Source organism: Vipera ursinii (genome assembly GCF_947247035.1).
Source record: "Vipera ursinii genome assembly, chromosome: 4".
Lineage (NCBI taxonomy): Eukaryota > Metazoa > Chordata > Lepidosauria > Squamata > Viperidae > Vipera > Vipera ursinii.
The window spans coordinates 12,579,775-12,651,863 of NC_139514.1; the positions used below are offsets into that span (position 1 = coordinate 12,579,775).

The 72,089-nt window shown below is 41.4% G+C and overlaps 1 protein-coding gene across 1 annotated transcript; it reads left to right on the top strand.

Annotated features, from left to right (window-relative positions):
• Positions 1–4,185: 4,185 nt before the first annotated feature.
• PIWIL4 (piwi like RNA-mediated gene silencing 4) lies at positions 4,186–58,709 on the top strand (the record flags this gene model as incomplete). The annotated part of the gene is made up of 19 exons (XM_083362596.1): positions 4,186–4,459; positions 23,051–23,176; positions 23,873–24,087; positions 28,730–28,851; positions 31,211–31,291; positions 33,053–33,250; positions 34,613–34,724; positions 35,759–35,882; positions 36,952–37,069; positions 42,544–42,655; positions 44,636–44,820; positions 47,169–47,241; positions 49,030–49,230; positions 50,327–50,430; positions 51,909–51,979; positions 53,810–53,963; positions 55,099–55,224; positions 56,600–56,747; positions 58,376–58,709. 19 exons carry the CDS (start codon positions 4,186–4,188, stop codon positions 58,490–58,492), a joined length of 2,661 nt encoding a protein of 886 aa, XP_083218722.1. The 3' UTR covers positions 58,493–58,709.
• Positions 58,710–72,089: the final 13,380 nt, after the last annotated feature.

The following is a 72,089-nucleotide window of genomic DNA, read 5'->3' on the forward strand; positions in this document are numbered from 1 at the left end:
CTCTGCCTCCCCGGCCACAGCAGGTAGTGCTGGGATCGATCTAATTACCCAGGAGGATAGTGATTTTAAGTTCCCACTGCAACTGAACCTTATTCCATCTCAGTATCATGCACCTTTGCCTGTTGATACTGTGGGCTTATTGTTGCCTCGTTCATCTGCGCACAAAAGGGGTTGCTTTGTGGTTCCAGGTGTCATAGATTCTGACTATACTGGAATTATTATGATGCAGGTTTGGGTCAACATGCCCCAGCTTCTCCCTAAAAATTCTTCAATTGCTCAGCTATTGCTTCTTCCTTATGTCGTTCCGAAGCCAGGGACGGGAGTTTGGAGAAATTCTGGTTTGGGCTCCACTTCCACATCGGTGGCACTGGTGAAACAAGTTACTTCTTCCCACCCCCTACTTACTTTATACTTAAATAAGCAACCATTTCAGGGTCTTTTAGATAGTGGAGCAGATGTTACTGTTATTTCTTCATTACAGTGGCCTGTTCAGTGGCCCAAGCAACCTCTTTCTTCTTTGTGGGGTGTTGGTGGTTCAACAGATGCATGGCAAAGCGTTCATGCTATTTCAGTTTCCACTGGTGCTGGTAAGACATTCTCTTTGCATCCGTATATTCTTGACATTCACACTAATATATGGGGTCGTGATATCCTTATCTTTTTAGATGCTCATTTAGTTTTGGATGATGGCTCTACCTCTTAAATGGACCTGTACTACACCTGTTTGGGTAGAGCAGTGGCCACTTTCTCAGGAAAAGCTATCTGCCCTTCACACTTTGGTGGAGGAGCAATATCGAGCTGGTCATATTAAATTTTCTACTAGCCCTTGGAACACTCCTGTTTTTGTAATAAAAAAGAAAAGTGGAAAATGGAGATTCCTGCACGATCTCAGAAAAATCAATTTGTGTATTCAACCTCTGGGTCCTTTGCAATGTGGATTACCTAATCCAAACTTAATTCCTACAAATTATAAAATTTTGGTGGTAGATTTAAAGGATTGTTTCTTTACTATCCCTTTGCAAGCTCAGGATAAAGAAAAATTTGCTTTTACAGTCCCTGTTTTGAATAACAGCATGCCTTACCTGGCGATATCAGTGGTGTGTATTGCCTCAGGGCATGCTGAATTCCCCTACTTTATGCCAGTATTTTGTGGATCAGGCTCTTCAGCCATTTCGGGATATGTATCCCACATATATTGTGTATCATTATATGGATGATATCGTGGTTGCTGGTGAATCTATAGATCTTTGCAAGACTGCAGCTGCATTGGAAGCTGTTGTTGCAAAAAGGGGGCTGTATATAGCAAAAGAAAAGATTCAACTTGTTGAACCTTATCTATACCTTGGACATTGTTTGTTACATGATTCTTCCATTCCTGTCTTGCCTGACCTGAAGGTTTTATCATCTTAGACATTGCTACAGTGGCAGAAATTGCTCGGTATTATAAATTGGGCTCGCCCTTTCTTTTCTATCACCACAGGGGAAATGCTTCCTCTTTTTCAATTACTAAAGGGTCCTAAGCAGCCAGGAGATCTGGTTCATCTCTCTGACAAACAGCGAGATTGTTTGGCTAAATTGTTTGCCAAGCTTAAAGGGAAGTTTGTTGATCGCCTGCCCTGTGCTACTTCTTGTCTTCAGCTGGCTCTTATTCCAACATCCCCCTTACCTACAGGATGTTTGTATACTCCTTCTGATAAAAGGATTAATATTCATGAGTGGGTGCATTTGTCTGCCACCCCTCCACGCAATATTTATCTGTATCAATCTGCTTTAGAAGATCTAATTATTAAGGGACGCTGGCGAGCTTTAGCATTAACAGGCAGTGATTTGGTTTCTATTTCTTTCAGAAGAACTAAATTAGAGCATGATCATTTACTCACTGTGTCTGATTCTTATCAGATAGCCCTTGCCAATTATGTGGGTAGTGTTGAATATTCTTTGCCCAAAGATCCCCGTATCACTATTACAGCAACGCTTAGCCCTCCGTTTGCTTCTATTTTTTCTCGGATGCCTGTGGCTAACGCGCTTACTGTCTTTACTGATGGCTCTCCAACTCGAGGAGTGGTTGCGTGGTTCTCCTTAAATCACTGGCATACTAAATTTACTTCTCACCAAGTATCTGCACAACATTCAGAACTTGCAGCAGTGATTCTTGCATTGCAACATTTTTCTTCTGTCGCTATTAACCTTGTGGTAGATACTCAGTATGTTTATCTTGTCATGCAAACTTTGCCCTATGCATATTGTGCTCGCAATTTGGACATTAATTTGTTATCTCTGTTTCTTACACTTAAACATCTCTTAGAACAGCGCTCTTGTCCTCTTTATGTTGAACACATTCGAAGCCATTCTCCTTTTGATAATGCTCTCACCCAAGGGAATGCCGTAGATGATAACGCATTACGGAATGTAGCTTCCCTTTTTTCCAATCCAATTGATAGTCATTCCTTCTTTCATCAGTCAGCAAAATCTCTTGTAAAGCAATTTCATATTCCTTTTTCGCATGCACAGGACATTGTTCGTGCTTGTCCTGCTTGTCAGCAGTCTGCTGTTCCTTTTCCTATGGGGGTTAATCCTCGTGGCACATCAGCCAATCAGCTCTGGCAAATGGATGTTACCCAGTTTCCTCCCTTTAAACCTTATATTTATTTACATGCTTCTATTGACACTTACTCTCGCTTTTTGTGAGTTACTGCTACACCTCACGAGCATTCAGTGGCTGTTATTTCTCATTGTTTGTCTGCCTTTTCTGTGATGGGTCATCCAGCTCAGTTGAAAACTGACAATGGGCCTGCATATGTCAGCAAGGATTTCTCACAGTTTTGCCTTCACTGGCATGTTTCTTTAACTCATGGTATACCATACAATTCACAGGGCCAGGCTATCATTGAGCGTGCACATCGTACCTTTAAGGGCTTACTTGAAAAACAAATAAAAGGGAAAAGTGGGCCTTACCATCTTCGAAGGATTAATGATTTCTTAGCAGTCATGCTATTTACTTGGAATTATCTAACTGTCTCAGATTCTTTTTCAGAGCCCACTGTTCATTATCATTTTCAAGTAGAAAAGTTATTGGAGAAACCTTTGGTGCACTATCGTCAAAGCCCTGATCCGCAGTGGAAAGGTCCTGCTCGACTGATTACCTGGGGACATGGCTGCGGTGCAGTAGAAGATCCTGACACTAAACGTGCTGTGTGGGTGCCTGCTTGCTGTATTTGTCCGTATTATGGCATGGCATCAGGGTCTGTCCAATCCAATTCCGAACTTCAGTCTTCAGCTGAAAACGGAGACTCGGCTTCCAAAAGCTAAAACTGAACAGGCTAGCACACTCACATGGGGCAGGTGAAGGCTACTACTTATCAAGCCCAACAGCAATTAGATAAGGCAGCCTTGCCTCAGACACCAGAGAATTTGGTAGCTGCTGTATTTGCCATCATAACGGCTAATTCTGTCACTATTTTATTGTTCCTTTGTTTGCTGTTTCCTTCTGCTATAGCTACCACTGACCTTGAGGATAGTAATACCACATATGTTGCCCCAAGTCCCAATTTATGGGTGCGTCACGCTCAATGCATGTTCACTGTACATGGACCAGGGGTTGTGCTATATTATGAGCTGCCTATGGCCCTTGGCCAAGTGGCATTTATACCGAATCTTATAGTGTCCACTGCATTTGTGGTCTCCCAACTACAGAATATTCAGAATTCTTGTATCTTTTCAAAACCTCCTACTCAGCTGAACAATGTTCAGTGGCGTTATTTTAAACTTACCCATTTCACAAAAGGGGTTTGTTTTTGTTGCCATGCTGGTCATACTTGGCTTAACAACTGGAAGGATATAAGTAAAGCTCGTAAAATTCTCAATAAACTTGGAAACTATACCTATTGTTCTGACTACTATTGGTTATGGGGAACCTTTAACACCTCTCTTTATGGCCATAATATTGCTCCTGAATCATATCGACAAAATTTTCCCTTGTTCAGTGCCACTGATAGCTCTAATCCAGGCTGCATTTGTGCTGGATGGCAGCTGAAGGATCCTAATGTGTAGTTCTTTTTTGATAAGTATGCCACAAATGTGCACCCTCAAAATTATCAGTGTGCTGCTATAGGTTATCCTTCTCTACCTGTTCAAGTTGCCCCTGCAGTTTCTTCCTCCCGGCTTCGTCGAGATCTCATGGGCCCCATGTGTGAGGATAATGTTAGCATTGACAAACAGCTTTCTGGAGGTTCCACTTTTGGCCGTGCTATTGCTGGTGCCATTACTGGCATTATCACCTTAGGTTCTTATCCTGGCATCATAGCACAAGAAAATCGCCATTTTATTCTAGGGCTCACTTGTCGCTTGGAGAAGACTATCAATGCCACTGCTGCCATTGTGCGTGATTTGCAGGCTGAAATTGAAGAACTCAACCAAGACATGATTCAACAGCGCTTTGCAATTGATTATTTGTTAGCACGTCAGGGGGGATTTTGTAAGCTTGTGGGTAATCATGCTTGTGCTGTCCATTACCATTCTTTGAATAAAACCATTGAGGATGAATTAGCTAAACTCCAAACATATATTTTGGATAATACTCATACTCCCTCCCCTTTTGAATGGTTGACTAATTGGCTTCCTGATTGGACTTGGCTCCGTCAACTGTTTTTTTATGGCCTCTTGGTCATTGGATTTTGTATTGCTTGTTGTTGTTTTGCTCAATGTATACCTTCTTTCATTGTCTTATTTCGCCCTGCTCCAGTTTCTCTCCATCCCATTCAGCTTCAAAATCTTCAAAAGGCTCTGTTTCCTCAATTTAAAATAAAAAGAGAGGACGTGTAGCATGTTTCCTGAGTCCATCTTGAAGTACATATTCTGCACGTTCGTGTTTTGGATGGCAAACCTCAGACAGGGACTGCAAAGGATGTGTACAGAGTGGGCTTGAGTTAACATGCAAGAAACAAATCTTAAATTAGAAAGATAAGCTTAGGGAATGCAGGAAACTGGATCATATATTAATCCTTGTGTTAATTGAAAGGGATAAGCAATAGATAAGGAAAAACAACCAATTTCGGGATGGCATGTAAACTGTTAATGCTTAACTGCTAAAGCTATTGTTTAAGACATACATATATGAGTGAATGTTAACCAATAAAGAACACAGCTGCTCAAGATTTGTGTGAGTCTCCTTTCATACTACACAAACTCTCCCCCAAATGCATAACTTCCAATACTTTATAAACAAACATGGCTAGTTGAGATTATCAAAAGCTTTTTCTGCATCTAAAAATACTAATGCAGCTTGCTTTTCGTTGTGTTGCTGTAGATCAGGGTGGGGAACTATGCCCCCTTTATGGCATGTGGACTTCAACTCCCAGAATTCCTGAGCCAGCATGGAATTCTGGGAATTGAAGTCCACAAGTCATAAAGGGCCATAGTTGCTCCTCCCTGCTGTAAATGCTCGAAGGCAGGGGGTGTCAAAATGCCGGCCCATGGGCTGGTTGCATCCTGCAGAGGCCACGCCCACCCCAGCTCTGGCAATGGGAAAAAATTGCAATATGTTGCAACACATCACGTGATTTGGCGCGTTTGACACCCATGTTCTAAGACATTCAAAACTATCCTCACACTGTTCTATAATTATTTTTTGGGTAAAAACCCACTTTGGTCTTGATGGATGAGTTCTTGAAGAATTGTCTTGAGTCTTTTAGCCAACATAGATGTAAATATTTTATAGTTACTGTTTAATAATGTTTTTAATTAAAAATAGTTTTTAATTAAGGTTGGGTCTTGCTTCTCTTTAGGTATTAGAGTGATATTGGCTTCTTTCCATGATTCTGGTATCCCATTACCTTGTAAAATAGAAGTCATTGTATTCTGGATGTGTTGTGACATTTATTTTTCAAAACATTTATAATAAATCTCCAGAAGACCATCTGGCACAGTTGCTTTCCCTAACTTGATTTTTTTTTATAACTTACGAGATTTTCATCAAGTAATTGGTCCATTCATAAATTCTTTCTGTGTATCTGTAAGATGTGGTAGGTTCTGCTTTTGGAGATAACCTTCTATTTTTTTTCCTAAGATGTCAGATCTTTTATACAGATCGGAAGATTAATGATGAAAGTTTCTTTATGTTGCAAAATTATCTGTTACAACTATATCACCTTTCTAGAGTTTCAAAATCACTTTAGTTCTTTCCTTATTTAACTTAGGACACGGTGGCTCAGTGGGTTAGGATGCTGAGCTTGTCGATCAGAAGGTCAGCAGTTTGGCGGGTCGAATCCCGAGTGCCACGTAACAGAGTAAGCACCTGTTACTTGTCCCAGCTTCTGCCAACCTAGCAGTTCGAAAGCATGTAAAAATGCAAGTAGAAAAATAGGGACCACTACGGTGGGAAGGTAACAGCGTTCCGTGCACCTTTGGCATCTAGTCATGCCAGCCACATGACCACGGAGATGTCCTCGGACAAACGCTGGCTCTTCGGCTTTGAAACAGAGATGAGCACCGGCCCCTAGAGTCGGAGACAACTAGCACACACGTGTGGGGGAACCTTTACCTTTACTTTTTATTTAACTTACAAGCCAACCACCTCCCTGGTATATTTGCCTACTCAAAGTTCATTTGCTTAAGGAAATTCAATTTATTCTCTAATTCTCAATGTCAACGCTGATTTTTAAAGAAAAATTGCAATATCTAGTTCAGTGGAAGGGTTATACATTATCAGAGGCCACATGGATAAAATCTAATGATGTGAAAGCTAGTAAGGTCATCCATAAAACTCAGCAGCCATCCGTAAATTCTATGACAAGCACCCCAACAAGCCAAGGGGCAACCGTTAACTTATACTTCTGTTTAAATTGCAGGATTACACCTTTCTGTTAAGGGGGCCCCAGATGTCAACACTGTGACAATGGATGTCGTTGCTCTGACAACTGAGAATCAGCAGCCATTTTTACTTTTGTTTCTAGTGTGCCTTTATTATTCTTTTAGAGTTCAGAGTTAGAAGGGGGATGGGGTAAATGCTTGAGGGTTTAGTTAGCCATAACAATGTAGAAGTGAGGGAACTCCAGGACATGTGTCAGAATCCATTTATACCATATTCATAAATGGAATGTTTCAAACATATCCCATGGATTCTGCCATCTCCCGAAGAGAAGAGGATAGATGTGTATTGAACCGGCAATAGGCATTTCAAAGGAAAGGAGAAGCCTTTTGAACTGGGGAAACAAAAGGGGGGGCTAGCATCTGGCTTTTGTCACGGTAGACAGCAATAAACAAAAGGGTCCTAACTTCCTTTTTCCCACGAGATGGATGATACGAGAGGAAGGATGGGGGGACTGACCAAATGGGGATTAAGGGGGGTTAAACCGGGAACTCTTTATAAGGGATTACATCGTGGAACCATTAAGCCCTGTCTCATTTCCTACAACCAAGCATGCCATAGTAAAGATTCCTTTTGGACTAAAACCTTGACTCCAAGAGTTTTTGACTTCCTAAGACGTGGATTGGGGTGGGTCCTGACAACATGGTCTGAGAAGGTTTTGGCAGGCTGAAGGGCCAGTGAGAAAAGCCCAAGTCTTGCGCTAATTGGGAAATGTGATTTATGACAGCGTTTGTGGGATGGAAATTGCAACTTCTTACTTTGTATCTGGGGGAGGGAATCTCAGTTTTGGGTTGGACTATGTAAGTGCCTACGTTGGACTACGTTTCATGCAAAAATGGGCATGATAAAGGACCAAAATGGCAGGGACCTAACAGAGGCAGAAGAGATTAAGAAGAGGTGGCAAAATTACACAGAAGAACTATACAAAAATGAGCTTAACATCCCTGATAATCACAATGAGGTGGTCACTGACCTCGAGCCAGACATCCTAGAATGTGAAGTGAAGTGGGCCTTAGAAAAGCTGAGCAACAACAAAGCTAGTGGAGGTGACAGTATCCCAGCTGAGCTATTCAAAATCTTAAAAGACGATGCAGTAAAAGTGCTACACTCAATTTGCCAGCAAATTTGGAAAACTCAACAGTGGCCACAGGATTGGAAAAGATCAGTTTACATTCCAATTCCAAAGAAAGGCAGTGCCAAAGAATGTTCAAACTATCGCACCATTGCACTCATTTCTCATACTAGTAAAGTTATGCTTAAAATCCTACAAGCTAGACTCCAGCAGTATGTGGATCGAGAACTACCAGAAGTACAGGCAGGATTTCGAAGAGGCAGAGGAACCAGAGATCAAATTGCCAACATACGCTGGATCATGGAGAAAGCTAGAGAGTTCCAGAAAAACATCTACTTCTGCTTCATTGACTATGCTAAAGCCTTTGATTGTGTGGATCATAACAATCTGTGGCAAGTCCTTAAAGAGATGGGCATACCAGACCATCTTATTTGTCTCTTGAGAAATCTATATGCGGGCCAAGAAGCAACAGTGAGAACTGGACACGGAACCACTGATTGGTTCAAAATTGGGAAAGGAGTCCGGCAAGGCTGTATACTGTCGCCTTGCCTATTTAACTTATATGCAGAGCACATCATGAGAAAGGCAGGGCTAGATGAATCAAAAGTTGGAATTAAGATTGCCGGAAGAAACATCAACAACCTAAGATATGCAGATGATACCACTCTAATGGCAGAAAGTGAAGAAGAACTAAAGAGCCTCTTGTTGAGGGTGAAGAAGGAGAGTGCAAAAGTTGGGTTGAAACTAAACATTAAGAAAACCAAGATCATGGCATCTGGCCCTCTCAATTCCTGGCAAATAGATGGGGAAGAAATGGAGGTAGTGACAGATTTTATTTTCCTGGGTTCCAAGATCACTGCAGATGGGGACTGTAGCCAAGAAATTAAAAGACGCTTGCTCCTTGGGAGGAAAGCCATGGCAAATCTAGACAGCACACTAAAAAGCAGAGACATTACCCTGTCAACAAAAGTGCGTATAGTCAAGGCTATGGACTTCCCAGTTGCAATGTATGGCAGTGAAAGCTGGACCATAAGAAAGGCTGAGTGCCAAAGAATCGAGGCCTTTGAACTCTGGTGCTGGAGAAGACTCCTGCGAGTTCCTTGGACTGCAAGGCGATCAAACTGGTCAGTCCTAGAGGAGATCAACCCTGACTGCTCTTTAGAAGGCCAGATCCTGAAGCTAAAACTCAAATACTTTGGCCACCTAATGAGAAGGAAGGACTCACTGGAGAAGAGTTTAACGCTGGGAAAGGTTGAGGGCAAGAGAAGAAGGGGATGACAGAGAATGAGGTGGCTGGATGGAGTCACTGAAGCAGTAGGTGTGAGATTAAATGGACTCCAGAAGATGGTAGAGGACAGGAAGGCCTCGAGGAACATTGTCCATAGGGTCGCGATGGGTCGGACACGACTTCGCAACTAAGAACAACATGTAAGTGCCGATACTTTTGTTTCCTAATAAAATGTTCTTTAAGAAAGAATTCTTGCCTTGAAGTTCTTTTACTGGTTTCATCTATCGGAACCATGACACTCTACCATACACACATATACAATTGCTGTTCTAGAAGTTGAATTTGGTTTAGAATGTTTATTTTTGTATGTGATTTCCTTAATTCTTCTTTACTTTCAATTTCCTATAAGATCTTATAGATTGTTTCCTGGGATTTGTATATATTGTCACCATCACGGAAACATGGTGGGATGAAACCCACAAATGGAACACACAGCTAGAGGGATTTAAATTATTCAAAAGAAACAGACCAAATAAAAGAGGAGATGGAGTTGCTCTCTATATAAGAAATAACTACATCTATACAGAAATAGAGCACAACAATGATGAAAACTGTAAACTTGAATGCATTTGGGTCAATATAAAAGGGAGAAAAAATGACATTGCCATAGTTGTATACTATAGGGCACCCAACCAAACAGAGGAAATAGATGAACATTTTGCTAGTCAGCTAACTAAGGTATGTAGGAACCACATCACAATAGTAATGGGGGACTTTAACTACCCTGACATCAACTGGGAGATAAACTCTGCACCAAGTGGAAGATCAAGCAGATTCCTGACAAACCTAGCAGACAACTTTGTCACCCAAAAAGTAGAGAAGGGAACTAGGGGATTAGCCATTTTGGATCTCACTAACAAAGATGAAATGATAGAAGGTGTTGAAGCCACAGGAACCTTGGGAGGAAGTGATCATGCAGTACTGGAATTTAACATTATGGAAGCACAAGCAATAGAATACAGTCAAACTAGAGTCTTGGACTTTAAGAGAGCTAATTTCAATAAACTTAGAGAGAGCTTGGGAAGGATTCCATGGATGAGAATCCTCAAGGGGGAAACAACTCAAGAAGCTTGGGAAATTTTGAAAAGTGAGATAATAAAAGCCCAGTCTAGCACAATACCAACAAAGAGGAAAAATAATAGCTCTCAAAAAACCCTAGCATGGCTGCATAAAGAACTCTCTGATAAATTGAAAGATAAAAAGGACAAGTATAGAAAATGGAAAGAGGGGCACGTAACTAAGTCAGAATATCAGCAAATAGCCTGAGCCTGCAAAAATGAAGTGAGGAAAGCTAAGGCTGAAAATGAACTAAGGCTTGCGACCAAGGTCAAAAATAACAAAAAAAGCTTCTTTCAACATGTAAAAAACAAAAAAAGTAAAGGAAATGATTGCTCCATTAGTGGGTAAAAGTGGCAAGAAGGTGACAAGCAACAGGGAGAAAGCAGAACTATTTAACTCATTTTTTGCATCTGTCTTTACACACAGGGAAAAAACAGACCAACCTATCAAAAATAGTGCCATAAAAAACAGAATAGAAACACAAGTTAAGATAGGCAAGAAAATGGTAAGTGAGCACCTGTCCAGCCTAGATGAGTTCAAATCACCAGGACCAGATGGATTACACCTCAAGGTTCTCAAGGAACTGGCAGATGTGGTCTCAGAACCACTGAACTATATCTTTCAAAGATCCTGGAGCAATGGGAAAACCAGAGGACTGGAAAAGAGCTGATGTAGTTCCCATCTTCAAAAAAGGGAAAAAAATGGATCCAGGAAATTACAGACTTATCAGCCTGACCTCAATACCTGGGAAGATTCTGGAAAAGATAATCAAACAATGAACCAGCGAGCACCTAGAGGCAAACGAAGTCATTACTAAAAGCCAACATAAGTTTGTCAAAAACATATCATGCCAGACAAATCTTATTGCATTCTTTGACCAAGTGACAAGGGACAAAATTAGTGGACCAGAGGAATGCTGTGGATATAATTTACTTGGACTTCAGTAAGGCATTTGATAAAGTAGACCACAACCTACTACTTGATAAGATAGAAAAATGTGGGTGAGACAGCATCACCACCAGATGGATTCGTAGCTGGCTGATCGGCCGTACTCAGTGTGGTCCTCAGTGGAACCGCATCTACATGGAGGGAAGTATGTAGTGGGGTGCCCCAGGGCTCTGTTCTGGGCCCAGTGCTCTTCAACATCTTCATCAACAATTTGGACGAGGGGATAGATGGGGAACTCATCAAATTTGCAGAAGACACCAAGCTGGCAGGAATAGCCAACACTCCAGAAGATAGGCTTAAGATACAGGAGGATCTGGACAGACTTGAACACTGTGTGCTATCTAACAAAATGAAATTCAATGGTGAAAAAATTAAGGTTCTACATTTAGGCAAGAAAAACCAAATGTACAGAGATAGTAGGGGGTACCTTGCTCAATAGTAGTAACTGTGAGAGGGATCTCGGAGTCCTAGTGGACAATCACTTAAATATGAGCCAGCAGTGTGCTGCAGCTGCCAAAAAAGCCAACACAGTGCTAGGCTGCATTAACAGAGAGATAGAATCAAGATCACGTAAAGTATTAATACCACTTTACAATGCCTTGGTAAGGCCACACTTGGAATACTGCATCCAGTTTTGGTCACAACAATGTAAAAAAGATGTTGAGACTCTGGAAAGAGAAGAGCAACGAAGGTATAAGGAACGGCTGCTGGAATTGGATATGTCTAGTTTAATGAAGAGAAGGGTGAGGGGTGACATGATAGCAGTGTTCGGACTGCCACAAAGAAGAGGGAGTCAAGCTATTCTCCAAAGCACCTGAAAGCAGGACAAGAAGCAACGGATGGAAACTAGTCAAGGAGAGAAGCAACCCAGAACTAAGGAGAAATTTCCTGACAGTTAGAACAACTAACCAGTGGAACAACCTGCCTCCAGAAGCGGTGAATGCTCCAACACTGGAAGTTTTTAAGAAGAGACTGGCCAGCCATTTGTCTGAAATGGTATAGGGTTTCCTGCCTGAGCAGGGGGTTGGACTAGATGACCTCCAAGGTCCCTTCCAACTTTTATTATTATTATTATTATTATTATTATTATTATTATTATTGTTGTTGTTGTTGTTGTTGTTGTTGTTGTTGTTATTATTATTATTATTATTATTGGAATTGGATATGTCTAGTTTAATGAAGAGAAGGGTGAGGGGTGACATGATAGCAGTGTTCCAATATCTCAGGGGCTGCCACAAAGAAGAGGGAGTCTAGCTATTCTCCAAAGCTCCCGAAAGCAGGACAAGAAGCAAGGGATGGAAACTAATCAAGGAGAGAAACAACCTGCCTCCAGAAGCGGTGAATGCTCCAACACTGGAAGTTTTTAAGAAGAGACTGGACAGCCATTTGTCTGAAATGCTATAGGGTTTCCTGCCTGAGCAGGGGGTTGGACTCGATGACCTCCAAGGTCCCTTCCAACTTTACTATTATGACTATTTAAAACACTCCTGCTATACTGTAACCCAGAAACTGCTTGATAGTCCTTCCACATTATCAGCATACAGATAGTCCTTGACGTACAACCACAATGGAGCCCAAAATTTCTGTTGATATACAAGACAGTTGTTAAGTGAGTTTCCCTCCATTTTACAACCTATCTTGCCACAGTTGTTAAGTGAATCACTGCAGTTGTTAAATTAGGAACATGGTGGTTAAGTGAATCTGGCTTTTCCATTGACTTTGCTTGTCGGAAGTCACAAAAGGTGATCACAGGACCCTGGGACATTGCAACCATCATACATACATGCCAGTTGCCAAGCATCTGAATTTGGATCACGGGACTATGGGGATGCTGCAATGGTCTTAAGCGTGAAAAACAGCCATAAGTCACTTTTTTCAGTGTCATTGTAACTTTGAATGATCATTAAATGAATCGTTGTAAGTTGAGGACTACCTGTATTTGAAGCAGGTTTGTTCTGTTGATATCATGAGCTTTTGGAATTATTGCCTGAATTATATTAATTATTGTACAAGAAGCAATGCATGGAAACTAATCCAGGAGAGAAGTAACCTAGAACTAAGGAGCAATTTCCTGACAGTTAGAACAATTAATCAGTGGAATGACTTGCCTCCAGAAGTTGTGGGTGCTCCAACACTGGAAGTTTTTAAGAGATTGGAAAATTATTTGTCTGGAATGATACATGGTCTCCTGCTTGAGCAGGGGGTTGGACTAGAAGACCTCCAAGGTCCCTTCCAACTCTGCTATTCTGTTATTCAAGAAAATTTCAGAGCTGTATGATAGACTGCAAGATAGAACAAAAATATCCCACAGAAAGCCAATAGCAAACCTTTTCTCTAAAGAAAATGACATGGATTCATCCATGTGATTATCAAGACTGGGTTTAAGCTATCCCATTTGACTGCAAAACTCTATAGACTATTAAAAGCATCTAAATATTAAGACTTTTCTGCATTTTTTTCTGCATTGGTGGACCAGATATGAGGGCAGATCTGGTATTCTCAAAGATTTTTAAAGCAGAATAACAGAGTTGGAAGGGACCTTGGAGGTTTTCTAGTCTAACCCTGTTCAAGGAAGAAACTATACCATTTCAGACAAATGGTTGTCCAGTCTCTGCTTAAAAACCTCCAGTGTTGGAGCATTCAACACTATTAAATAACCTTCTACTGAATAATGTCTGTTACTCAGGCTAATGAACCAGGGTTTAAGGTTTAGAACGTTGTGCACACTCTTATCAGATGTGTTTCTTTTTGCCAACAGGCCATAAATATGTAAATCATGTAGTGACTATTTGTATTAATATCCCTAACCCACCCTAGTATCCTTCATCCTAGGTAGCCATTCTCCTATTCAGGCTCTTAAGGAAAAGTGAATTACCACAGGAGAGAATTAGATTTCTCGCACATGCGCCTTTCAGGCGAAAAGGAAAAAAACACGTTCCTCGGACCGAACGCCCGGGGGCTGATGCCATGGAAAGAGAACGCGCAGGAGGAAGGCGTGGCCTCCGTAGTGGGCGTGGTTATATTTCGAGGCAGGTTGCCTTGCGGCACGTGTCTGTACGAGGCCAAAACCAGAGGGGGCCTGACGCGTGTCGCCGCGGGGTGGTGGTAGCTGGAAGTCTTTGTCCCGTTTGATCCCGGTCTTCCCTTGGCTTCCCTTAGGGCGAGTCCTATCAGGCGTTGCTGGTGAGGTTAACGGTAAGGGGTGTGTGGCGTCTCTGAGCCTCAAACACAGAAAGGACCCCTGTTTCAGACATTGGTTCTGCCTCCTGCCTTCCAAAACCTGCTGTTTTCAGGTGTGTGTGTGTGTATGTATCTGTGTGTGTGTGTGTGTGTATGTGTAATACATATATATATATATATATATATGTATATGTATATGTATATGTATATATATATATATATATATATATATATATATATATATATGTTAAATGCTTGTTAACTATATATATATATATATGCGTGTGTGTGTAATATATATAATATTTATATATATGTGTGTGTGTAAATTTTTTTTGGCTCGCTATATATATATATATATATATATATATATATATATATATATATATATATATATATATATATGACAGGAAGGAAGGCCTGGAGGAACGTTGTCCATAGGAGATATATATATATATATATATATATATATATATATATATATAGAGAGAGAGAGAGAGAGAGAGAGAGAGAGAATATTATTGAGGGGAAGAATTAAGGGGCTACACAGGTAGTCCTCAACTTAGAACAGTCCATTTAATGACCAAAGTTACAACAGCACTGAAAAAAATGATCATATTTAATGCAATGGCCCTGTGATCAAAATTCAGACACTTGCCATTTGACTTATTTATGATGGTTGGACTGTCCCTAGGTCACGTGATCACCTTTTACAATATAATAGTAGTAGTAGTAGTTGGAAGGGACCTTGGAGATCATCTAGTCTAAGCCCCTGCTCAGGCAGGAAACCCTATACCATTTCGGAGAAATGGCTGTCCAGTCTCTTCCTAAAAACTTCCAGTGTTGGAGCATTCACCGCTTCTGGAGGCAGGTTGTTCCACTGGTTAATTGTTCTAACTGTCAGGAAGTTTCTCCTTAGTTCTAGGTTGCTTCTCTCCTTGGATTAGTTACCATCCATTGCTTCTTGTCCTAGCTTGACTCCCTCTTCTTTGTGGCAGCCCCTGAGATATTGGAACACTGCTATCATGTCACCCCTCGCCCTTCTCTTCATTAAACCAGACATACCCAATTCCAGCAACTGTTCCTTCTGACAAGCAAAGTCAATGGCCAAGCAGATTCACTTCAGTGTGGCAAGAAAGATCATGAAATGTGACTAAATTTGAATGAATTTGTTGGGGCTCAATCGTGGTTGTAAATTGAGGACTACCTGTATTCATGCAACAATAACATACTATATGGTAGTCAGCCAATAATTGTACAGAAGTTTTGCAGCAATTCAGGCTGTACTATTTTGTATTAGCAATAAAGCAAACAAAACCATTTCTTAATTTGGCGGATGAAATCAAGAAGAGAATCCTGTTCCTTCAGGAACTAGTAGTGTGATGTAGCAATTAAAACAGTGTTTCTCCACCTTGGCAACTTTTAAACTAGATGAACAACAACTGCTAGAATTCCCCAGCTGGCATCTTAAAAGTTGCCAAGGTGGAGAAACGTGGACTAACTTCAATTCTCAGCCTGAAAGCTCTAGGTAACCTATGGGCAGCCATTTTTTCTCCATCCAGATTAACTCACAGAGGTTTTATTGTGGGAATAAAGTAAAGGAAGATCCCTGTGTACATGACTTCAGCTGCCCAAAAACACACAGAGCACAATAGCAATAATAATAATTCGGTACATGCTACATGGCCATATGTGAGGAGCAATAGACGAGCAGTTTCTTTCCTCTATGCTCTTTTCATCTTGGCCAATTGTCACTTTACAATTTTGACCCAAGAATGTATTTATTAGATTTGTATTCCACCTTTGTACAAGTGCTCAAGGTGCTATACACAGTGCTTCTTTCTCCTATTTTTCTTCACCACCACCACAACTTCTATGAGGTGGGTTGGGCTAACTGGCCCAAAGTTGCAAATAGGTGGACTCTGCTTTTGGTCCTCAGCGCCAAGTTTCAAGAAAGAATGTTGAGAAACAGCACAGGTGAAATATCATTTTTTACGAGGTTCCTACTCATGGCTGAAAAGCAAGACATAAAGGCAATAAATTAAGAACTATCGCTTTATAACAGACATGTCAAACACAAGGCCCGGGGGCCGGATCCGGCCCGCGAAGTGGTTTCATGCGGCCCATGAAGCCATCCTGGAAACAGTGAGGGAACGGCCCCCACTGCCTTGGCCCTGGCCCAGAGACTCTCCTTCTACCAGAGACCCTCAGATCTGTCCCACTCCTGCCTAGACAGCCTTGATGTGAACAATGTAGAGCTGGCCATGCCCACCCAGTAGGCCTTACGCACTCTAGCCACGCCTACCCAGTAGGCCACGCCCACCTTGGCCATACCCATCCGGCCCCCTGAGAGCAACTGCAATGCTGATGCGGCCCTCAATGAAATTGAGTTTGACACCCTTGCTTTATAACATAGGTCAGACATGTCAAACACAAGGCCCGGGGGCCAGATCCGGCCCGTGAAGTGGTTTCATGCGGCCCCAGAAGCCATCCTGGAAACAGTGGGGGAACGGCCCCCACTGCCTTGGCCCTGGCCCAGAGACCCTCCTCCTGCCAGAGACCCTCAGATCTGTCCCACTCCTGCCCAGGCCCCCATAGGCACCCTTGATGCGAACAGTGTAGAGCTGGCCATGCCCACCCAGTAGGCCATACGCACTCTAGCCACGCCCACCCAGTAGGCCACGCCCACCCTGGCCACACCCACCCAGCCCCCTGAGGGCAACCGCAATGCTGACGCGGCCCTCAATGAAATTGAGTTTGACACCCTTGCTTTATAACATAGGCCAGACATGTCAAACACAAGGCCCGGGGGCCAGATCCGGCCCGTGAAGTGGTTTCATGCGGCCCGCGAAGCCATCCTGGAAACAGTGGGGGAACGGCCCCCACTGCCTTGGCCCTGGCCCAGAGACCCTCCTCCTGCCAGAGACCCTCAGATCTGTCCCACTCCTGCCCAGGCCCCCATAGGCACCCTTGATGCGAACAGTGTAGAGCTGGCCATGCCCACCCAGTAGGCCATACGCACTCTAGCCACGCCCACCCAGTAGGCCACGCCCACCCTGGCCAGACCCACCCGGCCCCCTGAGAGCAACCGCAATGCTGACGCGGCCCTCAATGAAATTGAGTTTGACACCCTTGACATAGGTGAACACCCATAGCCAGCTTTTTACTACGTTGTGGCTGCTGTCTTTTTTTTTTTAAAAAAAAGCTGCTTTCTATAAAGTCCAGTATAATAAGGCCCCCTTGATGTAGAAGGTAGAATGTGAAAACTACAACTCAAATTAACCCTGTATTCTTTTCAAATCATCTCAATTAGGAATGGAGAGTTTCATATGGGAAAGTCAAGTCTCGAAGTTTTGGCCACCCCTGATCTTTTGTGTTGCTTTTCCATCCACCAGATCTATCCTTCTGGAATTAGAGTTAACCCGAGAACAGAGTCGGAAGGGACCTTGGAGGTTAGTCTTGTAGTCCAACCCCCTGCTCAAGCAGGAGACCCTATACCAGTGATGGCGACCCTTTTAGAGACCGAGCGCCCAAACTGCAACCCAAAAACCCCTTATGTATCGTCGGGTGCCGGGTGGGTGTGGCCCACTGGGTGGGCGTGGCTGCGGTGGTAACGGCAGGCTGAGTGGGACTAAAAAGTTCAATCAATCAGTTCAAACTTTGCGAGATCTTTTTTTTCCCCGCGAGAAGTTGAAACTGACTGATTGATTGAACCTTTTTTTTTTTTTGCACACGGCGGCGGAGGCCTAAAGCGAAAAGGTTTTATAAAACCCAGCTGAAGGCCTAGGACTGGGGCGACGGCTCGTGTGCCCACAGAGAGGGCTCTGCTTGCCACCTGTGGCACACGTGCCATAGGTTTACCACCACGGCCCTATACTATTTCAGACAAATAATTAGCCAATCTCTTCTTAAAAACTTCCAGTGATGGATCAACCACAACTTCTGAAGGCAAGCTGTTTCACTGATTAATTGTTTTAACTGTCAGGAAATTTCTCTTTATTTCTAGGTTGGGTCTCTTCTTGATTAGTTCGCATTCATTGCTTCTTGTTCTGCCTTTGGGTGCTCGTTCTTTTTATTTCCGTGAGTCAGAACTGGAATAATGAGTGGACGAGCTCGTGTCAAAGCCAGAGGACAACGCTTTCCTGGAAGAGAAACATTTGGGCAAAGCGATTTCTCAAAACCAGTATGTTTTTATGTCTGTGCTTGTTTGCAAAACATGTATCTTCTCTTGTGGGCCAACTGTACCATTAAACCAGTGGTTCTTAATCTTTTCTATGCCTGACATCCCTTATTTAGATCTACATTTAATGATTTATAATAATGATTGCTAGTTTGTTTAAGACATATTTGTGTTCTACATAAATGGCTGTATTTTTAATTTGGTGCTTTCACTGGATATATTTTGTCCTAGGAAAACAATATACTAAAAAGCACCATATTTGAACAGATGCTCATGAATCAAATTTATACAATCTCCAAAGAAATGTATTCCTGTAGGCAGAATTCAATTCAGAAAGATGTCTTATAAAAGAGTATTAGTAACTGATGTTGTAATGTTAGTGAGCCCAGAAAGACAATTAAAATGAAGAGTGTCAAGTCACTGTGATTTTCTTCAATAACAAGTGATAGAAAGTTATATAAAAAAAGCTATTGAAAACAATAAATAGAGAACTCAGGCTCAGGGAATTTTACTTTTTACTTTTTACTTTTAATTTTTCTGAAGACCCATTTATTTGAACAAGCTGGCCTGGCCTGATGGGGGAAGTTAGGGTTTTTAATTGGGTTTTTTATATTGTTACTGTTTTATCTGGGCGATTATTTAATTCTTTTTTTAATTTTTGTATCTTCTATTTATATGTGCCCTGTTCACCGCCCTGAGTCCCTCGGGAGAAGGGCGGTATACAAATTTAATAAATACTAAATACTAAATACTACTTAATCTAATTTATTTGGAATGTTTTATACATTGATAAAATGTTCGTCCTGGGAATATAGTTTATATTTGGGATATCTGAAAGGGATGGTTCTAGTTGTGCGGTTAGACCCTGTGATGCTGATCTGTTTCTTAATCTTTCCATAATGGTTTATCTTGTCTGATTTTATGGTAGTAAAAAAGGGAGAGGTTTGATAGCAAACAAAACAGGAAGTAGAGTCAGACTGATGGTGTTTTGTAGTTTTCCATTCTCAGAATCTTAGAACAGTGGAGTGTTACTTAATAGCAATTTTTTTAAAAAAAAATCAAATCAAGTCAGTGGAGAAAAGCATAATCTGTTCATAGTTTTTAATTTGTCAGCGTTTATCATTTCTACCTTAAAGGGTTGTTCGGGAGACACTGCTTCTTACAGTGTGCCAGAGGCCAGTAGCAGCCATGTAAGAACTGGAGAAGAGCCGTTGAAATGTAAGCAAGTTAATTGTGCAATAGCTATTCTTAAAACAGCCTGATCAACAGAGTATATGGAAATATTTAAAGTACAGGTAGTCCTTGACTTACAACTGGTACCCAGTTTCCACTGCCAGTATATGGAAATATTTAAAGTGCGGGTAGTCCTTGACTTACAACTGGTACTCAGTTTCCACTGCCAATATATGGAAATATTTAAAGTGCGGTTAGTCCTTGACTTACAACTGGTACTCAGTTTCCACTGCCAATATATGGAAATACAGGGAGTGCAGAATTATTAGGCAAGTTGTATTTTTGAGGATTAATTTTATTATTGAACAACAACCATGTTCTCAATGAACCCAAAAAACTCATTAATATCAAAGCTGAATATTTTTGGAAGTAGTTTTTAGTTTGTTTTTAGTTATAGCTATTTTAGGGGGATATCTGTGTGTGCAGGTGACTATTACTGTGCATAATTATTAGGCAACTTAACAAAAAACAAATATATACCCATTTCAATTATTTATTTTTACCAGTGAAACCAATATAACATCTCAACATTCACAAATATACATTTCTGACATTCAAAAACATAACAAAAACAAATCAGTGACCAATATAGCCACCTTTCTTTGCAAGGACACTCAAAAGCCTGCCATCCATGGATTCTGTCAGTGTTTTGATCTGTTCACCATCAACATTGCGTGCGGCAGCAACCACAGCCTCCCAGACACTGTTCAGAGAGGTGTACTGTTTTCCCTCCTTGTAAATCTCACATTTGATGATGGACCACAGGTTCTCAATGGGGTTCAGATCAGGTGAACAAGGAGGCCATGTCATTAGATTTCCTTCTTTTATACCCTTTCTTGCCAGCCACGCTGTGGAGTACTTGGACGCGTGTGATGGAGCATTGTCCTGCATGAAAATCATGTTTTTCTTGAAGGATGCAGACTTCTTCCTGTACCACTGCTTGAAGAAGGTGTCTTCCAGAAACTGGCAGTAGGACTGGGAGTTGAGCTTGACTCCATCCTCAACCCGAAAAGGCCCCACAAGCTCATCTTTGATGATACCAGCCCAAACCAGTACTCCACCTCCACCTTGCTGGCGTCTGAGTCGGACTGGAGCTCTCTGCCCTTTACCAATCCAGCCACGGGCCCATCCATCTGGCCCATCAAGACTCACTCTCATTTCATCAGTCCATAAAACCTTAGAAAAATCAGTCTTGAGATATTTCTTGGCCCAGTCTTGACGTTTCAGCTTGTGTGTCTTGTTCAGTGGTGGTCGTCTTTCAGCCTTTCTTACCTTGGCCATGTCTCTGAGTATTGCACACCTTGTGCTTTTGGGCACTCCAGTGATGTTGCAGCTCTGAAATATGGCCAAACTGGTGGCAAGTGGCATCTTGGCAGCTGCACGCTTGACTTTTCTCAGTTCATGGGCAGTTATTTTGCGCCTTGGTTTCTCCACACGCTTCTTGCGACCCTGTTGACTATTTTGAATGAAACGCTTGATTGTTCGATGATCACGCTTCAGAAGCTTTGCAATTTTAAGAGTGCTGCATCCCTCTGCAAGATATCTCACTATTTTTGACTTTTCTGAGCCTGTCAAGTCCTTCTTTTGACCCATTTTGCCAAAGGAAAGGAAGTTGCCTAATAATTATGCACACCTGATACAGGGTGTTGATGTCATTAGACCACACCCCTTCTCATTACAGAGATGCACATCACCTAATATGCTTAATTGGTAGTAGGCTTTCGAGCCTATACAGCTTGGAGTAAGACAACATGCATAAAGAGGATGATGTGGTCAAAATACTCATTTGCCTAATAATTCTGCACTCCCTGTATTTAAAGTGCGGGTAGTCCTTGACTTACAACTGGTACTCAGTTTCCACTGCCAATATATGGAAATATTTAAAGTGCGGGTAGTCCTTGACTTACAACTGGTACTCAGTTTCCACTGCCAATATATGGAAATATTTAAAGTGCGGGTAGTCCTTGACTTACAACTGGTACTCAGTTTCCACTGCCAGTATATGGAAATATTTAAAGTGCGGGTAGTCCTTGACTTACAACTGGTACTCAGTTTCCACTGCCAGTATATGGAAATATTTAAAGTGCGGGTAGTCCTTGACTTACAACTGGTACTCAGTTTCCACTGCCAATATATGGAAATATTTAAAGTGCGGGTAGTCCTTGACTTACAACTGGTACTCAGTTTCCACTGCCAGTGTATGGAAATATTTAAAGTGCGGGTAGTCCTTGACTTACAACTGGTACTCAGTTTCCACTGCCAATATATGGAAATATTTAAAGTGCGGGTAGTCCTTGACTTACAACTGGTACTCAGTTTCCACTGCCAATATATGGAAATATTTAAAGTGCGGGTAGTCCTTGACTTACAACTGGTACTCAGTTTCCACTGCCAGTATATGGAAATATTTAAAGTGCGGGTGGTCCTTGACTTACAACTGGTACTCAGTTTCCACTGCCAATATTTGGAAATATTTAAAGTGCGGGTAGTCCTTGACTTACAACTGGTACTCAGTTTCCACTGCCAATATATGGAAATATTTAAAGTGCGGGTAGTCCTTGACTTACAACTGGTACTCAGTTTCCACTGCCAATATATGGAAATATTTAAAGTGCGGGTAGTCCTCGACTTACAACTGGTACTCAGTTTCCACTGCCAATATATGGAAATATTTAAAGTGCAGGTGGTCCTTGACTTACAAGTGGTATTCAGTTTCCACTGCCAAGTAAGGCATTTGTTTAGTGCGTTACGCCCAAATTGAAAACCTTTCCTGCAGCGGTTACTAAACAAATCTTTGTAGTTCTTAAGTGAACCACAAGGTTGTGAGGTGGGTCCAGCTTCCCATATTGACTTTGCTTGTTGGAAGCCACCTGGGAAGGTTGCGGATGGTGATCCCATAATCCCTGGACACTGCAACTGTCATAAATACATGCCAGTTATCGAGCATCCAAATTTTGATCACGAGATCATGGGGATACTGCAATGATCATAAGTGTGAAAAATGGTCATAAGTCACTTTTTTCAGTGCCCTTGTAACTTCGAATGATCACTATAAATCAAAGACTACCTGTGTATAGTTTAGGATCCAAATGAAATGAACTATAATAGACTTTCATTATTCATTAATCAGTACACCAATATGATTACAGTACATAACTTTAGCTTTATAATTTCTTTTCATTTTCTCTGAGACTGCCAACACTTTATTTTTGTTTCCTTGTCAAGATGGCTTTTCTGTTGGACCTTCTGGCTATACGGTGATGGAGAGAGGAGGGAGGATCCAGTGTAGATTTCGGGACTTGGAAGTGAATACCAGAGAAGCAATGTTACATGTCAAAGATTCTAAAACAGGTATAATTTATTTAGGGAACAGTTTTTCCCCCCCTGCATCTTTGAGTTGTGCTGTGCTAGGGTTCTTTGGGTAGCTACAATAATATTTCCCATTGACACTACTTTACAGTTGCAGTGATATTTCCCTTATTTCCACCATTTTGGAAAAAATTGGGTCTTAATTTCACTGTTGAGTGATAGGCTGCAAAATTCAATTTACTGTACATCACAAGTTTCAGGCAATCTCGGAAGTTCTCAACAAATACAATGGGTTTTTACACGTGACATAATTGTTAACTGATAAAGTACTGGTAATCTGTCTAGTATGTAATCTGCATTGGCATAACCATCTGAGCCTTGGTGGAGCAGTGGGCTAATGCCTCTTTAAGTAACACCAGCTGCCTGCAATTAGTGCAGGTTCGCATCCCACCAGGCTCAAGGTTGACTCAGCCTTCCATCCTTCCGAGGTAGGTAAAATGAGGACCCAGATTGTTGGGGGCAATAAGCTGACTTTGTAATAATGCCGCTTGGGGTGTGTGTGAAAGCCCAAATAAGCAGGCATATACATAGAATGAAGGCTATTGCTAAGCTTGTAAGCCGCCCTGAGTCTTCGGAGAAGGGCGGGATATAAATGGAATAAAAAAAAAAAATCTTGGGTCTCCCACCCTCCTACTTTTTTTTTATTTGCTATCCAGCTAATAATCTTATTCATTTCAGGATCCAGTGGTATTCCTGTGAAAGTAGTTACCAACCTGTTTAGTTTAGGCTTGCCCAGGGAATGGCAGCTATACCAGTACCATGTAACATTTAGCCCAGAGCTGGAATCGAGGCGTTTACGGGTTGCCCTTTTGTACAACCATGTTGAATTTCTTGGAAAAGCCAAAGTATTTGATGGAGCAACCCTGTTTCTTGCACACAAGCTTGAGAACCAGGTAAGACTCTTATGTTTGTGTTTGTGGGTGTGGGTGTGTGTCCATGCATCTATGTATAAGAGGAGGAGGATGATACATTTTAAAGAACTTTTGTAACTACCACAGTAAGAGAATATTTGTAGAACAAGGAACAACCAGTAATATGCAGGTAGTCCTCAATCTATGACTGGTCTCTTAGCAATCATTTAAAGTTATGATTAACACTTCCCCCCCCCCCAAAAAAAAGAAGAGATATTCATAATCTGGTTCTAATTTAATTTAATTTAATTTAATTTAATTATGGGACTTATATGCCGCCCTATCTCCCGAAGGAGTCAGGGCGGCTAACAACAATAAAAACAACAATAAAAACAATAAATACAAATATTAAAAGAAATTAAATTTTACAAAGCCCCACTAAAACCAGTAAAAATTAAAAACAATTAAAACCCCCAACGTCAGTCAGTCCAGGTCAGCCAGTTGGAAAAGGTATGTCTTTAGGTCGTGACGAAAGGACCGGAGATCTGGGGCCATCCGAAGTTCTCGGGGGAGCTGATTCCAGAGGGATGGCGCCCCGACAGAGAAGGCCCTCCCCCTGGGGGTCGCCAGTCGACATTGTATGGCCGACGGCACCCTGAGGAGACCCTCTGTGTGAGCGCACAGGGCGATGGGAAGTCGTTCCTGGCAGCAGACAGTCCTGCATATATCCCGGACCTAAGCCATGTAGGGCTTTATAAGTAAGAACCAGCAACTTGAACCTCACCCAGAGGACAACCGGCAACCAATGCAGCTCATGCAGGAGGGGTGTAATATGGGAGTATCGGGATGCTCCCATCACAACCCGCGCGGCTACGTTCTGCACCAGCTGAAGCCTCCAGGTGGCCTTCAAGGGCAGCCCCATGTAGAGAGCGTTGCAGTGATTACACGGGAAGTAACGAGTGCATGAGTGACCGTACGTAAGGCATCATGGTCCAGATAGGGGCGCAACTGGTGCACCAGGCAAACCTGGACAAATGCCCCCCTGGCCACGACCCCTATATGGTCTTCTAAATTGAGTCGTGCATCCAGGAGGATGCCCCAAGTTGCGCGCCCTATCAACGGGAGGCAACACCTCTCCCCCCATAACCAAAGATGGTGAATCTTGGACAACACGAGATGCCGATACGTAGAGCCACTCGGTCTTGGTCGGGTTGAGTTGGAGCCTGTTCTTCCCCATCCAGATCCGTACCGCTTCCAGGCAACGGGACATCACGTCGAGGGCATCACTGGGTTGGTTCGGAGTGGAGATGAAAAGCTGGGTATCATCAGCATATTGATGATACCTCACTCCGAAACCACATATGATCTCACCCAGTGGCTTCATGTAGATGTTGAACAGGAGGGGAGAGAGGACTGACCCCTGAGGCACCCCACAATCAAGGGGCCTCGGGGTTGACCTCTGTCTTCCTGCCAACACCGTCTGCGAACGGCCCAAGAGGGAGGAGAACCACCGTAAGACGGTGTCTCCCACTCCTGACCCCTGGAGGTGTCGCAGCAAGATACCATGGTCGATGGTATCAAAAGCCGCTGAGAGATCTAATAGGACCAGGATAGAGGAATAACCCCTATCCCGAGCCCGCCAGAGATCATCCAATGGCCACTCTTTTCCCCGCTCCATGGTCACGCAACTGTATTTGGGGTACTCTGCCTTCATTTTAAGTCATTTGTAGCATTGCACCATTACGTGATTGCGATCTACAATATTTTTGCTGAAAATCAGTGTTTTGGCGAACCCCCCCCCCACCCCCGCAGTGAACAAAAGGTTGCTTAATGACTGCACTGTTTGTTTAATGACTGTTGTAAAAAAAGCTGTAAAATCGAATCAGTCACGAGTGAACTGCTTTACGACCATCACAAGTTAGGACCATAATAGCAGGCTCCCTTACAATCATAAGTCGAGGGCTACTTTGTACTTTCATTCCCATTGGCTCTGGTAGGGACTTAGGTAAATACATGAATAATGAGATTATAGTGGTATATTCTGTCTCCAGGATGACAAATCTTCTGCTTCTTAATACAATTTAATGACCAATACAAGCAGGGGCTGATACTGCCCTCAAGTTCTGCTTGAGAGCATCAGGTTGGCAATTCTTGAAAGATGAACACCCACTAGGCAGGCCTTTACTGTCGTCCTGTGCTCAATCAGTAACCTTGTGGCTCTGTGGGAAACTATCCATGTAGTTAATCTGTCTTGCCATTCAATAAAATATTTTTTTATTGTATTTATCTTTCTAAACTTTATCCAATGCTGCAAGATCCAATAAACGTGTAAAAAAAGTATATGATTACAACACAAATAACAGCTGTGCTCCATAAAAAAGAGCCTTGAATTTATATGTGTTGGTGGCAGTAAGACTATTGTAGGCACAAAAATGGAAGGGTATTTCAGAAATGAGATTGACTATATGCTCTGCAGCCAAAGATGGAGAAGCTCTATACAGTCAGTAAAAACAAGACCAGGAGCTGACTGTGGCTCAGACCATGAGCTTCTTGTTGCAAAGTTTAGGCTTAAATTAAAAAAAGTAGGGAAAAGCGTTAGGCCAGTCAGGTATGAATTAAATCATATCCCTGTTGAATATACAGTAGAGGTGACAAATAGATTTAAGGAATTACCGTAGATCTGATAGAGTGCCTGAAGAACTATGGACAGAGGTTCGCAACATTGTACAACAGGTAGCAACCAAAACCATCCCAAAGAAAAAGAAATGCAAGAAAGCAAAATGGCTGTCTGAGGAAGCTTTGCAAATAGCTGAGGAAAGGAGGGAAGCGAAAGGCAAGGGAGAAAAAGAAAGATATGCCCAATTAAATGCAGAATTCCAAAGAATAGCTAGAAGAGATAAGAATGCCTTCTTAAATGAACAATGCAAAGAAATAGAAGAAAACAATAGAATAGGGAGGACCAGAGATCTTTTCAAGAAAATTGGAGAGATGAAAGGAACGTTTCATGCAAAAATGGGCATGATAAAGGACCAAAATGGCAGGGACCTAACAGGCAGAAGAGATTAAGAAGAGGTGGCAAAATTACACAGAAGAACTATACAAGAATGAGCTTAACGTCCCTGATAATCACAATGAGGTGGTCACTGACCTCGAGCCAGACACTTTCCTTTTCTTTCCCATCCGTGCTTGTAACTGCAAGTAAGGAGAGAGGAAAGGAGAAGTAAGTAATAATCCCTGAACATTTCTTTATGAAGGGAACATGCTGCACCTACTTTGGTCATAAAGGTCAGGGTTGCCAAACTTAACTGTAACCTAACTAAACAGAAAGAAATTAATCCTGTCCTGCCAGAGAAGCACATACTCTAGGACAGGGCTTTTCAACCTTTTCACCCATTATGCCACTTTTATGATATGGCAACATCCGAGTACCACCAGTCACCTAGCAAGGTGTCAAAAACTTGATGACCAAAAGGGAAAAAAAGGAAAAAAAGTGATGAAGTACAGGTAGCCCTCGATTTACAAAAGTTCGCTTAGTGACTGTTTGAAGTTACAATGGCACTGAAAAAAGTGCCCCCCCAAGCCACAGCCGAGCAGAACACCTGCCTGCCCGCCCGGCGGTGCTCTTCCTCCTGTCCGAGGTTTTCATTGTTGTGAGCATTTCTGTTAAGGATTGGCAGCAGAGGTGGGGTGGGGGGTGTTTGGTTTTTATCCCCCCCCCCCTCTGCTGGATGGTTGCAGCAGGTTTTGGTCACTTCACGTGACCCTGGGACAGTTGCCAAGCATCTGAATGTAAATCACAAGACCCTGGAGATGCTGCAACATTCCAGCTGATCGGCACTTCTTCCGGGCTCAGCAGAAGTGCTGGGATCAGCGCCGAGCTCCAGCAGGATCCTGGCGCTGATCCTGGCGCTTCCGCTGAGCCCTGACAGCCCTGGAGCTCCAGCAGTCTCTCGCTCAGGCTTGTGCAGTGCTACCACCGGTTCAGCTCATTCCCCTCCCCCGCTACCACTTCTCTAGAATGGTCGCGTACCACCTGCTAGGTGCCAATGTACCACAGGTGGTACCCGTACCACTGGTTGAAAAGCCCTGCTCTAGGGACAGAAGAAATGTAATTCAGGACACTTCATCTTTTGCCCTCTCCATTTCCCTTCCCTTCATACTCTGCTGTGTATCATCCTACACCTTGTTTTTCGGCTCCAGTGCTGACACTCACAGCATTAAACAAGTTCAGTCCGTTGGTCAGTTTGCTTCATGTTTTTACTCGACCCTAACAAATACATAAGGTAAAGCCAACATTGTTTTATAATTGTAGTTAATTATAAAACAGCAGAAGAATTCTTTGAAGTACTCATCGTACACTCTGAAGGGAAGAGAAGCATGAAAAGATGAGATTGTTCTGCTTTTGTCCCATAATCCATGATATATTTTGGCTCTTGAATCAGCTCAATTTCAAACCCTCACCTTTATCTTTCATTACTCATTGTTGGCACAGAGTGATGTTGGCACACATACCTTTGCTTTATTTAACGGCAAGATAAAATTCTCCTCTTCATAAAAGGGTGTTTTTTTTAAAGCCCTACAAGCTTTTATTGGAAAGCAACTACCTGGAATGAATTGTACTATAATACGGTTTGTGTAAGATCTTTTGCAATTGAATTTGAATTACATATTCTCTTCCTCTTAGGTCACAGAACTATCTTGTGAAACTCGAAGAGGCGATAGTGTAAAGATAACAATCCAATTAACTCACCAGCTATTTTCAAGCAATCCTATATGCATACAGTTCTTAAACCTCCTCTTTAAAAAGTGAGTTTTTATTTTTTGGGGGGGTTGGGGTATAGAGAGAAGGAAGTCCCAGTTTTAGACTAAATTCTTATTCAAGTCCCTCATATTGGCCTTTCTTCAAATTTTGCAAGGCAGAAATAGAAGTTAAAGCACTTCTCCTATATTGCTTCCAACCCCTAAATATCTATAGATTAAGGAGTCCCTGCGGATTTTACTCCACTAGTTGTTGCTGACTGTAGTGGGAGGTGCTCATGTTTGTGTCAAAGCCATTGAGCCAGCACTGTCCAAAGACATTTCCACAGTCATGTGGCCAGCATGCCATCATGGAGCACCGTTACCTTCCCACCAAAGTGGTAACTATTTATCTATGCGCATTTACATGCTTTTGAACTGCTATGTTGGCAGGAGCTGGGGCAAGGAACGGGAGCTCATCCTGTCACGTGGCGCTCAGGTCTTGAACCTGGGCTGCTGGCTTTCCAGCTGACAAGCCTAGTGTCTTAACCACTGAGCCACCACATCACCCTATATATCTATGGAGATTCTCAAGTCATTCAGGACATGGTTGTCCCAAAAGTGCTTTTCCAAAAGGCAATTGGATTTTTTGGGTTTTCTTTTTTTCCTTGAAAACATTTCACTTCTCACCCAAGAAGCTTCTTCAGAACTAAATCGGGGGGAGCTCACAAACTCTTTGAGTAATTGGTTCTATTATTGGGTTGCTCTTATGGTTAGAAAGTTATTCTCAACACCGAAGGGAAGCCTACCTTCTCAACTTTGTCCATCATTTTTGTATCTTGCACTATCCAATCTCTTGGTTTTTCTTGTGGGCTACAATTTGCCAATACCTTTAAACTATGTTGAGAGAACGTATGATAAGTTCTAATCCAGGATTCATCTCTGTTAGCTTTTTTTTTCAACCTGTTCAATTTCTCGGAATCCTTCATATGAGAGACTTGAGTATGGGGTTCTGTGCAACGAGATGCCATTCTAGGGTGCTAAAAGTAAGACCTTGCACTCAGGCAGGAACAATCAAACGCATAGGTACAGAATAGGAGGTACCTGGCTCAACAGTAGTAACTGTGAGAGGAATTTAGGTGTCCTTGTGCATCACCGCTTAAATACGAATCAGTAGTATGCTGCAGCTGCCAGAAAAGCCAATTGAGTTCTAGGCTGCCTCAACAGTAAGGCAGCATCAAGATGCTGGGAAGTGAAAGCACTGCTTTATACTGTACAGGTGAGACCACACTTGGAATGCTGTGTCCAGTTCTGGTTACCATGATTCAAAAAAAGATGCTGAGGCCCTAGAAAGGGTGTAGAGAACAGCAACAAATATCCTAAGGTGTCTGGAGGCTAAATCACACGATGCACGTTTAAGGCAACTAGGCATGTTTAGTCTAACAAAAAGAAGACTCAGGGAGACGTGATAGCAGCTTTCCAATAGTTGAAGGACTGTCCAGAGAAGAGGGCATCTCTTTATTCTCCATAGCACCTGAAGCAGGACAAGAAGCAATGAGTAGAAGCTCATCAGAGGGAGATTCAACCTGGAAATGAGGAGGAATTTCCTGACAGTAAGATTGGTTAGCCAGTGGAACAGCTTGCTTCCTGAAGCTGTGGATGCCTCTTCACTAGAGGTTTTCAAGAAAAGATTGGACAACCATTTGTCCTGGATGGTATAAGGACTCCTGTTCTGGGCAGGTGTTGGACTAGACTAGAAGAATCATGATTCAATACCTAGAACTAGACACACTAAAGTAGAAATTGGAATGATTTCTCCTTGTGATCAGGAGATTATTTTTCACCTGAAGCAGTCTGCAGCAGAGCCTATATAGGATGCAGATTGGAATCATAAATCCCCTTTTTGAGAGGTCTCTGGTATTGAAAGCCTGCCCCACCCTCTCTTGGATAGATAGTAAGGAAGATGACCTTGACAGAAATGTACAAGTTCCATTTTGCAAGTGTCCGAGATAAAACTAGACAGAAAAGAGTCACACAGGTACCTCCCTAATTCAGTATAAGAAGTGGGAGGAGGTACTGCACAATCAGACTTGCAGGATTTAAGTCAGCCTTACCCAGATAGACCTAGACCAGGAAATCAACTCCACAAGAAGACTAAAACAGTTTTTATTAAGAGTGGCTAGCAAAACAGAAACTTGCTTGCGTTTTCTCTATCATTTCATCCAAGTCATTGGTAAAAAAATATTGAAAAGTAACGGGCCAAACCTTCTAGCAGTCGAGTTTGATGAGGGATCGTTGATTAACGTTTTATTTTAAATACCTGATTAGATTGCAAAATGTGCATGTTTCAATTTATCAGTGCTGCAATGATAACAATGTTTGCTCCCGTACACTAATACAATATATATATATTTATATTTAATACCAGGGTTTTACAAAAGCTGTCAATGTATCAGATTGGACGAAACTTCTACAGTCCTTCTGATCCAGTGGAAATCCCTCAACACAAGTGAGTCGGCTAGCTCATCTTGAAATGTTTGCCGCCTAAATATTTCTGTGGCAAATTTAAGTTATTTTATCTATGAAGAGCTCATTGTTGAGAATTTTTTCCCCAAAGTTATCCATTAATCTGATTGATGCCGTTTTATCCATAAATTATTCATAGCCTAACGTTGTGAGGTAAGCTGTGCTGATGGATGAGAAGTAATTCAAAATGAACCAGAAGCTATATAGGTAGTCCTCAACGTATGATCACAATTGAGTCCAAAATTTATGTTGCTAAGTGAGAAATTTGTTAAGTGAGTTTTGCCCCATTTTACGACTTTTCCCGCCACATTTGTGGTTCTTAAATTAGTAACACAGTTGTTAAGTTAATCTGGTTTCCCCATTGGCTTCGCTTCTCAGAAGGTCACAAAAGGGGATCCCATGACCCCAGGACACTGTAACTGTCATAAAGGTGATCAGTTGTCAAGCATCCAAATGTAAATCACATGACCATGGGGATGCCGCAATGGTCATAAGTGTGAAAAATGGCCATACGTCACTTTTTTTCAGTGCCGTTGTAACTTTGAACAACCACTAAATGAACTGTTGTAAGTTGAGGACTACCTGTACATGCATAACATTAGCTAAAGTGACTTGATCCATTGTTTAACTAATGAATATAGTTTTCTCAGTCCATAAACCACACTGAGTTGATCCACATGATATGCTTAACTGCTTAGGGCATGAGTTTCCAATTTTTTTGGCTTGCCTGGGTAGCAATAAGTAGACAAAAATGCCATATCCAGTCCAAACATCTGGCTGACTGTGAGCAACTGGAATAATAATAATAATAATAATAATAATAATAATAATAATAATAATAATAATAATGTCTACAAATACTTCTCTCTCCCCTTATTAATTGATTTATTTACTCTATCCCTGGACCACTGTGTCTAATGGAGTCATAAAAAGGTAAAGGTAAAGGTTCCCCCGCACATGCGTGCTAGTTGTTTCCGACTCTAGGGGCCGGTGCTCATCTCCGTTTCAAAGCCGAAGAGCCAGCCCTTGTCCGAGGACGTCTCCGTGGTCATGTGGCCGGCATGACTAGACACCATAGGCGCACGGAACGCTGTTACCTTCCCACCGTAGTGGTCCCTATTTTTCTACTTGCATTTTTACGTGCTTTCGAACTGCTAGGTTGGCAAAAGCTGGGACGAGTAACAGGCGCTCACTCTGCTACGCGGCACTCGGGATTAGACCCACCAAACTGCTGACCTTCTGATCGACAAGCTCAGCATCCTAACCCACTGAGCCACCGCGTCCCCATATAAACCTATACTCGTAGTAAAACTCTTCGTATAAAACAGAACAGGCAATCCTCATAAACTCCAAACAATCAAATGAGAGCAACTGCCAACATGCCATCTGACTCGCCTGTCAAACCCCCTGCAAAAGAGGGCCCTGGCCTTCCCCCCCCCCAACCTTGCAGTTACATTAAGGCTCCACTACATTAAGGAAGTTACGGCTCCTTTGGCCATCTGTGTTTGATTCTCATGTGCTCAAAGAAGAGAGTGACGTTGGTGTTAGATTTCGTGACATTCTTCTTAATGCAAATGTAGTTTCAGTGTGTTTCTAGATGCCTGTTTTCTAGTTCAGAATGTTTCATCCTTCACTTTTTTTTTTTTTACTTTGCATGTCTATGAATGTTTTCTTCTGTTCTCTCCCTGCCGCTCAGAGTCTGTGTAAATAGACTAACTCGGAATTTTTCCCCCTCCCTTTTTAGGCTGACACTGTGGCCAGGATTTGCCTTGTCCGTTGGGCACTTTGAGAACAAAGTCATGCTCTGTGCAGATGTGAGCCACAAAGTCCTTTGCAGTGAAAATGTTTTGGAGTTCATGACTAATCTGTATAATAATTCAGACAGGGCACGTTTTGCAGAAAACTGTGAGAAGGAATTGGTGGGGCTTATTGTTCTTACAAGGTACAGTTTACCCCTTTGGAAACCGTGGCATCTTTTTAAACAGTAGTAACTTCATGTTCACTTCAGTTGCTAACTTCATCCATTTAAGAGAATTTTGACTGCTAAGCTTGTAAGCCGCCCTGAGTCTTCGGAGAAGGGCGGGATATAAATGGAATTAAAATAAAAAAAATAAAAATAAAAAATTTAGTAGTTTTGTATTGCAGCTTTTAGAATTTACCTACATAGGAATCTGGGGACATACTAAGATGGCTTCTGGGTAATTAATACCTCTTCTTCACCTAATTTCTTTTTTCCCCCTGTGTTTTGTACTATTTATAATTTTAAAGTTTTTTTATATTAATAATATTAATTTCTTTGTTTTGTTGTATGCTGCCCAAAGTCACTTGATTGGCTGGCCAGACTGATTGATTGATTCTTCCTTAGGTTTATGTGTTGCTTCAGTCATAAAATTATCTCTTAAGCAGCATTCGTTCCAATTCAATAACAATATAAAAGTAATACTGTCTGCCAAATAAACAATATAATATGCAACAAATACATCAACTTTTCCTCAACCTGGTCAAATCACATCAATTTTATTATTTTACTAGCATTTTAAATTCTTTCAACTAACCAAGGTACTACAATTCACATTCTAAGAACAGAAATTAAGTTTTTCTCATTGTCTTTCTTGGATAAGCCCACTTATTATTACTATATCTCATGCTTACAACAATGCTAATTTGGGTTTGAAAAGTATTTCACCCTCTTTGCAAATGATCCAGAAATTTTACTGACCACTCTAAGCTAAGAAGTAATGTTGGGAAGAGGCAAATCTATTTTTATAACCATTTTATTTGCAGACATTATTATTTTTTTCTTCTTGCTGTTTTTAGAACTGTTTTTCTCCTGCAGTGGGAAAAAAATAAATCTTGGCTGGTTTTATTTTGTTTTAGTGATGCTGTTTTATCCCTTGTAATGTAAATAATACTTTTATAATGTTATTTTGATATCTACAAGGATAATTTTTTAATTACTTCATAGTAGGAAATTATATACATTTTATTTACCAAATTTATTCATAAGTATATGAGAAGGCTAATAAATAAAAATCTGTTTTTTAAAAAAATCTGGACCATCAAATTAACAAAACATAAATCAAAGTAGTTATAATGCCTAATTATGCTTTGTCTCTCCTGAAAAGTGGCAGCATGTTTTTTTTCACAAAAGAACGGGAATTTTCTCTACACTCCTATATGTTATCATACTTAATGACCTACCATTCATTTGATTTTTGTGGGTGTGTAGAAGAAAGAATTATGTCAGGGCACATTAGAGAATACATAGAATATTTAGATTTATTTTTTTTCCTTGGCATTTCAGGTACAACAACAAAACATATCGTATTGGTGATATTGAGTGGTCTATAAAACCAACAGATACATTCCAGAAACGTGATGGCACTCAAATCTCTTATGAGGATTACTACAAACAGGTAATTGTGAATCTGGATATTGCATGAAGACTATGCTCCAATGTTTGTACATAGAGTATTGACTTATAATTTCTAGCATTCCCAAACTGGTCACACATTAGCCCAGAGTTATAATTCAACAGATCTGAAGGATAGCAGATAGGTGGATAAAAATGCCAGATCTAGAAAATATTGGGTTATGCATTGCTTTGTATTAAGTGGAAACAAGTAGTCCTCAACTTACGACCACAATTGCACCCAAAATTTCTATTGCTAAATGATACATGTGTTAAGTAAGTTTTGCCCCATTTTGCCACCTTTCTTGCCACAGTTGTTAAGTTAATAACAGAGCTATTAAGTGAATCTGGCTTCCCCACTGACTTTGATTGACAGGTCACACAAGATGATCACATGACCTCAGGACACTGCATCCGTCATAAATATGAACCAGTTGGCAAGCATTTGAATTTTGATCACATGATCATGGGGATGCTCCTGAGATCATAACTGAAAAATGGTCATAAGTCACATTTTTCAGGGCCGTTGTAACTTTTGAGCAGTCACTAAACAAACTGTTGTAAATCAAGGACTAGCTATATTCAGAATTCCTAACATCTTTTTTCAAATCTTTAATCATTCATTGTTTTCTTAGAATTATTGAATTGCTAAGAGCCAATCAGATTATCATAGGAAAAGACAGTTTCTTTAAAGATAGACAGGTAATTCAGGAGCTCTCTTACACACTTTAAAGCAACCTTATGTGTTCAGATCTTGAGTACTGCACAAACCTAGAAATCCTAGGAAAATAGCTATAAAAATATAAGAGAAATCAAGTTAAGGCAATATATTAAGTACTTAGGAAACATATTAAGTATTTAGGAAAACAACATGTTCTGTTAACAGTGAAAAATGCCTGGACTTCAATTCCCAGAATTTTGGGAATTGAAATCCAGACATCTTAAAAGTTGCTAAGGTTGATGCACACTGAACTATAGCATCAGGGATTTGGAATGGAGCTGACTAGTTTTCTTCTGACCTTATATTTCTATCAACAGCAATACGATATAATCTTGACTGATCTGAATCAACCAGTGCTTGTTAGCCAACTGAAGAGTAAAGGCAGCCATTCTGCTGAGCCCCGTGTGGTGCATCTAATCCCAGAACTTTGCTACATGACAGGTAAACCAATGTAATTTGGCTCATTCAAACAGCCTTTAGCATTCTGAGCTTGTCTTTAGTCAATTCTGCGGTATTCAAAAATTAGAGATGACGTTTCTGGTCAAATCAAAGTTTGAAAAGTATCTAGATATGATCCAGTCTGGGTCAGTCACCTCTGGTCCCGGTGACTGACCCAGATTGGATTTTGCAACATTATCCTGAGACACATATATGAGAATATAGACAGACTATAAAGAAAGCACAGGATCACAATTCGGGTTGCTTGGCAACCGGTTCACCTTTATGGCTGATTGCAGTGTCCCACAGTCATCTGATCATGATTTTTTTATATTTTTTTGCCAATTTCAGGCATTTAAATCCTGGTTTCTGGCAAAAAGCGCCCATTGAGTAAGCTTGTTTTTTTTTTCTTGCAGATGTTTTATTACCCAGAGTAGGTAACATTAGCAGCTTCAGCCCCGAACTACAAATATTCTCCTGATCCCCAAGCAGGATCAGCACCTTGGAGAGTTCCCTGCAGGTGATTTACTAGACCTCTAATCAAGAGATCTCTTGTTCCAGCATCTATCTATGACCATGTGAGACCTCAAATGATCTATGAAGAGTAAGGGATTTGCTAGGTGGACAAGTGCTTGCTGTGACATTAGAATTAAGAGCCTTACTCATGTGTGACTGGGAAGATACTATGGAGGAGTCATCTGGGTCTGAGCTCTCAGATGAAGGGAGAAGATCTCAGCTACGTTACAGCATGCACCTGATTTTAAAAATCAGGTCTGGTTAACACTTGTATAGGAGACCCCTAAAATTCCAGGCCAGACTGGAGGTAGGCTTTAGCAAAGCGTTTTTGGATCAGCATCAGGAGTAGGGCTTCGCCTTTTATCTCTAATATCCTCTGGCTGGGGAGTTATAAAATACTGAAAGCTAAGCTTGAAGTGGGAAGACCTCTGGTTGATCAGTTTGGACTGTAATGACACAATATCTCTGCTTCTTGGTTTTCACCATTCTTTTGATCCTGTGTGCTGCATACTGATTTAGTGCTTAGTAAAAGTATTCCCCATTTTTTTTATGTTAGGGCTTAGCAGACATGCAACTTCAGACTTTCGCTTGATGAGAGATCTCGCCCAACACACTCACTTGCCCCCACAACAGAGACATCAACAGCTGTCAAGACTTGCTGACGATATTCAGAGGTAATGTTCTATCAAGATTGGTTGCTGTCAAACATCTGACTGTGATGAGCAGGCTCCATAAATTCCACAAGCACGAAGCCGAAGACACCAGCCTGAAGATGACGAGTGGGACCTCGTCGAAATGTCGCCAAGACACCCTCAATCCTACATGGGAAAAGACCCGAATACGTCAAGACATATATCTATCTATCTATCTGTCTGTCTGTCTGTCTGTCTGTCTATCTATCTATCTATCTATCATATATATATATATATATATATATATATATACACACACACACACACACACACACATATGGAACGGTGGCTCAGTGGGTTAGGACGCTGAGCTTGTCGATCAGAAGGTCGGCAGTTTGGTGGGTCGAATCCCGAGTGCCGCGTAACAGAGTGAGCGCCTGTTACTCGTCCCAGCTTCTGCCCACCTAGCAGTTCGAAAGCACGTAAAAATGCAAGTAGAAAAATAGGGACCACTACGGTGGGAAGGTAACAGTGTTCCGTGCGCCTTTGGCATCTACTCATGCTGGCCATATGACCACGGAGACGTCCTTGGACAAGCGCTGGCTCTTGGACTAGCACGCATGTGCGGGGGAACCTTTAGCTTTATATATATATATATATATATATATACACACACAGAGACCATTTTTTTTGCTCATTAGGGTAATTGGATATTTAAGAGGGCATCAAGATATAAAACAAGGCGTTTCCATTCTATCGCAATTTGCGTATCTATCTGATCCCTGGCAATGATAAATTTGACCATTACTGATTTGTACAACAGCATGACTTGCTTTCCAAGGCCTACTGCAGCCTCTCCTTGTTTGTGGTCCTGGAAGGGATCCAGATGGGGAAATGATTTACAAGTATGTTAATAAGTATAAGAACAGCTAACACATCTTGTTTTGGGAAAGAGTCATGATTATATCCTGCTTGAACTGACATAACATGACAAATGACTAGATGTTTAAAAAAAATCAGCACGCAACCTCAACAATGAGGTTTTTATGATGGAGCAAAATCACCCGTGTCTCCTGCCAAGCTAAGTCTCACCGAATTCAAGATTCAGTTTTTACAGATTTGCTTCTTTATTTTTAACCACCAGATGGAGTTAAAGTATCGTCAGTTTTCAGACACAAGGGCTACTCTGAAACACAAATGACTAGTTTCACACCAATTCCTTCAGAATTGAAAAATACTCTCCGGAAATGTCTTATTATTTGTTTGTTCATTTATTTAACTGATTGAATTAATGTTATTGATTAGGTATATGCTCACTTTTAATTTAGAAGTGAAAATGGCATACTTTATGTAGGGAGTCCTTCCTATTTTTTACGTAAACAGCTACCCTGCTTGGCTGGTTGGACTGAAACAGAGACTACCCCCAAAGTCACTCTGAGATCTTGTATGGTTGACAATGAAGCCAGATCTGTGCCAGGCATTTTGATGAACAAGTTTCTAAATTTCTGGCAATACTGGTATTTCTTCCAGCTGCCATTTTCTTCAAGATAAACTAGGACTGGCCATAGTTACTTATAAAGAACCCTACCCCAATTTAGATGTCCTCTGAGGTTATGGAGGGTGGCTCAGCAGTTAAGATACTTGGCTTGTAGTCTGGAAAGCTGGTAGCCCAGGTTTGAGACCAAGCTCCATGCGACGGGATGAGGTCCCATCCCTGTCCTAAAGGTAAAGGTTCCCCCGCACATGCATGCTAGTCGTTTCCAACTCTAGGGGCCGGTGCTCATCTCTGTTTCAAAGCCGAAGAGCCAGCGCTTGTCCGAGGACGTCTCCGTGGTCATGTGGCCGGCATGACTAGACGCCAAAGGTGCACGGAACGCTGTTACCTTCCCACCGTAGTGGTCCCTATTTTTCTACTTGCATTTTTACATGCTTTAGAACTGCTAGATTGGCAGAAGCTGGGATGAGTAACAAGCGTTCACTCTGTTACGCGGCAGTCGGGATTCGACCCGCCAAACTGCCGACCTTCTGATTGACAAGCTCAGCGTCCTAACCCACTGAGCCACCGTGTCCCTGTCCTAGCTCCTGCCAAACTAGCAGTTTGAAAGCATGCAAATGCAAGTAGATAAATAGGTCCCACTTTTTTATATATATACAAGTTTTATTGATTTTTAATATTTACATATACATGTATTTGTGAAACAGTGTGGTTGGGTAATTAAAATAAGAAATAACCTTTTGTAAATAGTTCAGGTTACATCAACAGAGATACCCCCTCTAATTCCCTTAGTTATTACATAGTCAAAATAAGCAAGTTAGTATATTTCTAGTTATAACCTAGTCAATCAACAAAATTCAAAATATATTTTCACTAATACATATCAATATCCTGTTTTTAAATTTTATCTAATTGCAATAGGATATTCTAGAATAGCCTATAGTATATTAAAAAAGCTTAATTTTGGGTAACCCACAATTCCCTATTTCAATAAAAATTCTTTTGTCTACAAAACTTATATTGTTCATTACAAAACATTCTTATGTTTTACCGTTAAAGTCTAATTTTCATCTTAGCAAATCACCAGTTATTAGAAATATATTTTTTGCCTTAACCGTTCAACAATTATTAAAATGGTATCTTTCATATATAAAATTCTAGATTCTATACTAGAGTTCAAAAATAGCCACTGAATATTCTATAAGGCATCTTAACCGTACATCAATTATTAAAATACTATCTTTTGATATGCCATTCCAAATTCTATAATATAGTTCGGAGTTATATTTCCTTTACAAATCTAAAAGCTAAATGTAAAATCAGTGATATTTTTTTAGAGATTCCCTTTAATCCATAGAAAGATATTTTTATAGTCTATCTTTAGGAATCCCAAAAGAGAAACAAGTTCAGTCTTTTAAATCTAACTCTTGCCTTCCTTTTGTGCCAATCATGCTTCGCTCTTGGTATCTTTAAATTCTTAAATGTATCTTCCTTTCTTCTTATACCCCTTATTTGAATCCAGGGAGGGTATCCAAATGTCAGCTTTGCAAGGAAAATGTCCCCTTTGTAACCATTGTATTTTTGCTTTGGTAGTTCGGTTTTTGGTGGGTGATATAATTGTCATTAAATCAGTCAAATCTTTTTGTTCTTCCAATTCTATCTGGGTTAGGTAGAAGGTAGTAGCTGGTATTATGGTTGTAATTTGATTAACTGAATTCTCAATATAGTGTATTTGAAGGCCTTTAGTGTCTTCACCCTTGGTGTTACTTTCTTCCGGTGCTGTTCTTTTTTGGCTTGTAGGTTTTGTAGTTGCTATTGAAGTTTGGACTTTCTGTAGGTTGCTTTTGTTGTTCTTTGAAATCTCCTATTTTAGTATTAGTTTCCACTTCTTCTATTTGGTTTTGGGTTATCTTTTCCTCATTTAAAGTCAGAGTTTGATTTGGTGGCTTTAAATTGTCAGATTTTTCTTGCAGCTTGGCTTTAATTTGCTCTGTCATTGCCAAGATCGTGTCCAGTATCAGTTTATAATCAAGTGGCGGGATGTATTCATCCATTTCGTTGCTGTTTGCAGTTAAATCTTCCATGGAGGCTATTTTAATAATAGTCAAAGGTTTTCCACCTCCTGAAGAGTTGTATTCAGTGCCAGGTGTTCCTACACTTATCTTCAAGGACAGCTCTGTTATTCAGTCAGCTCTCACAACAGAAAAAGGAAATTTACTTGCTGTACCAGATTTCGCCACAAGATGTCATCAATAACATATAACATACAATGTAAGAGGTTTGGTTTTTTTCCCTTTTTCTTTTTCTTTTTCCAAATTAATATAGGTCCCACTTTGATGGGAACATCAGCTCTCTGTGAAGTCATGCTGGCTACATGACTGTGTAAATGTCTTTAGACAGCACTGGCCCAGTGGCCTTGTAATGGGGATGAACACCGTCTCCTCTAGTTGGCAATGACTAGTGGAGTAAAATCCACAGGGACTCCTTTACCCTTTAACTAGGCTTATGGATTTCAACCTCAAGAATTGCAAAACAAAAACATGTGTTTGAAGAAAATGGTAAAAAAATGCCGTGTCTGAACATTGAAAAAAATGCTAAAGCACTACACACCAAATGTAGTAGAATCGCAAAAATGAAGCTTTGACTGAACTATGATAATTTGCAAAACTGGCAAACTGAGAAGAATGAAATGGATAGAGTTGCTCATCCCTAGCCAGAAATGATAATTAACATACTCATTGTTAATTGTTAAATTCATTGTCTAGAAAGAGTACAGAGAAGAGCAACAAAAATGATTAGAGGACTGGAGGCTAAAACATATAAGGAACAGTTGGTAGAATTGGGTATCTCTAGTTTAATTAAGAGAAGGGGTGACATGATAGCAGTGTTCCAGTATCTCTCAGGGGCTTCCACAAAGAAGAGGGAGTCAAGCTATTCTCCAAAGCACCTGAAGGCAGGACAAGAAACAACAGATGGAAACTAACCAAAGAGAGAAGCAACCTAGAACTAAGGAGAAACTTCCTGACAGAACAATTAACTAGTGGAACAACTTACCTCCAGAAGTGGTGAATGCTCCAACACTGGAAGTTTTTAAGAAGAGACTGGACATTCATTTGTCTGAAATGGTATAGGGTTTCCTGCCTGAGCAGGAGGTTGCACTTGAAGACCTCCAAGGTCCTTTCCATCATCATCATCATTCATCGCACAGTCAGCCAGATGATCAGACTGGATTTGACATTTTTGTCTACCTATCAAGTCCTTACCAAGGATCTGGGATAGGCAGATGTGGATGTTTGAATTGATGGTATTACAGATATCGTTGCACGATGGAAGCAGTTCCTAGTAAGGCTGCCTTTTGCAATTGACTGATGGCGAATTTGTCAATGCCAATGGTGTTCAAGTGGTGTTCCAGTTGTTTTGGGATTGCACCCAAGGTGCCTACTACTATTGGTACTACCCTTCCTTGCCTTTGCCACAGTCTTTCTATTTCTATTTGTAGGTCTTTGTATTTTGTTGTTGTTCTTGTTGTTGTTGTTGTTGTCGTCATCATCATCATTTGATGTCATGGTTCCCACCAAACCCGTAGTGCATTAAAATGGGGAATCTGAGAAGGCTTGTGTGTAGGAACATGGCATAATGCAGGGTTGGGCAACAATGGCAATTCTACAACCTGTGAACTTCAACCCCCAGAATTCCTAACCCAGCATAGTTGCCCACCCCGGTATAATGTAATGTCTGTATCTCTTTTTCTTTTTCTGAGAGCTTAAGGGAAGATGGACTATATATACTATTTAGATATATTCCATATATTCTTTCCTGATATATGTACATATAGTCAGTGGTCCATGAGTTCAATTCCCAATGGAGTGCTTGAATGTCATAAAACAAAATCTTGCTGTGTTCTTCTGATAAGTCTCACTAAAGATGAAACTGGTCAGGCTTTGCTTGAAGATCAGTATAATTGGAAAGTATAGAAAGGCTTCTTGGTCCAATTGATTTGAGGGTTGCCATTTTCTTTCAGAAATAAAGACGCTCGCTTCGAATTAGAAAACTGGGGGTTGCAGATTGGATGCCAAGCATCCCTGACTGGACGTATGGTCTCCTCAGAGAAAATCCTCATGCAGAATGAGGCTGTAAGTAACACAGGCTTAATTTCCATTTTACTTTCTGTTGTTGAATTCTGCCTCCTCAGATGTATTTGTTGTTGTTGTTAGTTGCAAAGTCGTGTCCAACCCATCGCGACCCCATGGACAACGTTCCTCCAGGCCTTCCTGTCCTCTACCATCTTCTGGAGTCCTTTTAAGCTCACGCTTACTGCTTCAGTGACTCCATCCAGCCACCTCATTCTCTGTCTTCCCATTTTTCTCTTGCCCTCAATCTTTCCTCGCATTAGGCTCTTCTCCAGTGAGTCCTTCCTTCTCATAAGGTGGCCAAAGTATTTGAGTTTCAACTTCAGGATCTGGCCTTCTGAAGAGCAGTCAGGGTTGATCTCCTCTAGGACTGACCGGTTTGATCACCTTGCAGTCCAAGGGGCTCACAGGAGTCTTCTCCAGCACCACAGTTCAAAGGCAGATGTATTTATTTATTAAATTTATATGCCTCTCATCTCACTGTTGAGCAAACCTGGGAGGTTTTCAACACTGTAAAAATGAGAAAATGGAAAATATTAAATCACTAAAAACATTAAAATACCAAGCATTAAAAAACTAGAAACCACTATGCAAAGAAGGTGGAGGTGGGATCTTCCTAGTTTGCGAACCACCTGCAACGTGGAACGCTCCCATCTGGCCTCTGAGCCAATCAGCAGAGCCGTGTTTTCAGGCCCTTTCAGAGGGCCAAGAGGGTGTGGGAGGATCTCACCTGATATTGCAGAGGGAGGGAACCGCAGAGAGAAGGATCTTTTCTGTAAAAGCTGTGTGAAATTCCTTATCAAATGAAGAAGTGGTGGTGGGAAACCTGTAAAGTATTCATTTAGTATTTAAGGCGCTAGGCTAGGAAGTAAGGAGGCCCCACCCTCACTTTCCCGCATTTATCCTACATTAAAATTATAAGGACAGAATCACTTCTGGCTTTGTTAGTGAAATCGAATAGGGCTCAGCTGTTGAGGTGGTATATAGGTAGTCCTTGACTTAAAGTAAAGGTAAAGGTTCCCCCGCACATGCGTGCTAGTCGTTTCCAACTCTAGGGGCCGGTGCTCATCTCCGTTTCAAAGCCGAAGAGCCAGCGCTTGTCCAAGGACGTCTCCGTGGTCATGTGGCCAGCATGACTAGACGCCAAAGGCGCACAGAATGCTGTTACCTTCCCACCGTAGTGGTCCCTATTTTTCTACTTGCATTTTTACGTGCTTTCGAACTGCTAGGTTGGCAGAAGCTGGGACGAGTAACAGGTACTCACTCTGCTACGTGGCACTCGGGATTCGACCCACCAAACTGCCGACCTTCTAATCGACAAGCTCAGCGTCCTAACCCACTGAGCCCCGCGTCCCTTTCAGTCCTTGACTTATGACCACAATTAAAGCCCAAAATTTCAGTTGCTAAGCGAGAGGGTTGTTAAGTGAGTTTCCCCCCCCCCCCATTTTACAACCTCTCTTGCCACAGTTGTTAAATGAATCACTGCAGTTGTTAGGTTAGTAACACAGTTGTTAAGTGAATCTGGCTTCCCCATTTTACGTCGTTTGCCAGATGGTCACAAAAGGTGATCGCATGACACCAGGAACGCTGCAACCGTCATATCCAGTTGCCAAGCATCTGAATTTTCTTCATGTGAACGCCGGAATGCTGCAACAGTCCTAAATGTGAAAAATGGTCATAAATCATTTTTTTTCAATGCCATTGTTATTTTAAACAATTACTAAATGAAGGTTGTAAATTGATGATTGCCTGTAATACTTTTTCTCTTATTTTTCTTGTTGAAAAGTAAAATCCCTCCCCCCCCTCTCTCTCTGAGTTGCTGCTGTTCTTTAAGTTCCCAGAACTTTGTTTTTGTGGATCATGCAATGTTATATGCAGAACGTACTTCCTTCGAGGTCTTGGAAATGACCTCCTTTTCATTTGACAGCATCTTTTCAGTTACTGATGTCTTTGTACCTTTTTGTTCTTCATTTTTTCCTGCAGTGTTCTCCAGTGAGCCCTGGGGACTGGTTCAGGGATTTGCGCAATATGAAGATAATCAGCGAGACTCGTCTGGAGAGGTGGCTCATCCTGTGTAGTTACAACCACACAGATCTGACCCATAATTTTGTGAACTGCTTGAGAAGAGTAGGAAGTCCCATGAATTTTCACGTTGAGTATCCCAGAATGTGAGCTATGTTGAATTCTTCGTTCCTCAAGGCGTTTTAATTGACCTTTTTAATATGCACTTATCAAGCATTTCACACCTAGGATTCTAAATAAGATAGATATTGTGGTAAATTTTAGGAGGAGCAGGATTGGCTGTTTGCTTGCTTTTGGCTGTACGCTGGATAAAGGGGCCTGGCTTTCTTGTTCCAGTATGGCAGGATGACCCACCACATTTAACCAGCCACATTATTTTTGGCTGCTGCTGCTTGTTCATGATGACAATGAGGGTGCTTACCGCAAGGAGGTTGAGGGTTTGGTGAACTGGTGTAAGGAAAACAGCCTAGTTTTAAACATTGGAAAAACCAAAGAGATCATTGTCGATTTCAGAAAAAGCAGGCACAGCCACACTTCTCTGTGCATTGATGATTCACCTGTGGAGATGGTTACCAGCATCAAATTCCTGGGTGTGCAGTTAACAAGTAGGCTGGCTTGTCGCTCAACAGCGAGACATTGGTGAAGCGGGCACAGCAGTGCTCGCGTTTTCTGTGTCACATGAGAAAAGCACATCTTCCTTCCCCTGTCCTGACCACTTTCTACAGGGGGACAGTTGAGAGCCTCCTGTCATACAGCATCACAGGCTGGTTCAGAAGCATCACTGCTTCAGAAAGGAAGGCGGTGCAGAGTGGTGAGGATGGCTGAAAAGATCATTGGCATTTCCCTCCCTCCCATCCAGGATATAGCAGAGAAGCGTTGCTTGAGCAGGGTCTGCAAGATTGTTTGGGACACTGCACATCCTCTTCCTGACCTGTTTTCCTTGTTACCTTCTGGGAGGAGGCTCCGTGGTATCTGAAGCAGAACATCCTGATTCACTCACAGTTTTGTTCCATATGTTATTAACCTTGTGAACTCTAAAGCTTCCTCCTTCCGTTATGTATTCAAGATCGACAGTGATTAATATGTTGCTTATATGTAAGGGTGTAGGTCTATACATACGTTGTATATAGTACGTTTAAATGTGTGTTCTGTATGTGTACTCTTTGAGAGCAAGTAACTAAATTTCATTTTTAATGTATGCCATTGTGCCCACAGTAAAAACGACAATAAAGGTTATCTATCTTATCTATCTTATTACTTAAGAGCCCTCATGCTGCGTTGGCACAACAAGAGTGAAGGGTCTGCAGAAAGAAGGTCCCTCATAAAAATCAAGATGGCAGTCGTAGCTACATTATTGAAACTCCAAACCCTTTGGTGTATCTGAGCTGCCATCTTACACAACTATCATTGCTTGGACCAGCTTCATCAATTAAGGAAGTCCAGTCGTGTTTAGGTTCCCTCTGATTCTTAGAAGACTTCCTCTTTGTTGGGGCTGGAAAGTTAACATGGAAATCAGTTGTTCTGGCTCCAGCGGGAATTTGCGTCTTATCAGTGAAATTCATGACTGATCACCAAAGGCAGATGCTTTAGACCAGGGGTGTCAAACTCACAACTTCACGTGACGTGTCACGATGTATCACGACTTTTTCCCATTGCCAGCAATGGGGTGGGTGCGGTTTCGGCATGACGCATACGAAAAATACATTCTAAATAAAAACATATAGGTGAAATCAAGTAAAATACAAAATTGTTACTTGGCTACTGTGTATTTTAATTTTTGTAATGTCTAGAATTGTTTTTATTTTATTTTAATTCTGCTTGCTGCTCAGAGTTATTTGTTCAGATAGGCGGCCATATAAATTGGATCAATAAATAAAAACATGGCATACTGTAAACTAGATAGCAGCACAGCAGCCTTTTACAAACAAATACAATTACAAACCAATTAAAAAGCCAGGGAAAATAAAAAGTCTTCAGAAGACGTGAAATGTCCTTTATGTAAAATTATCCTTATCTGAAAATCACATTGCTTAAAAAAACCAGGCTTAATGGAAAATCCTAATTCAGCTTGGACAAGCAAAGTTTTCTAATTTATAACAATTTAGTTGGTCCCATGCATGTTATCTGTTTCTATGAATTACATCACTATAGACCAGTGTTTCTCAGCCTTGGCAACTCTAAGATGTGGACTTCAACTCCCAGAATTCCCTAACCAGTATGCTGGCTAAGGAATTCTGGGAGTTCAAGTCCACATGTCTTAGAGTTGCCAAGGTTGAGGAACACTGCTATATATCATGTTTCCCTCCCAAGAAAGTAAATATGGGTTACTAATAACCTGCAAAGATGTGGACTATATGGTTAGGACGGTGATGAACTTTACATTTGGCATCATATCTTTAAGAAGCAATTACTGTACTGAAAAATATGCTTCACCGTGTGTCATAAGTTGTCAGAAGGGTAATGTTTTCTAATATGTTCTCATTTTGGTCTGCAGGGTGCCAATAAAAGAGGACCCTATGTCATTTGTGAAAGTCCTACAACAGCATGTGAATCCTGAGCTACAGCTGGTACGCATAGTGAATTGAAAAAAAATTGCTTTTGAAGTGTATTCAGTGGAGAAAAAGATAACTGCTGATTATCTAGGTCACTAGAAGGAAACTCTTGAAGAATGGTCTTTCCAGAAGAAACAATACAATTGGCCAAAATAGTAACTTATTTTTTTCCGTGGTAATGATTAAATTTTGTATGTCAACAGCTGTCCCTGTAGCCTGATATGGGAGCTTCTTTTATTTCCAGAAAACGCTGAAGTCCAAAGGGTTGCAGACTTAAAAGAAACATAGCCAGATTTTTTTGGAAAGTAATTTTATGGCCAAACAACGCATTACACACAACACACTAAAAAAAAAGCTAGATAGCATAGCTTATTCTGGATCAAGCTGTCGTATAATGATTTTTCCCCTTGCTAAGATCCCTGTACTGGTCTGTATATGTGGATTCTATCATTGATAACAACTCTTGCCAGATAGCAGAACTCATGAAAATATCTTTTATCATCCAGAAATACCTTTATTTGCATGCAGAGTAGATTACAGCAGATGAGGTGTATTAGATAATAACGCACGATATTTCCAAGGTCAAAAGACAGTATCGACTCACAGTGTCTGCACGTGTGTCTGCCGGTTATGGAGGAGCACATGTATCTGCCGGTTATGGAGGAGGAGAGTCCCCAGGGAGAAGAAGGAGGAAGTCCATGCCAGAAAGGGGAGGGGTGTGAGGCACATGATCAGGAGAAGGAGGAAACATGTCATAGGGAAGGAGGAGTTGGCTAACCTAGATAAGATAGCATAATTTCCCCAAAACAGCCACGTGGTGGCAGCACACTCCCCGTCTGGTATTACATAATACCACTATAAACTTGATACCGGTAGGTATGCAAATACAAATAAATGGTTGTGATTTGCTTGTCTTAAAAATCTGAGAGATATAAGAAATAAACATGCATACATATTGCAATAATAAGAATTGCCATTGCAGGCCTAAAACAGTGGCAGCACATAGCTGCTGTCCTGTTTCAAGGTTGCAACTATACCCAGGCAGACACAATTTTTAAGGAGTTGAAGTATTTACTACAATTCAGATAGACAACAGCAGACAGGATTGTTATTCAAATACTTAGCAGAGAGGGCTGGTCTGAAAAGTGCTAATTACAGTTATACAATTATAATTCAGCCAAGGTGTGGCTTCCTAATGCCTTCTCCCTTGCCTTTGGAGCCGCCTCATTGCATTCCTCTGTCCTACTTGCTTCTCTTGCCTGCGCATTCGTGCATCCGGGATTTGTCCCAACTGTTCTTCATCATCGTCAAACTCAGGCTCCCAGCACAGCTGTGTCTCAGCCTGAGCGCAAGTAGAGGGCCCAGGCTCCTTGTCCAATTGTAAGTCTTGGAGCTCCTCAGAGCCTTCCTCTGACTTTAATGTCACTCCAGGCCCCTCCTCCTCATCTGATTCCTCAGACTCAGCTGCTGGATCCACTGGCTGGTGAGGAATCACAACAGCTATGCTTTGCCACTGTATATATCGAGACCTGGGACTTGAGAGTCATGCCTCATCATCTGACTGCTCCAGGATCTGGATATGCTTATAGTTGCTGAGCCTCCTCAGAGGAATTATGTCTTGAAAGATTCCTGAGACTGACAATCCAGTCTCAGCTGAGGCAACAGAGTCTGCATCTGAATCATGGCTCATGACAGCTGTGATCTCCAAAAAGACAGCATTGTAGGCAACAGTTATCCCCACAAATGGGTAGGGATAAGTCTTCCTTCCTTGAACGATTCTGCTTATCTTGTTTCTGTTTCTAGGTATTATGTGTATTGTCTTCCAACAAAAAGGATTGTTATGATTCTGTGAAGAAGTTCCTGAGTCTTCACCAGCCTGTCCCTAGCCAGTGTGTGCTTGTCCGTACATTGTCTAAACAAGGGATGATGATGAGTGTGGCTACAAAAATTGCTATGCAGATCATCTGTAAGCTTGGAGGGGAGCTCTGGGCGGTTGAGATACCAGTAAGTAATTCTTTCTATATAAGTTAGATGTTGGCCATATCGTGGACAGAAGTAAGATTAAGATTTTTGATCAAACCCGAAATGATTTGCAGTCAATCACAATGATTTCTGATTTCAGCTTATCTAACAGCAGGAACTAAATCCCTCCCACTCTGTCCCAAAGGCGCTTTTTTAAAGGGCAACTGGACTTTGTGTTTCCTTGAAGACATTTCACTTTTCATCCAAGAAGCTTCTTCAGTTCAGCTTCTTCAGAACTGAAGAAGCTTTTTGGATGAGAAGCGAAACATCTTCAAGGAAAAATGAAGTCCAGTTGCTTTTTGAAAAAGCACCTTTGGGACCACCATGACCTGGATGACTGAGAATCTAACATATGCTGTTAGACATTTAAACATATGCTGTTGAAAATAAAGGAGATGAATATTGTAGATTGTAGAGTCAAGAATTTAATAGAGCTCATGCATTGAACAAGCTTTAAAAACACCTTTGCACCAGCCTCCGGATTTCAGTGTAATACTGAAAAGAAAAAAAATCTGAAATTTGTCCCATCTTGCTAGAGTAACAAAGTGTGTGTGTTTGTGTGTCTGTCCATCTAGCTGTCTATTGGCATGTAGTATTGTTTTGTAATCATCCAATCTGTCCTAAGAATTCTATACAACACTTTGTATGAACTTGAATGTCTGACTATTCCTTTTAAGCAAGTTCTTGCAGGGAATCTCAAGAAGTGGAGATTTGATTTTGGTTGTACATCTAAGAAATGGAATGACAATAATATGCAACTTATATTTCACTCATTTCACTATCTAATTTCTTAGGAAAGTCTTCTATCATGCTACTTTTTTAAAGACATTGCTGGCTTTTTTAAAGCATCAATTAAAAACTCTCTATTTTTATGACTTCACTCTAACCTATAGTTTTTATACACTGGATGGCTTTTCCAGTGTTTTAGTCTCTAACATAAATACTTTTAGTAAAACTTAATACTTTAGTGCAGGGGTCTGCAAGTGCTATGCTGGCTGAGGAATTCTGGGAGCTGAAGTCTACAAGTCTTAAAGTTGTCAAGGTTTATCCTCTAATTCAGTTGTCATTTATTTGACAGTTAAAGTCTCTCATGGTCGTCGGCATTGATGTCAACAAAGACACCATGAACAAAGGAAATTCAGTTGTTGGATTTGTGGCCAGCCTGAATGCCTCAATAACTAAGTAAGATTCTTTATTTCCAGCAAGTTTCAGATGTTGCAATGTCAGCTCCATGCCGAGGGTGATCCAAACTAGTCATTTTCACGTTATCGTCCATTACTCTGTTAATGAGAATTTCCTGCTTATTTACCATGTGTCATTACCTGCACCCCACCCACACCCATTCCTAGCTGGTTTTTAACAATAGGTTATACAGGTAGTCCTTGACTTACGACCGTGATTTACAACCAAAACTTCTGTTGCTAAACGAGAAGGCAGTCAAGTCGAGTTGTGCCTCCTTTTGCCACTTTTATTGTCACAGCTGCTCAATGAATCACTGCGGTTGTTAAGTGAATCGGGCAGTCGTTAATCAAATCTGGCTTCCCCCATTGACTTTGCTTGTTGGAAGCTGACAGGGAAGGTTAGAAATGGTGATCACATGACCCCTGGACAGTGCAACTGTCCTAAATACATGCCATTTGCCAAGCGCCCGAATTTTGAATATGTGATCATGGGCATGCTGCAATAGTCATAAAACCAGTCATAAGTCACTTTCTTCAGTGCCATTGTAACTTGGAATGGTCACTAAATGAAGGGTTGTAAATCGAGGACTAACTGTCGTGGTTAAGGTGCTGACCTAGAAACCCCGTACAGTGTGACTTCATCTTAGGTATGGGTGTGTTTAGGATAGCCCAGGGGTAGGCAACCTTGGCTCTTTTATGACTCAGGGACTTCAACTCTCAGAATTCCTGAGCCAGCCATGGCTCAGCTTGGAAACCTCTCCCTTTCCCCTCAGCATGGCTGGCTCAGGAATTCTGGGAGTTGAAGTCCACGAGTCATAAAAGAGCCAAGGTTGCCTACCCCTGGGTTAGACAATCTTTCTCAGCCCCACTCACCTCACAGGGCTGTTGTAGGGAAAATAGGAGGAAGGAGTATAATGCATGTTTGCTGCCTTGAGTTACTTACAAAATAATAAAAGTGGGATAAACATCAAATAAATTAAGGTAGACGAGGTGGTAACCCTACGTACGCTGCTGAAAAATAGCTCTCAGCATCCCCTTGGCATTTCCCATAATATTAAGGACGGTTTAGGAAATCATAGTTCTCTACCACTACGTTGATGTCAGGAGCACTGAAACGCTTCTGGGTTGAAAGGATTGAACTGTGACATCGCTGTTGCCCGGTGGATACCCAGTTGGGAGCTCCCTGTTAAGTTGCCCACTGAAGTGGTACCCCCTCTATCTCCTCGCATTCACCCGCTTTTGAATGGCTGGGTCAGCAGGAGCTGGACCATGTGACGGGAGCTCAACCAGTCCTGCAGCAGCAATCGGTTCTTGAACACAAGCCTGCCAGTTGTCGGTCCTGCGCCTTAACCTCGTGAGCCACTGCACTCTTCAGGAGTTCAGTAACATCTGGAAAAGAGGTTCCCCCTTCCTGCACCGGTGTTGGTCTTTAAACTATGCCGAGAGCTTTGTAACTGATTGACCTTCTCTTCCATGCAGGTGGTATTCGCGTTGCGTTTTGCAGGGTGCAGGAACCAGCATGGCAGATTGCTTAAGGATCTGCATGGAAGGTAAAGAGCAGCGTACTGTTCAAAGTTACAACAGTATTGGGGGAAAAACCTGTCTTGCGACCGTTTTTCACCCTTAGGACCGTTGTAGCATCCTTGAGGTCCCGTGATCAAAATTCAGACACTCGTCAACTGGTTCATATTTACGATGGTTGCACTGTCCTGGGGCCATGTGATTCCCCCTTTTGCCAGATTCACTTAATGTCATGGTTCCGATGGATAAGACAAACAAATTGCAGGCATATTATTTATCTAAAAAGTCTTAGTAATGAAACGAAACATTGGCACTCATGGAGGGATGCCAGAATCTGAAATCTCCTCCCCCCAAACCCGTCGTCACACACACACAATCCCCGCCCTTATCTACACGTCATAAATCACATTATCCAATTAGTTTCACATATGAGGTCTCTCCTCCCATTGTGTACGTGGGCTTCTTATCTTCTCAAAATAGACATTAGAAAAATTCTCTCCCTTCAAGATTCAAAGTGAAGCAGTTTAAACAAAAGGCTGTCTCTTACATTGTCAGTGCAAAAATATGTCAATGTTTGCAGCATTAACAACTGTGCCATTAACTTAACAACTGCAGCGGTTCACTTAACACCTAGGGCAAGAGAGGTGGTAAAATGGGGCAAAATTCACTTAACAGATGTCTCACTTAATAACTGAAACTCTGATCTCAATTGTGGTCGTAAGTCGAGGGCTACCTCTATGCTGTGCAATTAGAGTTAGTCTTCAGCTGAAAACCACTTTGTTCAGTGGCTGTTCAAAGTTACTTCAATCCTGAAAAAATGTGACTTACGACTTAGGACCATTGCAGCACACGGCACGATCAGAATTTGGGGGGGCTTGGCAACTGGCACGTATATCCGACAGTTGCTGCTTCCCATTTCCAACCTTCCCCACCAGCTTCCAACAAACAGAGTCCTTGGGGAAGGAGCCAGATTCACTTAATATGTGAGTTCACTTAACAACTGCACACTGGTCATTTAGCAAACGTGGCAAAAAGGCTGTAAAATTGGGCACGACTCACTTAAGAACCGCCTTGCTTAGCAACCGAAATTCTGATCTCAATTGTGGTCGCAAGTCGAGGACTACCTGTAAAACTTTACCTGCCTGGAAAAAAGTAAGGTTTTTCGAGATGGTGCTAGTTTTTCTTTTCCCCTTTGGGAAGATAATTACAAGTAGTCCTTGACTTAAAACCGTTCACTTAGTGTCTGTTCAAAATTAACAACGGCATTGGAAAAAAGTAACTTACGATTGTTTTTCACATTTATGATTGCAGCATCTCCGTGGTCACATGTTCAAAATTCAGATGCTCGGCAACTGACTCATATTTATGATGGTTGCAGCATCCTGGGGTCATGTGATCACCCTTGGCGACCTTCTGCCAAGCAAAGTCAATGGGGAAGCCAGATTCTTTTAACAACCGTGTTACTAACTTAACAAACGCAGTGATTCACTTAACAACTGAGGCAACAAATGTCGTAAAATGGAGCAAAACTCACGTAACCACTGTCTCACTTAGGGCTCAGTTGTGGTCATAAGCCGAGGACCACCTGTATAGCAATTTGCTTGTTGGAGACAATACTGGATCATTTTTCAGTAAAGATGATACAACAGAAATAATCTAGTATTGCCCTGAACTATATTCAGCATAGTAATGTAACTTTTTCAAACAAGTGCCAGGTTTTTTAAAAATGTTGACAGGTGTAACACATTTGCATTGCGTTCATTTATCTAGAAGCTGCTCCTGAAAATTAACTCACCTACAACAGTAAGGGATACCTCCATTAGTTACCCAAATCCAGTTTACTTTTGTTTCTCCTACAGGTGCTATAAACAATTGGCAGAAACATAATGGACATCCACCTGCACGCATAATTATATACCGGGATGGTGTCGGAGATGGACAGTTGAAACTGGTGATGGATTATGAAGTCCCACAGTTACTAAGTGTCCTTGATGAATACAGTGTGGGGGGCAGGTAAATATTTCTTATCTTGCACCAGGTTAATGATACAATATGTCAAGACAGTCAATTTTCCCCAATTCTCTTTCTCTCTCGCCCCCTCTCCCACCTCTCTCTATGTCTCTCTCTCCTTCTATCTCTCTCCCCCCTCTCCCTCTCTCCCTCCCCCCCCCCCCTCTCTTCCTTTTTGCTAATAGAGGGATTCATGCAGAGAAAATTTGGGTGCTGGCGTTTCTGTTCAATAGTTATAGGCAGGAGACTGGGCAGCATTACATTCACATTAGTTTCCTCTCTGGGAATACGAGCAATTGTGAGAGGGATCTAGGAGTCCTAGTCGACAATCAATTAATATGAGCCAGCAATGTGCTGCTGCTGCCAAAAAATAAAAATAAAGAAAGTGCAGTCTTAGGCTGCATTAACAGAAGGATAAAATCAAGAAGATGTGAAGTGTTAATATCACTATACTGCCTTGATAAGATCACACTTGGAATATTGCATCCAGTTTTGGTCACCACGATGTAAAAAAGATGTTGAGGCTCTAGAAAGAGCACAGGGAAGAGTGACAATGATGATTAGGGGACTGGAGGCTAAAATATATAAACAATGGATGCTGGAATTGGATATAACTAATTTAATGAATAGAAGGGCGAGGGGTGACATGATAGCAGTGTTCCAATATCTCAGGGGCTGCCCCAAAGAAGAGGGTGTCAACCTACCCTCCAAAGCACCTGAAGGCAGGACAAGAAGCAACGGATGGAAACTAATCAAGGAGAGAAGCAACCTAGAATTAAGAAGAAATTTCCTGACAGTTAGAACAATTGATCAGTGGAACAACTTGCCTCCAGAAGCTGTGAATGCTCCAACACTGGAAGTTATTAAGAGACTGGACAGCCTTTTGTCTGAAATGATATAGGGTTTCCTGCCTGAGCAGGGGGTTGGACTAGAAGACCTCCAAGGTCCCTTCCAACTCTGTTATTCTGAACATTTTAGCCATCATCTCTGAATAAAATGCTATGAAATAATAATTGTTGGGAGCCAGATTATATCTACAGCATCTTTCATTTCAGAGTGGAAATAATCAATGGTCAGCCAAGAAATGCATATGCTTTTCATTCTGTTTCTTGTCTTTTTCACTTTTAATATTTGGAAGACCCAAGATGACATTGATCATTGTGAAGAAAAAATGCCTCTCTCGCTTCTTTGTTGAGTCTAACGGAGGCCTGAGGAATCCCCCTGTTGGAACTGTGATTGATACAGAAGCCACCCAACCTAACTGGCAAGTATATGTTGTCACAATACATACATTTTTATCTTTATATATATATCAAAATCATTAAAAATATTTTACAGTTGGAGGAGGCGAATGTTTCTTTTTACAAAGGAGCGTGGTTGGTGATATAACACTATCGCCGGTTGGGCTGAAATTTTGACTATTTTGAGATGTTGGAAGGTTTTAAAGAAAGAAAATAGGCGTGTGAAGCACTGCTTTGTATACATCAAGGACGTGCAATCAATCCTCCTAAATTTAACATTTGCTTATCCTAATACAGGCATGTCAAACTCGCGACGTCATGTGGCGTCGTGTGATGTATCGCAACTTTTTTCCCATTGCTGGCAATGGGGAGGGCGCAGTTTTGTTGTGATGCATCCGGCCCGTGGGCTGGCAGTTTGACATGCCTGTCCTAATATAATAGGATGCAGTGGCTCATTTGTTAAAGACACTGTGCTTGTCAGCTGGAAAGCTGACAGCTCAGGTTTGAGAGCCGAGCATCCTGCAACAGAGTGAGCACCTGTTCAAAACATGCAAATGCGAGTAGATTAATAGGTACCACTTCGGTGGGAAGGTAACAGTGTACAGTGCAACTTTTGGTGTATAGCCGTGCTGGTCACATGACCGTGGAAATTGTCTTTGGACAATGCCAACTTCTTCAGCCAAGTAATGGAGATGAGCACTGCCTTTACCTTGTATCCTAATATTGTTGTTGTTAGCTGCAAAGTTGTGTCCGACCCATCGCAATCCCATGGACAACGCTTCTCCAGGCCTTCCTGTCCTCTACCATCTTCTGGAGTCCATTTAGGTTCACACCTATTGCTTTGGTGACTCCATCCAGCCACCTCATTCTATGTCGTCCCCTTCTCTTGCCCTCAACCTTTCCCAGCATTGGGCTCTTCTCCAGTGAGTCCTTCCTTTTCATTAGGTGGCCAAAGTATTTGAGTTTCAACTTCAGGATCTGGCCTTCTAAAGAGCAGTCAGGGTTGATCTCTAGGACTGACCGGTTTGATCGCCTTGCAGTCCAAGGGACTCCCAGGAGTCTTCTCTAGCACCATAGTTCAAAGGCCTCATAATATACATAATATAAATACATATAAATATAGATACATAATATAAATAGGACCCAAACTCCTTTATACTGAGTTGTACATACCAATGACTTAACAAATTAATTTTTAGTTTTTTTAAAAAAATCTTGTCTTTTTACTTTAGTTGCAGTTAATCTCCAACTAACATTAGGATTAATTTAAAGATTAGGAAGGCAGGAAAGAAATCTAAGAAATCCATCTCTCAATGAACTGTTGTCTTTATTGTCGTCGTTAATCCGTTCATGCTCCATGACATTTTTCCCAGTACTGATTCTGCCTTTGTCCAACAGGTATGACTTCTTCTTGATTAGCCAACTTGCACGCCAAGGGACTGTCAATCCCACGTACTATAACGTCCTTTATGACGACAACAAGTTAAAGCCGGACCATATGCAGCGGCTCACTTTTAAGTTGTGTCACCTCTACTATAATTGGCCAGTAAGTAGCATTCCTGATGCTCTCAACCTTGAGACCGTCCTTCCCATCTCCTGATGAGGTTAGGAAGGAAGTAATCTCTTCTAAATGGCACTTTCCAGTTCTGGTAGACTTAAACTTCCAGTCACTCCCATCCAGCATAGCTTTACTCACTGAGAATGCTGAAAGTTGTAACCCAATATCTCTGGAGTGAGAGAGACAACCTCTCTGTTCCTCCCGATCCCTCCATTTTCGTCAGCATCCATTCATATATAGCACCACCATTCACTCCTCAGCCAGCTAAGCAGCTGGTCACGCAAGACATCGCTCCAAGGAAAATAGAAGAACAGAGCTGGGAGGGACTTTGGAGATCTTCTAGTTCAGTGATGGCGAACCTTTTAGAGACTGAGTGCCCAAACCACAACCCCAAACCCACTTACTTATCACAAAGTGCCAGGGCCGCCTCAGCGTTGTGGTGCCCTCGGGGGGGCATGGGGGTGTGGCCCACTGGGTGGGCATGGCTGCAGTTTTCACGGCAGACTGGGTGGAGTGGCTGGAGTGGCCATGGCCACCTCCATCTTGCTCATGGGGGGGATGCCTGTAGGGGCTGGGCAGGGTTGAGGGAGATCCAGGGGGTCTCTGGCAGGTGGGGCGGTGGGCAGGAGGCCCAGCATAAGTGGGGGTAGGCACACAATCCTAGCTGGGACTGGGGGGCCATGGCGCCGATGGGGATCTGGCTTTCCCTGCTCGGGGTGGCCTTTGGCTTGCTGGGCGTGGGCATGCTCTACCACCTCTACTCGAGCTTGCTAGCTGGCCACTTCGCCTCCTTTGTGTTGGGTGGAGCTGCTGCTCTGGGCGGCGGCCTAATGGACCTGCGCAAGCTGCTGGCAGTGGTGGCGCGCATGCCCACAGAGAGGGCTTTTGAGTGCCGCCTCTGGCACGCGTGCCATAGGTTCGCCACCACTGTTCTAGTTCAACCCTCTGCTCAAGCAGAAGACCCTCCACCATTTCAGACACTTGGCTGTCCAGCCTCTTCTTAAAAGCCTCCAGCAATGGGGCACCCACAACTTCTGAAGGCAAGGCATGCCTCGGGTCCTTGGTCCTGGGATTTTGTCCTTGGTCCTTAGATTTGCCTATTTGCACTGGCTTACATAGCTGCCTGTTCTGAAGACCCTTCTCGGAATGAGGTACTTCAGGAAAGCAGGCAGGCTAGTGGGTTGTTTAAGGGACCTGCATGCCGTAAGACCCCACTGACCGGTGGATTGGAGGGCAGCGGGCGGAGGTCTCTAGCCCAACCTGTTGCCTATCCTCTTCCACCAATTGAAATAGTTGCTAGAAGTGACCTTGTCTAGAGCAGTCAGCTAGAAAAATGTGAAATATTCTAACGTTTGAAAAAGGCAGCCATGCCTTCCTTTGGGTTTTCAAGTGGTAAGTGCCCAGTCCAAGATGATACTCACCTTCTGCTTGTAATCCCCATCTGGAACTAAACTAACGGCTGAATATCATTGACTGGAGGGTGTTTTAGGGACTCCTGTTTTGTTTTGTTTTTAACAAGATTCCAGAAACAACTTTCTCCTTTTGGCCATAGGTGGCAGTACAAGCTAGTGACATTCCCATCCCCCCCTCCCTTTTTTCCCCCCTTCCCTTCCTAGGGGCTAATCAGAGTGCCAGCACCTTGTCAATATGCCAACAAGCTGACGTTTTTGGTCAGCCAGAGCATCCATAAAGAGCCAAGCCTGGAACTTGCAGACAAGCTTTTCTATTTGTGAAGATGCTGCGGAAGGACTGGCAAGGAGAAAGATTTTGGTTTTCTGTGGCTGCTTCAGTTCCAGGAAGAGGAAGGTGTAGCGTTTCCTGGCCTCCACATCAGTAGCCTTAGAGTAAAAACACGCTGGTTTGTTGTATGTTTGAATGACAATTCTTTGTCTGGAAATCTCCATTATTTCAAGGTGTTGTTTATTCTTGTAACTTGAATATTTAGGACTCTGCAACTATCTTAGAAGAAAATATTTTAGAAAAACTCTTTTTGTAATTATTTATGTTACTAAAATGTTTGTAATAAAGCATGCCTTAAATCTTAGATTATTTTTATTGGCTGAAAGGTGCTTGGGTGCCTTATTACTAATGTTAATGTTTTTTTTTAAATTTCTCACATTGTATATAGAACAGTCTTCTTGAGGTAGGTACCTTTCAGATGCATTGGGCTTTGGGTATACATAATATACATAACTATGACAACGTGAATTGTAACTAACATTTAAAAAAACTATAATAATAATAATTAATAATAATAATAATAATAATAATAATAATAATAATATAGCCAGCTGCACCAACAGGCTGAAAAACAGCTTCTATCCGTGGGCTGTTAGGCTTTTGAATGAGAAATAACTTTTGTGAATTTTATGCAGAATTGACTTGGGAGGCCGGTGTGTGGTGTAATTGGTTCACATGGTGTAGTAAGATGGAGGGTTTGTTGTCACTGTGTGTTGGGGGGTGGGAGCACAAAGGGAGGCTCAGCTAATCTCAATGTACACATAGTTGTACTTTGACAATAAAGGTTCATTTCATTTATATAGAACAGTCGAGGTAGGTACCTTTCAGATGCATTGGACTTTGGGTATACATAATATACATAACTATGACAACGTGAATTGTAACTATATATATATATATGTAGTTAGATCAATAAGTTAATAAAAGGATTATCCCCCCCCCCAAAGGAAATAAAAGGATGAAACCTGTGAAGTGAGACCAATTTATATCCAGCATCTTTCTTATGTACTGGATTTAAAGAAAAAAGTTCACTCAATGTGCTAAGCATAATATGGTTGATTTGGTATGATGTGAATAAAAAATAAGCAATATTATAAACCAAGCTTTTTTTGTAGAGAAAGAATGGAACAGTATCTAGAGAGAGGTACTGTCCATTGTTTAACATCAATGAGTTCTTTTTACAATGTCAGTTCATGTCAGTGGATCTATCCTGTGTAGATATTCTTTCAGTTTTCCACCTATTTATAGCCATAACGATTCTCCACCATGCTGTGATCAAATGTCAAAATTAACAAAAGAGTGGACAGTCATTTAAACCATCCATGAATAGATCACAGGGAATGGTACTGATTTGATCAACTACTTAGAAAATAAGATTTTATGTGGCTCATGGCTTTGGGATCAAACTGAAATACTTCTTTCTGCCCAAGCCAATGTAAAAAAAAACAAAAAACCCTAGAGCTTACACTTGGAGAAAGTACGAGAGAGCCATTAAAGGGAGACTTGGAAAATAAATTATACAGTGATGAAATAGAAGTGTGAGAAAGAAACTCAGAATAACCCTGGTTTCATTTTCTTTAGCATAAGATGTGATGGAAAGAATCTTGGAAAGGCTTTTTCTCTCTAGCTGTTATTAAAATATTAGAAAATGTGTCAATCTCTACTTTCAAGCACCTAGGTATTTACCCAGGAAAGTCCAACTGTCCAAGGATCTTAGAAAGCATTAAAATTTCAATCTTAGAAATTCAATGCAAGGCCATGTTTCTGTAAGAAATAAGCTAAACAGTGCCAGCCCCAAATGATTTGCAAAACTAGGAAGAAGAGGATGGCCTAGACTGGCTATATTCTAGATCTAGATAGCAAATTAGAAATAGCTACAAGTAGTCCTCAACAGCCAAAATTGGGACTGGCAACTCTGTGGCTAAGCAATGTGGTCATTAAGTGGGGCATCACATGGCCACGACTTGGTGATTTTATCGCTGGCTTCTCCACTACGGTGGGAAGGTAACAGCGTTCCGTGCTAGTCATGCCGGCCACATGACCACGGAGACATCCTCGGACAAGCGCTGGCTCTTCGGCTTTGAAACGGAGATGAGCACCGGCCCCTAGAGTCGGAAACGACTAGCACGCATGTGCGGGGGAACCTTTACCTTTACCTTATACCTTCAAACAATAACCCAACAGGGCAGAGGTTAAATGAGGACTGCCTGCAATTTGGGAAGTAAAGAGGAGAAAACAAATGATGTGACCAGCCAGGTAGAAACTACCAATGATGGCTTTCCAAGTGATTGTTGTTAACTACCTTGGTTTTTCCATCTGAAGCTTAGTCAATCTTCCTAAATTGACCCTTAATTAAAGCTAATTGCCTATGGCAAAAGTAAAGTTTTTTTCTCCTTGACCTAGACCAGGGGTCAGCAACCTGAAATAGTGAAAGAGCCACTCGGAACCGGTTCCCTCACAAAAGGAAAAACTGGGAGCCGCAAAAAAAAAAAAGGTTGACTCAGCCTTCCATCCTTCCGAGGTAGGTAAAATGAGGACCCAGATTGTTGGGGGCAATAAGCTGACTTTGTAATAATGCCGCTTGGGGGTGTGTGTGAAAGCCCTAATAAGCAGGCATATACACAGAATGAAGGCTACTGCTAAGCTTGTAAGCTGCCCTGAGTCTTAGGAGAAGGGCGGGATATAAATGGAATTTTAAAAAAATATGTGTGCGCATGTGCGTACATGCGCGCATGCGCAAAAAGGGTTTGACTGAAGAGTGGAGCCAAGGCGAGATATGCACCTACCCTGCATATTTGAATTGATTGGTTGAACTTTTTTAGCCCCACTTTTTTTTTGGACTACACATGGCAGAGGACTGGGAGCCGCAGGAGATGGCTGAAAGAGCCGCATGCGGCTCTGGAGCCACAGGTTGCAGACCTGTGACCTAGACTCAGTTGGATCTCAACTTCCATCTTACCCCATTATACTTTCTGTGGATGTGAAATTCATACAGGCAGTCCTCGACTTATGACTAAAATTTCTGTTGCTAAGCGAGACAGTCGCTAAGCGAGTTGGCCCCATTTTACGACCTTTCTCCCCCACCGTTGTTAAGTGAATCACTGCAGCTATTAGTAACACATTTGTTAAGTGAATCTGGCTTCCCCATTGACTTTGCTTGTCAGAAAGTTGCAAAAGGTTGATCACGTGACCCCGGGACACTGCAGCCATCATAAATGTGAGTCAGTTGCCAGTTTTGATCACACGACCGTGGGGATGCTGCTACTGTTGTAAGTGGGTCGCAAGTCATTTTCAGTGCCACTGTAACTTCAAACGGTCGCGAAATGAACTGCTGTAAGTCGAGGACTGCCTGCGCTGCAGTACCTATTAAAGGTTCCGTTTAGGAAAATGCACCTTTGCAGTGGATGATGGGAACTTAGATAGCTAATGGGTTAGGAATTTGTTGTCTGCCGCACCTAGAATTGATGACCCAGCCATAACAATAAAAGAGGAAAGGAAATGGATAGCAAACTGTGGATGTGCTTGAAATCTCAGCATTTCCTCACCGTCTAAGGATTTAAACAACTGGGGCTTTTGTCTCTCCGTCTTTCCACAGCGGTTAAGTTCACTAAAGTTAATTATATGACTCCGGATCGGGAATGTGTACAAGACGTTTGCCCCAATGTTCACAGTGCCAGCTGGAAATCTTGAGAAAAAGTCTTCTGACTTTTTTTTTTAAAGCGCAGGAACATTGAATTCCCCCTGCCTTTTCTCTTTTGCAAAGCTTAAGCAAGTCTGGGCAACAGCCACATACTTTTGCGAGAGTCATCGCCGGATGAGAAACAAAGAATTTGCAATGGGATGAACCTTGAGCTTCTTGAACAATCTAGGAATTAAGGCTCTGAAGTCTGCAGGTAAGACACTTGCCCCTTCCTACTGTGGCTTTTATTTTAAAAAAAGGTCCTGCTTCGATTTAGAATAACTTGAGAATTATTCTTGAAGAAAAGGGGGGGGGGTGAAACGGAGAAAAGTTCAGCTCTGCTTTCCAAATGGTTTCTTTTGGGGAAAAAAAACTCGGAGGGGGGAGAAATATTATTTTCTAAAATTCCTACTGGAGGGAGAAAAAAATGGCTTGATGACTTGGGATACTTGTGCTCACGCTAGGACTGGAATCTTCACTTGGTACCTAAACATGCCTGGCGACATCTGCATCCCCTGGTCCCAAAGGTGCTTTGAAGACCTTTCGCTTCTCATCCAAGATAGATAGGCTATATATCGCTGTTTCTGTTGCATTTCCTGCCTTCTTCCAGACTTGTCCAGGAGCAGCCTCAAAGCATTTGAAATGTTTGTTACCCCTGACCTTGGAGGGAAGTTGGAGAATGTCAATGACTAGAATGGAGTCAATAAAGGCAGATCAGGGATTGGCGATGGGGACAATCCATTTTATGCGGATAGAGTTTCCCCCTCACACAAGGGTGGGGTGGAGAGCAATTCAGCTAAGCAGAGGGAAAAGGCCCTCAAAAGTGTTGTGATCATTATTTTTTCCATTTGCTTTAGAACTGAGTGCAGATTTTGACTGGGTGCAGGAATGAGAGAGAGAGAAGTAGAGAATTAGCTGCCCTATATTTATTTATTTATTTTATTACATTTATATACCGCCCTTTCCCAAAGGACTCAGGGCAGTTTACAGGGTGATTAAAACAAAAAATACAAAAGTTAAAAACAATTTTAAAAAATTACATCCGTCCCTGAACAAATAAAACCCCAGTTAAAATTAAAATTAAAATTAAAATTCTCAGCCTGGGCCAGAGAGCTCGAAGAGCCAGGTCTTCAGGTCCCGGCGAAATATGTACACAAAGTGAAACTACTTACAAGGATCCTGTCATTTCATCTGCGTTTAATGTCAGAATTACCATTATTTATACTTATAGCAATTAGCTAATTAATCAATTCAATGCATTGTTTGATTTTTTTTTAATTAAGTAAAAGATTTATACCCTGCCTATATATTCAGGAGCTCAAGACAGCGTGTGTAATGTTCCTATTTTTCCGTATAACAATTCCCTATCTTTAGAAAAAAAAAATTAAACAGCTATTTTGGTCCATGAGAAAGGACAAGAACTCACCTGAGAAAGGAAAGGTGGATAACAGTATCTCCTACATCAAGATGCTTGCTGAAATAACCTTCATATATCCCAAATCTGCTGTTTGGCAATAAATTTCTTAAAAAGTAAATTCTCCTTGGCATTATGAGCCATTTCTCATGATTCCTGGGGGTATCCAGATGATATTTGTGGCAACAGCATGAAAGAACTTCATCTACTTTCAAGAATGCTGATTTTTGTTGTTGTTGTTACATCCTGCTCTTCCATCCAAGTTCTTCCAAGCACAGCCCCACTTAGCCTACAAGTCAAGACCAAGGCAGGAGGTCCTTGGTGCTCTCTCAGCCTGGTTGATTTCTTGCAGACGTTTCATTACCCAAACTAGGTAACATCCTCAATGATAGAAGTTTATAGTCTAGTGGCCAAGCAAAGAAGAGGTGGCAGTTAGATAATAACACCACCTTTGATTATTTTTATTGAAAGCCACCCAGAGTCCTGTTTTGTGAGATAAGCAGCTATATAAATCTGATGATAGACAGGTAGACAGACAGACAGACAGACAGATAGGAGAAAAGTCAGTCTCTGCGGATAATGTAAACTAGTTTTCTTAACAGTATCAACATTCTCTAAATCAGAGTTTATTGTGGGCTGCCAGGAGGAGAGAGCATTATTGGGTTATGTTGTGCTGGTTGGTAACATAGTCAGTCAGACATTCAGACTGGAATTGGCATTTTTGTCCATCTATTTCTTTCCTAAGGATCTGGGATAGGCAGATGTTGTTTGATGGTGTTAAAGGTATTGCTGGAGGACATAAACTAGTCCAAGATAAGCTGCCTTTTGCAATTGACTTATGATGAATTTGTCAATGCCGATGGTGTTCATCCCAGTGTTTTTGGGATTGCACCCAAGGCACCTATTGCTATTGGTACTACCTTTGCTTTCTTTTGCCACAGTCATTCTGTTTCTATTTGCAGGCCATTGTGTTTTGTGATTTTCTCAGTTCTTTCAATTCTGCTATTATACCATTTATATCCTGTCTTTATTTGCACAACTCAAGGCAGGGTGTAGTTTCTCCAAAACGTCAAAACCTGCAACATATTCAGTAATAATTACAAAAGCAGGAAACGTGGTAGAGAAACATTTTGGGAATGGTATACATTTGAATCTCTAGATGTATGAAAGGGAGGATTGTCTAGTCCTATGATTTAACACCTTTTACTTTTTTTAAAGAAAGAAAAAAATAACAATTGCAGAAAAACATCTAAATAAAACAATTCCTAATACACATTTAGTCCTGAAATACCAGCCTTGTATGTGTCGAGAATGTCTTTTCGTAGGAGTGAAATTATCAGCTTGATATTTCACAATTTTATTTACAGTGTGGATGAAATGAGCCATTAACTCAGACTTGTGTTATGCCCAACAGAATCTTGAAATGGCTTTGTGAGTTGTTGCTTAATACTGTAGTGTAAAAAGGAGCAGAAAAGGAGGCCTTGTCACTTCTGTGATATTCTGGAGCATCTGAAAGGGCTTTTTTTTAAAAAAAAAATCAAGATGGTGGTCATGACCACACAGTTGAAGAACCTCCCCCTTTTAATATATCTTGCAAGTAAAACAAATTGGGGCGGGGCTTCAAAGTGTATCTTGACCTTTTTGACCCATGATGCAGTCTCCCCTGAAAGACTCACTTTAAATTAAAGAGTAGAATTTTTTTTTTCTGCCAGGAAATTGATTTTTTTTTAATATTTCTACCTTGCCAGATTCCAGGGAATTCCTTTGATTTCCATCAAAAGAAATTTAACTGAATGCTGATACTTGAATACAGTGCTTATTTACTTTAATAAATTACAGGTTCTACATTCATTTATAATGTTAATTCAGAGTTTATTGGCTGCGCAAGTGCGGAGTCCACTGGAGTTGGGAGATCAATAAATTTCAATTAATAATAATGATTTCTTGTAATGATGGCTTGCTGAACAGTAGCATGTTTACAAATGACTTTTAAGTCATAAACTTTAGTTTATAAAACCACAATAATTAAATTTCAAATAAATAGGTAGGCATTTTGGGTAGAATCAGATTTGCTCCTTTGTGTTATTTAGTTGGTATTCACTCATACGTACCACTAAAAGCACATACAACATTTCAATTAGGGGCTTGTGAGTCTCCAACTTGAAGAGACATCTATTTTCGGAAATTAATAAATGGGAATGGAACTGCATGCAGGTTAGGACAAGAAAAAAAATATATTTCCTGTGATTGGCATGGCACCCTTGTATCGTGTACAAACTTGTGGCTCTTTTTTGTATTAATATAACAGTTTATAAAAAAAAGGAAAGGTTAAGCCAGATTTGCCTATTTTGAAACACCGCCCAGAAAGAGTGTTGTGCTTTGATTCTCCATTTTGTGCTGGTGAGTTTTAGCAATAGGTTAAATTCAAGCACTCCCCCTTACTTTGCTTCCCCCCCCCACTCCTCAGGAATGTAATTTCGTGAGACCTCCACATTCAGGCTTCAATCATACCTAAATGTTACTGAAGGTTTCCAATAACGGCGAGCGTAGCCCAACTCTGTATATGCGTGAAAGATTCTGTGGTAGGTTTTACAGAAATAACCCGATATACTTTTTTTTTTTACAACAATATGACTATCTTCAAGAATATTTTTTCCAACTTCCTAATCTAGTCTATAGCCCAAGGTACCCTGTAATCTGCCATCCGAGCACTAAATACGTTTTTAACCTCACTTCATGCTGAGAATAGCTAAGCCAGGGGTAGGCAACCTCGGCTCTTTTATGACTCATGGACTTCAATTCCCAGAATTCCTGAGTCAGCTATGCTGACTCAGGAATTCTGGGAGTTGAAGTCCATGAGTCATAAAAGAGCCGAGGTTGCCTACCCCTGAGCTAGGCCATAGAGGAGAATATTTATAGCTCAGAGTTGAACGGGTGATGTCGTTAAGTGCTCTCTGAGCTTGGTTATTTTCTGGCAGATGTTTCATTTACTAAACCAGGTAATATCGTCAGTGCTAATAGGTGGTGGGCTTTGCTCTCATTTTATATTCTAATGGCTTGTCCTGTCCGTGTTGGGGGAGTGTTTTCTAGGCCAATGATCAAAAAGCAAACAATACCCCAGTCAACCAACTGCCAAAGAAGCTAACTGTAAACAACAGCCCAATCAAGGAACTATCAAGAACATTCCTACCAACACGGACAGAACAAGCCACTAGAACCGTGGTGGCGAACCTATGGCTCGTGTGCCAAAGGTGGCACGCAGAACCCTCTCTGTGGGCACGCGCGCCGTCGCCCCAGTCCTAGGCCTTCAGCTGGGTTTTATAAAACCTTTTCGCATTAGGCCTCCGCTGCCGTGTGCAAAAAAAAAAGATTCAATCAATTTCAGCTTCTTGCGGGGGAAAAAAAAGGATTTCGCAAAGTTGGAATTGATTGATTGAACTTAGTCCCAACCAGTCTGCCGTTACCACCACAGCTACGCCCATCCAGTTATCCACGCCCACCCAATGGGCCACGCCCACCCGGCACCCGATGATACATAAGTGGGTTTTGAATTGCAGTTTGGGCACTTGGTCTCTAAAAGGTTCGCCATCACTGCACTAGAATATGAAATGAAAGCAAATCCCATTCTGTACTAGCATTGATGATGTTACCTAGTTTGGCAATGAAACGTCTACAAGAAAACAACCAAGCTCAGAGAGCACTAAGGACCCCACGTGGCTATCCCAATTATGATCTCCATTATCCATGATAGTTGGCCATGCTGGCTGAGGATGATGGGAGGCATAATATATCCGTACTTGTAGGGTTACACTTTCACTATCCAGCGACAAACCCTCTTCAGTTTTTAGAAAAATCATTTATATACACCATTCGTCAAATTCAAATAATTTGAAAAATAAAAAAATTATAGGAATTGATAGGCTGAAACTATGCTGAATTCTGAGGAAGTGAATTGCTGTTATAAGGGATGTGCTTTAAGGGTTGCTGTTTGCGCAGTGGGAGTAATTAAGTGGTTGCTGAGTAAGCAGAGGCTGGATGGAGTATGTAAACCAGACAGATTTCAAGGAAGGAATAAACTGTACAAGGAAGATAATTGCTAGAGAAGTCCAAGTCGTTATTTTAAGGAACACTAAAACAGCATAATTTTTTGGAAATATAAGTATTAAAAGTTTGAAACCTACCTATATAAATGTACAAATAACCACTGAAGTACAGCTAATCTTTGACTAATGACTACAATTGAACCCAACATTTCTGTTGTTAAGTGAGACAGTTGTTAAGTGAATTATTTGAGGGAACACCTGCTGCCGGCATCAAGCTCCCTTTGTCCTGTGCACTCTCACAGGGAGGGTCTCCTCAGGGTACCGCCGGTAAAAGATTGCCGGCGGACAATACCCAGGGGGAGGGCCTTCTCTGTGGGTGCACCGGCCCTTTGGAACCAGCTGCCTGTAGAGCTTAGGACTGCCCCTGACCTTCGCTCATTCCGCCGGGACCTGAAGACCTGGCTCTTTGAGCTCTCTGGCCTGGACTGAGAATATTAACTGGGGTTTTAATTGTATTTTAATTGTAATTGGGTTTTATTTCAAGGTTAGTGTAATTATTTTAATTGTTTTTAATTTTTGTAACTTGTTGCATTGTTTTAAAAAACCTTGTGAACCGCCCTGAGTCCTACGGGAGAAGGGCGGTATATAAGTTTAATAAAATAAATAAATAAAATAAAATTATGCCCATGTTACGACTTTTCTTGTCATTGTTGTTAAGTGAACCACTATAGTTGTTAAATTAATAACACGGCAGCTAAGTGACTCTAGCTTCCCCATTGGCTGCTTGTCAGAAGTTCGCAAAAATGATCACATGACTCTAGAGTAGGGGTAGGCAACCTTGGCTCTTTTATGACTCGTGGACTTCAACTCCCAGAATTCCTGAGCCAGCCATGAAACTGTCATAAATATGAGCTACTTGTCAAGGTGGCTGATTTTTTTAAGCCAATCTTTCCTCCTTTAATTCATGTCATCTTCAGATATTCTAGCAAGCAAGATAAAATTGAAGCACTCCTACATAATACACTCTTTCCAGATGATCAAGCCTCTATACGTTCATTTTTGAGGAACTTACATATTTTAACATTAAGCATGAGATGGATTGTAACTTGTCTTTAAAGGAATCACTCAGGTTTAAGCTGAGCAACACCCGTTATAAGCAAGCTTTTTATTTTTGCACTGTGGCGTACCCAGTGAGACCATGAATGGACCATGCCCCAGTTCAAAGGCAATACTTCAAGCGGCTGAATTTTGTTCAGATGACCATGGGGATGCTGCAGCTGTCGTAAGTGTGAAAAACAGTCGTAAGTCGCTTTTCCAGTGCCGTTGTAATTTCAGGCAGTCACTAAATGAACTGTTGTAAGTCGAGGACTACCTGTATTTCTTTTTAGAGTGAACAGTTGGAGAAAATGTAGTATATATGGTAAGTAAAAGAAAATGGAGCAATCAATATGAAAGAAGAATATCTCAATGTATTATACCGCTATTGGTCTAACAACATAATTATAATAATATAATAAATTATATTTATAATATAATATAACAACAGTATTATATCAATACTGTTCCCTATACTTCTTCATCCTAGTTTTGGTTATATCCACATATTGATTCATACACTACCTGTTTTTGCCCTTGGATTTCTTAACAAATGTAGATCAATATTAGGAAAGAATGGAAAGACAAATTAAAGGGGAAGGGAGCTCAAAAGAAGTGGGAGTTCCTAAAAGCACAATTTGCAAACAATTCCAGTGAGGAAGGAAAAAAAAAAGAATGACAGCAGAAAAGAACAATACAGCTTCCTAAAGACCGAAAGAGAAGGATGTCTCAAAGGAAGAGGACAGTTGGGCAACCTTGAATTAATCTCAATAAAGTGAATGTTGAGATTAATGAAGGGTGCTAAGAATAACAAATGAGCTTGCTTAAAATGAGGTCAGAATGAACTTCTCCAAGGCAGTTTAACAGTGAAATGGATTATGGACAAAGGTGATATGCTTGCCCTTTAATGGCTGGGTACAAATAGAGGCATCTGTCTGGGATGCCTTAATTTGGATTCAACTCTTGTCTGAGCCAGATTTGAACTTAGTGGCTGGAATGGTCCTTTCTAACTCCAGCCTTCATTGAAGATCTGTGTAGGTACTTAAATAAAGATATTTTTAAGTTAAATGTAAAAGGTATTTCTGGTTTGAGTGTCCTTAAACCAAAGCAGCTGTATAAAGGTAATCCTCGACTTGCAATCATTCGTTTAGCTACCATTTATCAAAGTTACAACTGACAAATTGACTTATAACCCATATTCGCACTTACAACGGTTGCAGCATCCCTACGGTCACATAATCAAAATCTGGGCTGTTGGCAACCAGTGTCAGGTCCCCAAACCCTTATTGCTTTCCCTCCATATCTACTCTTATTTGGGGGTCCACTGGGAGGGGGATGACATTCGCTTTCTATCCTTCCTCTCCGGCCTCTATCCATATGCAAGAAGAATGTGTCTCCTTTATCAGGGAGACGGTTACAGAGAAACGAAACTGGAGAAGACCTTGAGATGCGCGCCAACTTATGCCACTTACCCAAACATCGTGCCACCTGTGGATTGGCTGGATTTCAAATGGACATTATGACTTTGGTGGAAGGAGGAAGATTGCTTGTTTAACTATACCAGGGGTAGGCAACCTCGGCTCTTTTATGACTCATGGACTTCAACTCCCAGAATTCCTGAGCCAGCCAAGCTGGCTCAGGAATTCTGGGAGTTGAAGTCCATGAGTCATAAAAGAGCCGAGGTTGCCTACCCCTGAACTATACCATTTGAGTGGGATTTTCCCCAGATCTCGCCTTGACTTCCCTACTGTCACTAACCCCTAATAAAAGTTTCCTTTTGAGACAATGCCTGTTTCAAGAGTTCTGCTTTCTTGGGTGGCTTAGCTGAGGTGGGTCCTTACAACCAGCCTGTATTTATGATGGTTGCAGCATCCCACGGTTGTATGATTGCCAGACCTTCCCAGCCTGCTTCTGACAACCAAAATCAATGGGGTAACCGAGAATCGCTTAACAACCACATGGTTCACTGGAAATTTCAGCAATTCACTTAGCAGCCATGGCAAAAAAAAAAGGTGGTAAAATCTGGCATGACTCACTTAACGACTGCCTTGTTTTTCAATGGACATTCTGCTCCCAATTGTAGTTGCAAATTGAGGACTGTCTGTATATCAGTAAGTATATTTCTAGTATGTTCAGTCTAAGCAGATTATAAGCACCATGAAGAAAGAAAAGCAACAGTCTCCTAATACAGGTAGTTCTCGACTTACAACAGTTTATTTAGTGAGTGTTTGAAGTTACAACTGCACTGAAAAGAGGGACTTATGACCGTTTTTCACACTTACGACTTTTGAAGCATCCCCATGGTCACATGATCCAAATTCAGATGCATGGCAACTGGCTCAGATTTATGGCAGTTGCAGTATCGCAGGGTCAGTGATCCCCTTTTGCGACCTTCTGACAAGCAAAATCAATGGGGAAGCCAGATTCACTTGGCAACGTGTTACTACATAACAACTGTGGTGATTCACTTAACAACTATGGCAAGAAAGATAGTAAAAATGAAGCAGAATTCATTTAACAAATGTCTCGCTTAGCAGCAGAAATTCAGGGCTCAATTGTCATAAGTTGAGGAAATAATGATAATAATAATAATAATAATAATAATAATAATAATAATAATAATAATAATAATAATATAATAATAATAATACCACCAATACCTTAAGGACAAATGCATACAAAGTCAAAATTGAGAAGACAGCAACAAACAGTAAGTGCCGCCTATGCAAAGAAGCAGAAGAAACAGTGGATCACCTGGTAAGCTGCTGCAAGATCGCACAGACTGACTACAAGCAGTGGCATGACAAAGTAGCAACAATGGTTCATTGGAAGATCTGCAAGAAATATCATTTGCCTGTAAGCAAGAACTGGTGGGATCATAAAATAGAGAAAGTCATAGAAAATGATAAAGCTAAACTGCTCTGGGACTTCAGAATTCAAACAGACAAGCACCTGCAAGATAACACCCCAGACTTAACAACTGTCGATAAGAAAGACGAAAAAGTCTGGATAGTCTATGTGGCAGTGCCTGGAGACAGCAGAATAGATGAGAAAGAACTGGAGAAGATAACAAAATACAAAGACCTACAAATAGAAATAGAACGACTGTGGCAAAGGCAAGCAAGGGTAGTACCAATAGTAATAGGTGCCTTGGGTGCAATCCTAAAACAACTGGAGCACCACTTGAACACCATCAACGGCATTGACAAATTCGCCATTAGTCAATTTCAAAAGGCAGCCTTACTAGGAACTGCTTCCATCCTGCGACTATATCTGTAATACCATCAAACATCCACGTCTGCCTATCCCAGGTCCTTGGTAAGGACTCGATAGGTAGACAAAAATGCCAAATCCAGTCA